Source organism: Ruditapes philippinarum, unplaced genomic scaffold (genome assembly GCF_026571515.1).
Source record: "Ruditapes philippinarum isolate M1 unplaced genomic scaffold, ASM2657151v2 ctg1151_1_1_1_1, whole genome shotgun sequence".
Lineage (NCBI taxonomy): Eukaryota > Metazoa > Mollusca > Bivalvia > Venerida > Veneridae > Ruditapes > Ruditapes philippinarum.
The window spans coordinates 241,757-313,845 of NW_026860326.1; the positions used below are offsets into that span (position 1 = coordinate 241,757).

At 32.6% G+C, this 72,089-nt stretch overlaps 3 protein-coding genes and 1 long non-coding RNA gene across 7 annotated transcripts in view; 2 read left to right on the forward strand and 2 right to left on the reverse strand.

Moving 5' to 3' along the window:
- The first annotated feature begins 8,737 nt into the window (after positions 1 to 8,737).
- On the forward strand, positions 8,738 to 48,876 carry LOC132759657 (uncharacterized). Of its 3 annotated transcripts, none has more exons than XM_060751466.1 (5): positions 8,738 to 9,041; positions 40,547 to 40,697; positions 42,392 to 42,540; positions 44,536 to 44,671; positions 45,891 to 48,876. In XM_060751466.1, exons 1-5 carry the CDS (start codon positions 8,984 to 8,986, stop codon positions 46,147 to 46,149), a joined length of 753 nt encoding a protein of 250 aa, XP_060607449.1. In that variant the 5' UTR covers positions 8,738 to 8,983; the 3' UTR covers positions 46,150 to 48,876. The 3 variants fall into 3 exon arrangements, with proteins under 3 accessions (XP_060607449.1, XP_060607451.1, XP_060607450.1); XM_060751468.1 differs by lacking the exon at positions 8,738 to 9,041 and adding an exon at positions 18,488 to 18,635; XM_060751467.1 differs by lacking the exon at positions 8,738 to 9,041 and adding an exon at positions 22,683 to 22,822.
- Positions 29,745 to 35,837, reverse strand: LOC132759656 (uncharacterized). Its single transcript, XR_009629751.1, has 2 exons — positions 34,736 to 35,837; positions 29,745 to 30,080 (listed from the first exon to the last, which is right to left on the reverse strand). It is a non-coding gene; the product is annotated as an uncharacterized LOC132759656 (long non-coding RNA).
- A 3,474-nt stretch (positions 48,877 to 52,350) lies between the features above and the next one.
- Positions 52,351 to 66,695, forward strand: LOC132759659 (uncharacterized). The gene is made up of 11 exons (XM_060751469.1): positions 52,351 to 52,500; positions 57,425 to 57,595; positions 58,119 to 58,208; positions 58,656 to 58,819; positions 59,153 to 59,246; positions 60,086 to 60,213; positions 60,698 to 60,827; positions 61,230 to 61,321; positions 62,391 to 62,514; positions 62,999 to 63,231; positions 64,583 to 66,695. Exons 1-11 carry the CDS (start codon positions 52,407 to 52,409, stop codon positions 64,673 to 64,675), a joined length of 1,413 nt encoding a protein of 470 aa, XP_060607452.1. The 5' UTR covers positions 52,351 to 52,406; the 3' UTR covers positions 64,676 to 66,695.
- A 1,673-nt stretch (positions 66,696 to 68,368) lies between these two features.
- The window catches only part of LOC132759663 (uncharacterized), a 9,127-nt gene continuing 5,406 nt past the window's right edge, over positions 68,369 to 72,089 (reverse strand). For both annotated transcript variants that reach the window (XM_060751473.1, XM_060751474.1), the window contains 2 exons: positions 71,730 to 71,749; positions 68,369 to 69,450 (listed from right to left, as the gene is read on the reverse strand). In XM_060751473.1, the coding sequence (XP_060607456.1) occupies positions 69,346 to 69,450; positions 71,730 to 71,749 (125 nt within the window). In that variant the 3' untranslated portion in view covers positions 68,369 to 69,345. The remainder of the gene's footprint in view (positions 69,451 to 71,729; positions 71,750 to 72,089) is intronic.

A 72,089-nucleotide genomic window follows, 5' to 3' on the forward strand; every position in this document is an offset into this window, starting at 1 on the left:
ACTCATCCCGATGTCTCGTACAAAACTGCTGAATATCTATTACTTGTCTATGAGATGCATGTTGTATTGAGTTCGACGTTTTATTGATTGTACTAGCTGATAGCAAACATATTTCGTAACCTGAAACATTAATTATATAAAACGTTTGGATGCCTTTTAATGGCAATTTTAAACATAAAAACAATCAAAACCAAAGCAGATCAAAATTCTGTTCACGAATACGCACCAAAACTAAACACATGAGAGATATCAAGCATGCAAATGAGTTCGGACTTCAAATGATCACCATTATATGACTTGCATTTACACCGTTTTTGGACTTTCTTTCGGTATTCTACTTCCCTCTTGAACTGATCGATAATAAAATCACTTGAACTGATCGATAATAAAATAAAAACATTTGCTTCATGCTTCTTTATATTCTTAAATTTAATGTATTATTAAGAAACAAGTAACAAGCCATAATTGCGGAAATATAAAGTAAGACATTAGAATATATAAGAAATGAAATATCAGCGTGAGGAAATGCAAATAAAGGTCATTTACATTATTTTACCCAGTGCAAAGTAATAAATATCAAAGATGAACTGTGCATTGTTACATTTTGTCTCGGAACATTATATTTGATACGCATTTATTGGTGTACGGAAGATTATCATAAATGATGTCTAGTCGGTATGTTTAATGTCAGATACCCTATAATAATAGTATATTACCATTTCTTTTTGCGTAACTTATTTATTTTCTGCTATATTAAGTGTAAAATGAGTGAGAAATCAAATATTCAAAAAGAAGTGGCATGTTTAATCGTTAAACCAACGTTTTATTGATCATATTTAATGAAGCCGATGACACTTATACTTCCATTTCGTTCCATTTTGAGCAACGGGCGGCTACACCCTCTCTTAGAACGTATGATCTTATTGTGTATGATTTACAATTTGTAAAAATAAATGCCATATCATTCAGATCGATAGGGACGTATCTCTTTTACTGTGTCTTCTGTTGTATTCATAAAAAAATACATTGTACTTCTAACAATCTAGGACTCTCGGAGAAAAATTTATTGACACAAATAACAGTTCTGAAATTAATAATGATCAGTTGCATTTTCAGTGGTCTTCAGATTTAACTATTGGAATGAATAACACTTATTGGAAGTCTACCAAAAACCAAAAGTCGCGCCTGATCTATCCAAGAACTCAAAATCACAATCTAAGTCCATAACTGTTAAATGCATAATTAAAATATTTGCAATATTTAGCTTTAAGAAGCATGACAAATAGTAATAATGTAAATAATTAATTCATATCTATGCGTTCACCATAATATGCTTTTTTCTGCTATTGTGAATGATTGTTACAGTACTGGAAAAATCGATACAAGCTATAATGAATCATTGCTGACAGACAATCAGTTGTCTTCATGATGTCGATTTCTGGAGATTATACCCCATTTTATTTATCTCTAACCTCTTTAAAAGTACATGTTTTCTCGATAAGGCAGTTATGAGCAAACCCTGTCAAAAGAAATTGACCATAGAACGGCATGTTACTGTCAATAATCCCTGTATTTCTGGTTATTTTGTGTCCAGTTTACTAATTAATAATTTAATTATTTAAAAAAGCAAAGCAAAGTAAACGGTTCCAATATGGTTACATAACAAAATAAGAAAAACGCATATTATTCACCACTTATAGCTCATCTCGCAAAAGACATACGTACAAGAAAATCATTTACTTTAAAACCCCCATTGTCTGCGATTTTAGGCCAATAAAATTGAAATGTCTCTAGACAGTATGTAACAATATAAGATGGAAATACTGCCTGATATACTTAGATGTAATAAAACCATTTGTCCATGAAATTCTGTACTCGTATAATATGATATTAAATCATTAAGCTATCGTATGTTTTGTAAAAGGTTTACAACACAAACTGTCTCTATTAACAAACATTGAAAACAGTATTTAATGTTTCAAAAAATAATAATGCATTGGTATTTTAGTAGTGTTTTATGTTTATGTGCTGTTTGCTTAATTAACGTTATCTCTCACATCCAGCATCCAGGTAGCATGAATTTTATAACTATACAAACACATTAGTCACATTTAACTGCCATCCAAATCGGGTTAGATATTAAATACTCAATAATGGATTCTCCTATTTCCGACATGCAAATATGAGATCCTTTATCACTTTTTTGAATAATATACGATGCTTTATGTCTTTGTTGTATCACCAGCCTGACTGAGTCAGATTTTTTAACCATTGTCCTCCTGGAACCGAAGGTATTTAGCCTTTACCACCAGCAAAGAGTCAGTCTAGCCTGCATATCTGTGCAACCTGACAAGGCTTTATATTCTTTGCCTACTTACTTTAAATTTGGTATCGCTAGGTAACCCAACTTTTGATAAAAGACCGTTTCAAAATGTAACTCGACAAATCCATTCGAAAAGAATTCAGCAAGGTAAAGTTTAATTTCTTTTACAAGTTCAATACATCCATATTTTTGTCTATATTTATGTCTCTCTCATATCATTTTAATATTATCCTTACATTCATTTACGACTAGAAAATACACTCAATCTCTCCCTTGATAAAATAGTACCTATCTGTCTATTGTATTTACATTTAATTTTCCCAATGTCACATTTGTTTTATATCTACTACTTTGAATTTATTTACACATTCCATAAGAATATAACATTAAAGAACTCTGATATATAGAAGCAAAACAAATAGATTAAAAATTCTCTAAGGGCGCCCAAAACGAAAACGACAAAACTGAAAATGTCGCAGGCTCGTGGACGGCAGTAGTATATACAACTAACTACTGAAACATCTATAACCCACGACCCAAGCACCTGCGCAAACCTTCATTGTCACACACAGCAGCACATGACGATAAATAACTTAGCAACAAAACTACGAAAAGGACGAAACGAATAAAGAGCGCGAAAATCATTTAAAAAAGTAGAGAAATCATGTTGTTCAATCTTTAAATGTAGATGTATTGCAAAATGTTTTTCTTTGTTATATTGCGTACACTCAAAATACTTCCTTATGTACTTAGCATAATCGACTTTACGTCGACCTTTTTGTAAAACTGTGGTTTCATTGACAAAATGGATTCTCACAGATTTCCATGTCCGATAAGATCGTAATAGAATGACAATGTTTTTCCCATGGGAGTCGTTGCGTGATTGGTTTAAGTTTCCTATATTATTACCTTGACCCTGTGAAGTTGTGATGTGCTTTCTTTAATGTAAACAATGAATACGTTTGGGAAACGTCATCTGAAAAGTAAATTTGAATCGCCTCATATATTTTTGGAAGCGAGAGTTGTTTGTTTTTATACTGCATCGAATGGATGAATTTCTTACTAATACGTAGATGTTGAATTTAGATCTATAAAGCTCTGAAAAATGTTCAATTCTTTTGCGGCTGATATATACGGAATATAATGTTGAAGCAGCCTTCTTAGGCTTGAATTTCGCTACATACCGAAGGTTGAGGAGATATAAATTTTCAAGCCTTGCGAATAGCATAATCCATGGCCCCAGAAAGCTGTTGCAATATATTTATTCTATTCGTTTAATTAAAAAGGAGTTTCAATATAATTTACTTCTGTTAGTAATATCAGAAAATGAAATGTTGCTGTCAAGAAATAAATTAATGAATGACGGATGAATACGTAATTTTTGCGAAACCGGTCACGCCTTTAAAAATTTTGGTTCTCGTTTCTACGTTATACACAGCTAAGATCGGAACCAACGTCAAAAATAGTCCGGCATTTCCATATATGGTACTGTAATTGTCACTTACATAATGCGGAAGTTTCAATCTATTGAAGCGTATTCGCGCTTCAAGATTGCGTGTATTTTAGGGAGAAATTGGGTATGTATATAATAAATAAATATTGGACTTTAACAATCTCCTTACAATTCATTTTGCAACTTCAAAAGTAGTACTTCTTCAGACTTGTGTTTACTACAGATGAAAACTTAAAAAATCGTTTGAATGATTAAGATGTTGCCGAGTGTATAAATGAAATGATTTAATTGAGCCAAGGGCACGCACTCATCACATGGTAAACCTATAACTTTTCAACATATATACCCCGAAATAAAGATGATAAAAATAGTAAATTCTGGTTTATTTCGAAAAACACACTCAAAATTAAACTTGGATTTTGAATGTTTATACACTTGTTAAACTATGAATATATTTTAGGAGATTCATTTTTGGAAGGAGAATTAATTTCATCATCCGAGCGTGTGTTGTTGTAATGCTTACTTCGTTTTGCAGATGTTACGTATAAACACTTTGTAGTTTGTTTCTAAATATTATAATCTAGTAATATTACAATATGATACTGTACATGATTGTTTTATTGTAAAAAAAAACTTTTTAACATGTTATTTTTGTTAAAAATTACAAACATCAATTGCTTGATAAGTAATACGATATAAAAGAGAAAAATAAATGTTTGTAAATTGTGTTGTTTCTGAATTGAAGGCACTTTACTGAGGTCCAAAAGCATAAAAAATGACACGAAGTGAACGAATGATCTGAAATTTTTGACACAAGTAATTGGTCTAGACCTACATCAAATGAAACAATACTCTCGAAAAATTATGTCCAGTCCTGTCATGTAAAACCACCTCAGTGGAGTCCCTTTCACAATTACTTGGAACATTGTGTTAATGGGCTGACATTGTGTAGACAAAATTAGAATAACTTTACTAGAGAAAATGGACTTATCTAAATGAAATAAATTTTAAATAACAAAATTCATCATCGTTTGGGATGATCAAATTTTAGTTACACCGGAAAACATATTACTTAAAAACAATGTGAGTAAGATTACTGGTTTATATTTCATATGTTATTGTATGTTTATAATCTTGTGAAACAAGTATCATTCATCTCCCCGCCCCGGAAACCTTAGTAGGCGACTCTTGTAATAGAGAAAAATAACTCCCATAACGACAATTGTTTGATTAAGACTTTTAAGAAAAAAGCAGAAATCCCTGAAGAACCTGTCCAAATGTGCAAAATTGAAAATGTTGCAGACCCAGTTTGATTTAGCCTGTTTATTGACGGTACTGGAAAGTGCAAGTTACCATCCAAGGCCCCTAGCACCGACTTCAGCAGTTTATCATGTAAATGGCCTGGTGACATTTTTAATTCATTAACCCTTTACCTGCTGTAACTTTAAGTGTTTAGTCTTTGGCACCGTTAAAAATTCAGGCCAGCCTGCATTTCCATAAAATCTGACCATGCTCTATACTGTTGGTAGCTCACCATTTGTATTTTGATATTGTAATCCCATAATGTTTCTAATGGACAGTTCATAATCCATTTCTAAAATACCTAACGGGTTTAATGGTTTTTGTTTTGTTACGAGAATGCAAGCGTAATTCTTTTAATGCAATTCTTTTAGTAAAAGTATGTTGTTTTTTATACTCAGCGCCTGAATTAGCCATATGTCCGAGATGTATCAGCGTCCATGCCGGTCCACTGTATAAGTCACATCGGGGACGTCTTTTCATGCTGAGTCTTCCCTGATATATTCTTCTTTCTTTTGTGTTGAGTGAAGGTTTCGACAATACTGTCACTTTTCTCGACAGCATCAAACAAACACTGCTCTTGTTAGCGTCACCATCCAGAGTTAGTCACGACAGGTCAACTAATCGTCTCTGGTACTTGAGGCGACTTGACATTGAGCTGCCGTGTGGCTTCTCCGCGACGTGCACGCCTCGGGAGCGATCCTGAGAAGTATAATCTACTTAGTAGTGGACCTCGCTTTTTATGTTTTACTTCAAAAGTATCATACATTGGACTCCGCTTAAGTTTAATCAAATGGACTATTGGTATTATTTTGTTACGTTAGTGGGGTCGTAACATGTGTATTTTCCGTTCTATTGCAGGACATTGCGCCGCTGTGATATATGAACTTGATAATTTAACATGAAGAATGTAGTTATATTTAGAAGGATAACTGTAGTTGTTCAGGTTACCTAGGAGCTAAATGTACCTTTATTGATAAAGTAAACTATTTCTAACATTAATTTAAGTTATACACAACTGTTTTGAAAGTCTGAATCCATGAATATAAGTCAAACCTAATTGACACAATTTGTTTGAGCGAAGGAATACAAACATAACATTAGGTTTAGTGTAAACAAAATACTCGATAAAATGTTTTGATTACCTTTGATAATTGGTATTGTTCGTCTAATTGGTAATGTTGTCGTGACAGTAACAAACGCCACGCAATATTTTTTTCATAAGCAGATGTTGCACTTCCGAAAAATGTCAGTACAGTAAACAAAATAGTTGGTATGGAATGACAACACGTGAACTGGTTAAGGAGTGTTATTGACTAACAACAGCACTCAATGCCAGGGATTTTTTCCCTTTTTCTTCAAATGTGCACGGGAAATATGTGTGCGTAGAAATCTCAAGCATTACACAAAAAGACTGCTCAATATGATCTAAAGTCTATACATTTGACATTAGTATATGTATCACAAAAAAACTCGGAATATTAGAATGACGACTGGCAAAATATAAAATTGTAATGGATCATAATAACCTGAGACCTTAAATCTCGCTGCTCACCATTTAATTTGATTGGTTATAAAGGAGGTCACGATTAAATCTCGTTCACATTTTGAACCCCTTTAAACCATTCCACAAACCGTAATGCTTTTCCACCAAAGGAACATATGGTTCAACCCTGACAGGAAATTATTTCAAGTGTATTGATTATTGTCCTGACTTTATGTGACATTTTGTATTCGAATTATTGCAACGTTCACCGGATGAATTGGTGCAGACTTCTCTAATCAAAGTCATCTTTGTTTGTCCCCCCTTGAATCTCAAGCAGATCACGAGGCAGCTTGTTTATGTCACGATCCATAACTCATGTCAACACAACCTGCACTCCGTTACACCCAAATTTTAAGTAACATTTGTTAGTTACAATTATGTAACCACTTGGAATTTGTGTTGTTCGGTTTCCGTTCTGACCATGACAAGTAATTCGCAAGGGACCTTGGAACCATTGACTTGTTTTGCAGCAGTAGTTTTCATTTTACTTATTTGATCTCTAAAATTAAGAGCTTAATAAAGATACATGTATATGCAATAGACGCTGTCTCAGGATTTGGTTATTGAACGGTGTACTAAAATCCTTTTTACAGAAATACTTATTGCCCGTTTTGAAAAAGAACCGCTTTGGAATTCCGATTCACTTATATTTCATTTTGAAATGAATAACGTGGCATTTAGACCTGATATTGATGCCATTGGCATACTTGTTTGTAAAGGGTACAGTTTCATATTTTAAACTTGATGTACAAATGATTAATCTTCAAAATGCTTTATATTCATGCATATTCGTTTTGCCAAAATTATATATTAATATACGATTTGCATTAGAATGCTACTGAATTTTTACTCGAAATAATCTTAATGAAAGGCAACGATGATCAAAGGAAGCTATGGTTATCGAGAGAAATACGGTAACAATTATCGAGGGAATAACCAAACGACGAAACCTATGATTTCATTTAAATATAGAATGATAATATATAGTATAAATGCTTACCAACCAAGCATTGCATTTTGCGACCGCTGTATACCTATACCCTATATTCACTAAAAATATTAAAACTACCATAATATTTCCAAATATATCTTCGAATTCTGCGTTTCCTCCCTGCATTTTTAATTTGATCCAGGCTCTTTCAAGTTTGTGCCAGGGAAATATTGCTTACCTCCTAAATCAACAGCCCTTCCATAACGACAAGCCCGAGGATGTTTTTTTTTATTGAGGCTGAAGTATTGTTGAACTTAAATGCCCCTGAGCTAAATGCATCAAGCTGATTATGAATGCAACCTGTTAATAACCTATAAAAAATCAAATTAAGAAAGTGTTAATACTGTCAAATGTACTATTTTTAACCGTCTTTGATGAATATAATTATCTTTATTGTATACTCTAATGTCACTGTCATTGTTATTTGAGTTTAATAAAGGTATGTTGTTTTTGTTTTTGTCTTTTGTTGCTGCTGCTGCTGCTGCTGCTGTTGTTGAGGATACTGATGATGATGATAATGATGATGATGAATCTAAGTATGAATGCATTGTTTCTATCAAGGCATTACAAGTTTTTGTCGTCGTTTTTTAGTATGAAATAACAATATTCAGTGTTTATATCCCGAGAAAAAGGAAAATTCATACGATGATTATTCTAATTTAAATAAGTTCGATGAATAAGATAAACAAGCTTGATATTTTAAGTCTACGAAAAGAACATGTTGCTGTCGATTCAGATAAATTGTTACGAGATATCCCTCATTTATTGCAAAGGATATTAATTCAACTAGTCTCTTTTTTCTTGTCTGGACGGTTTGTACTTGTAGTATTGGAGAATCGATTACGTTTTTGGCACTCAACATGCCACAGTATAATGCTAACTTGGAATTCCCCCTGACTCGCGATTAATAAATAAAACAATAGACAACTTTCCTTGTATTTCAATTTTCCGGAACATTGTGATAAGTTGATTAGGAAATGTAAACATGTCACGGATGATGTTTTAAAAAATACAAAAGGAAAAAATCTCTTTAGTTCAAATGCGTTGCAGTCATAGCGACGTTTTACTTCTGTACCATACAGTAACTGCACCATAACGTATATGAGTCATTTATATATTTTTTTTGTATTTTAAATAAAAGAGAACATATCGTTCAGCGTCAGTAGTGTTCCGTCACTGGAGAGTTAACATACCGCAGTATTTTCCTATGATACTGTTGTGAAAGAACGTAACTTACAAAACACCTGGCTTAATTTTTTGCTGTAGGCAGGAACTACAAAATTATTGTGTTAATACGCGAAGGATTTATTTACATCTCGTGATAAGATCTTGTGATTTATATAGTTTTTTGAAAATAGTTTAAACAGAAACATGAAGTGTGATTATTCTAAGACGTTGCTACAGTTTCTCGTGTCGATAGTTTCAATTGGTATGTATAATAATGTATGAATATTCATATTTGTACGTCATCATTCAGTTTTATTTATGCTTAGAACACAACTTTCATTCAAGTTTTATGCTATTAAGAAATATACAGGTAAATCTCTGTGAGGGCTTAGTATCCCCTTTTAAAGTTCAGACAATATCTTTCTTACAAAAGTAAGTAAAGCAAATAAAAATATATCTGTAGAGAGTTTTACCTTATGGCAAAACTACCTTAAGTGCTTTGAAATTGATATATCTTTTATAGTGCATTATATTAATTTTGTAGCAATACAGGTCTGTTGAAATTAAAATGACTAGTACATGTGTACAATTTAAGTTGCTTATTAAAGGCACATTATGCCTCTGAAACGAGTATAATTTACTTCTTTAAAAAAGGAAAACATAAACTTTATAACATTTAATAATAGTTTAAGACAATGTAAGATGCTAATTACCTCACGAATGTAGCGCTAAAATATGGTTCAGGTAATTGGCCAACGAATAATTCTTTTGAATCAATAAAAGTTTATCCAAAATAACAAGCTTTTGAGAAACAAAAATAGAAGCATTTTTGAAGTATAATGGGCCTTTATCTAACTTTAAATCTTTTATTTCAATAATATTCACGTAAATAATTTTGTTTTTAAAAAGTTATCATGATTTACATGATTTATGTTACAAAATGAATAGGCTGATTTTCCAATCTTACATCTCACATAAATACTGTCAAAAGTTTAAAATCAATTTACATACTTTAAAAACATATAAGAGTGAGTAAGTGAGAGGAAATTACACATAAAACGTTTATAAAACGATACTGTGCTAAACTCCCAGCTAGAAGAAATTTGATATAGAAATTTAATTGGATGAATGAATTCGCCAGGCTTTCAAGTATTCAGTAAAACACGTGTGGATGTGGTGCAGACTAGGGTCATAAAGAATTTTACCACAATTTGATGTTCCAACTTGGCTGTATATCAGTTTGCATTTCATATCACATATTTGACACATATATTGTCGCTTGCCAATGGCTTGTCATTTTTTTTTATAAAGTATGAAATATGCAAAAGTGCAGTTTTTATAAATTACACCAGTTGTGAAAAATGTGTTCGTTATAGTAATAGTTCGTATTATCGAAATAGTATACAGTTATTTCATATGTGATTTGGGAACAGTCAAACTGTTGGCCCGAGGTGGAGGGGGTAGTGTTTTGAACTGTTGCCCAAGGCCGTAGGCCGAGGGCAACAGTTCAAAACACTATCCCCGACACCGAGGGACAACTGTTTGACTGTTCCCAAAACACGCATGAAATAACTGTTTTATTACCTGATCAACTACTGTTTTAACAGTATTTGCAGAAGAAAAAATGAACAAGAAAATAGTTTTGCACATATGTTAATAATTAAACGTAATATTTTAACTATGTCACGTCACGTCTGGTTTATGATCAAGATCGATGGACGCTTCAAGTGGGAATCCTCAATGACGTCAATGACGTCAGAACACGAGAGGGAAACAGTCGAAACTATTGACCGGTCAACAGTTCGCGAACGTTGACGTTTTTAGAATTTCAGAAAACAGTAAATAATAACAAATTACATTTATATAAGGTATCAGGTAATAATATTATATATCTATGGCGTCTCAGTCACGACATAACAATGAAATATTCGTAATAACAGTGATTCATCATAACAATCAATGCAATATTTCGCTAAGTGTGTTTTTTATTTTCTTCGTGGATACTCATACAATTGTATTGTTTGACAGTTTCCATCACTATTATGACTTTTTATCGCATTTATACACAGCACTTACAAGACTTCCGCATTAAGTTTTTAATTCAATTCATACCTTAAATGAATCGTCATTGTAAATACTGTTTTGATTATAATTATATTTTTTATATAATTTGTAGCAGTAAAACAACAATATTCATGTTTTGTTTTTTTTATTCTAAACTCGAATTGGTTAGTTTTGTTACACAAAACTTTGTATACAATGAAAATGTTGTTAAAAGTCATTATAAAATTAAAAAATAGCATAATAATTATGAATGTACTAATTGAGGTCTGATGATAAAAAAAAATATCATGCCATTTTGACATTTACTTCTTATCGCTGCTGAAACACAAACAGCCTTCAGAGTTTAAATGAAGCATGTACAAGTTTCATTCTAGTATATAATTACGGAACAGCGGTAGATCGTGCTAGGTAAACAAGGCACCGCCCTTTCACCCGTACCAAAATACATGAAAAACACAAAGGGTAACATTTATTTACCTGTTCTATCTTTCACTTTGAATTTGTAGAAATAGTCTGCTCTCAAATAGTGTGGTAACCGTTTAATTATAAACAAATTTAGATATCAAAACGGAACTCTTCTATAAATATAAGTGCCATATGCTGTCTACAAAATCTACATATTTAAAGCTGCATACCTCAAGATGAATATTTCAAGAAAAATACAAAAAAATACTGAGATTATAAGAAAAATAAAAAGATTCAAGTAGTTATTTTCATGTTTTGTGTGATTTATGACCGGTTTTGTCGTATTTTATATCATCATATTTCTAATGCGGTAGTTACACAATAAAGGCAAGTTGGTAAATTACCTGGGTTTTAGTGCTGTTTACAATGTGAACATTATTTTCTTTGTTCACTTCACAATATTTTACTTTTCAAAATACATGTATTTTCAAACGTTTCATGAAAATTAGCATGCCGCTTTAATGTAACATTTTATTCAACATATTAGGAAAATAGAGTAATTTAACAGAAACATCGTAATGTGTAAATAATGGTAAACAATACATCATAAATATACGTAATTTCATCATTTAAGCGAAATATGTAGTGGTTATATTTTGTTCATGATAGTAGATTTTTCCCCAAGCAAATATTTTAACATAGATATATCAAATATTTTTGCTAGTTTTGCTTGCGTTTTGAGTTATATTTAGTCATATAGATATAGTTAAACTTTTACTATGTGTTTGACGTATTGTGAGATAATACTTTGCCCTAAGCCCATCCGAAATATAGGTTTTTCTATAAAGATATATCAGTTACGATGAAGGAATTTTGATTTTATCTACCTCTCTGTAACATTTTTCTTATTTTATATCGCTTTCTGTTAAAACGTAAGCATAATATTGCAATAAAACTATTTTTATCCAAAATATCTTATATTGCTATAAACAATTAGAATTTATTTCAAGCATCTCACATAAAATATCTGCATGGAATTCACACAAACACGTACTTGTTATTTAATGTTTTTTGCAGAATGTAATAAGATAAGTACCGGTTTCGATACAATTGTTAAAATATTAACCAAATTGTTAAATTGACACAAAATAATGCTTCGGAAATCAGAATGTTTTTAAATACTTTTTTTTTAATTTCCCGCCATGCAATTCAGTTCGCCTTAAATATCAATCGCAACTTTTCGTCTCTTTCTGTCAGTATTCGGAAACGGTTATTTTTGATAAAAACCGATATGTTGATTGCCTCGAATATATCTTTTTGTAAATAAAAATAATAAAATAACTTTCTGACACATGTATGAGTAGACACAATTGAATGTGTACAGAAAAACCAACGACAACGAAAAAAAAACCAAACCACAAGTGTCGTCTGCTTCCGACGAGTAATGTTAACAACTTAATTCGTACATGTATGACATTAATATACAGACGACAATTCATATATTGATTTTGTATATGACACTCACGTTAGCTTTCAACGTTGATGAGGAATTCCCTATGACTCACTTTCATTCATATTTAATTTACTAGACAACATCTGTATTTCAATCCTGTATTGTGTTTTCGTAATTTGTTGATCTAATTATGTAATGCATGTCTACCCCTTTTTTTTACAGTTTTTACGATGGCAGGTTTAAACTCCGTTGAACGGTAGCCGAATTCCTTACGCGCGATACGCAAATGTATTTCTTTAACTGGTATGAGAAACAATAACTACCTTTCCTACAATTTAATACTGACAAGCATATTATATTAATTTTGTAATTTGTATTCGAAATTATGACTCACCTGAAAATGAATGCACTAAGTTACATTTTTTACAGATTATTTACGATGGCAGGTTTAAACTTCCGTCGAACGTTATGCCGAATTCCGTATAAGTCGATATGAAAATGTGATTTAATCTAATTCGGATATTGGATAAAACACACCTTCCCTACAGAGTTAAATACTGAAGCACATATTATCTATATTTAATATGTTTGTTGTAATTTTTGTGACAAGGACAAATAATTCACTGAGCTAACAGTAGTTAGAACATAAAGAAAAAATGTGGCTTTTAGTAGTATTTAGGGAGTTTTGATTAATAATAATTAAATAACGATTTAATGCGCGATGAGTTGAAATATTCACGGATTTTCACAATACTATGTATGAATATACAATATTAGTAAGTACATAATTTACTAAACAAGCACGTTCAAACATGTCAATGTTTATATATAATATGTTTTTTTGTAAGATCTATTTAATTCAACGTTTGCTTGTTACAGAAGTATCAAAATTTCTTTAAGAATTAATAGTTAAAAAGCATCAATCTTTTTTCAATTTTCTGATTGTATACGATTTACGTTGCTATGCTATATGTAGTAAATAATATAAAATGTCTTTTGAAATATAATACTTGTAATGTAATCTTAAATGTCAATTCATGATTGCCATATACTTACAATAATGAGTTTCTGTTTATAATTTGAGTCTCTTTTTTTTGTTCCATTATTAACTTTATCATAATCATGTCAGATATTCAAGGTTTGATCTATGATATTGAAAGATTGTTAAATTTGTAAGTTGAATCAGCTCAATGTTACTCTCTTTTTTTTTTTTAAATTCTGTAATCTTATGCCTTCCAGTAACAGAACTTGGCTAATTGGTTTTATTGGTAGAATTATAAATCCGTTGTTCCGCCGTTAAATTTAACACGTTTCCTTAATTTACTCGATATCCATTTGGTCGTCAATTTAGTTTAGAACTCCAAAAGAAAAATTAATGAAAAAGAAATCAATTTATTTCAGGGTAACAATTCTGATAGACAAGTTTTTTGGATTTGCAAAATATTGTTCCTATGCCTTTGTAAAGGCCTCTATATCCTTTTGGTAAGTCTTTACTAGGAGAGAATCTAACATCTTTGTCTTGGCTAGAAGAACAAAGGTCAAGTCATCGTCATCTTCAAAATTGGTCCAATCAGCTTTCTAATATTTATTTTAAACTGGTAAACGCGTTTATCAATTTGTCGCTTATCAATCGTGTTTGAATTTATTTTATTTTGATATGTTGCCTTCTGTTTTTATTTGTTATTTTCATATATTTACTACCGTTCAACCTAGTCTAAGGGCATTATTCTAGTTTATCCGAGCTTACGAACGGACTCAGTTTAACCGAATCATCGATTTTAGCTAATTGCTTTGCTCCCTTGGCTCTTTCCAGAGATGTCCATCATTAAGAATTGATTATCCTCGTTTTAAGTAACCTTAGATCATATATGAAAATGTATATTCTAGAGGTTAATACCTTAAATGGTCTTTCTTTCTTTCTTTGAATCAATAGCATGACACATGTATATGCCATGACTTGCAAAAGCTAGTTTACTTTTTCATTTGTTTTAGTGGCCCAACATACAAACCGATAACTTAAATAACATTGCATGTATGGCTCTATCTGACGCATTTATACAGTTAAGTAGTTTTTGAGTAATTTAAATGATAGATTTACGATTTACGAGTGGGTGTGCTAGACCACTCAACTGTGCACACAATTATGTGCATTATTATCCACGTGTGACTGTTTAAACATAGCCTTGGACCAAACGTCTGATTTCACTGTAAATAAATTATACTGTCTGTTCTTACGGTTTGAAAAGTATAATAAGTAATGTGAAAAAAATGGTAACGCAAATCTTCTTGATTTTTTTTTAAAATATTTTATTAAGAGGCCTTCGGCTGCTTTGAATAAAGACCAAACGTCTTTGCCAAATTTCGTTTCATTGTTGCTGTTTTTGTTCACGAACCGAACCAAAAATTACACTAAATAATAAGATGTTGTTTAGATCAAACAAGGTAGAGTGTTCCATATTGTCAACGTTACTTTTCTTGCATTTAAAGATAAGAAATAATTCGGGAGTAAGCAGAACGCTCACGTGTTACAAAAGGGTATAAATAGACATAATTCCTGACTCACACCATCATAAAAACGACAAGTCTGATTTATATTGGTTACTTCGTCTAAATTAAATGCGTTTTGGTGAAGAAAAAAACAACAACATAAAGCAGACGATATTTAATGAGTGCTAAACATGTTATAATGCATTTATTGTTGACGTTTTTATGCAATATTAGCCAATAAAGTGCAAGTCATGCTTCGCTTCAACACAGCAAACTTGCATTTCTAGAATTACATTGGCAGCTTGCGGATGTTTCGAAGAAAAGATATGATCGTGTCGGCTGCTCACATTTTGACCTTGAAATAGATCTTTCCCGCCTAAAAAATGTTTCCGTACAAACGATATTTTGTGAAAATGTTATTAATTATTAAGATTTTTCATTTTAGTATCTAAAAAATAAAAACAAACGGTTCCATTGTTGTAAGTGCACTCCAACTTTTATTTAAATGAAGTATTTATTTCTGTTGACAATGACAAATTTATTTAGATATTACACACAAAGACTAACCTGAACATTGGCCAGCTGCTTGTGTCCTGAAGGCTTGTTAAATATTTCAAAATCTATTACTATTGCATTTGCTCTGTCAAATGTGACAAATGATACCTGTAATTCTTTGTCAACAGATTTCAAAGATTATAGATCTGTGACGCATACATCTAATCTTTAACCTTTATCAATTAGCTGAACTATTTTTAATCTGAACATAACCATTCATCGGGAAAGTTTTAAGAAGTTTACTGCACTAACAGTAAGTGCCGACTGGTCTTGGTCTGCACTGGTCGCATAGGTAAAACTTTTTACCGCAAGAGTTAAATTGAATTTGAAACGATTGCTCATTGTTCCGGTCAGTCATTGTTACGGTCTATGTCAGGCATACGCAGCACCGGTACACATATCACTATATATATTGCCATGCCATGCTGCGGTACACTTGGCATTTTAAAAGCTTTTCATCTTATTTGCTCTTTGAATTTGGATGAAAGAAAATTACAGTAGCGATTTAGACAATAGCGCTATCTAGTTACATAATTACCTTGTTATCTTCATGCAACAAACTTCAATACGAGATCACATGATTCATTAGTGGAGAATAAGTAGATTCATTTATTTATACGAAAACAATATCTATTAATGCGCCAAAAGGAAGGATACAAGCATGTACGAGACAAATAAAATAATTGCTTAACTTAATGGAAGTAAACCCCGTTTTGTTGTTGTAAATGTAATACTTTTTCTGATATTAAAATTAATCTAGAAATACTTTCATTGGCCATACACGGCGTCATGTTTTCTCCTTTTGTCTTCTTATTGTACATGGTTTTGAAGTATTAGGTCAAGCACTTAGTGCCTTATTAAGACAAACTATATAATGGAAGTCTATCTGAAAATCACGTTTCTCATTGAAGAAGGAAATACGTCTATTTTGACGAGTTACTTCGCTTATCATGTTATTTTGGACCATAATATCTCGGAATCGAAACGAATATGTTGATGTTTGTTTGGTTTCTCATTCTAATGTGGTATTTACGCATCAAATATATACTGCACTTAGCGTGTATTGTGCAACTTGGCGTGTAATTCTATATAAGCTGCAATTGATGTTATCATTAAATATGATTCCATCATAATTTTTCAACAATACTTATTTACGGTATTATGTTATTTTCACATTTGTTGTGTCTGGCACGAATAATCAGTTCTTTTCCCATTGATTAATACAAGTTTTTACATTGATTAAATGTCAGAATGAGATGTGAAAAGGCGTATTACATAATTATTTGAAGATTGTTTTTCAATTGATATTCAAATATTTATATTTGAACAGCTGTCTTGTACCATATGTGACACGCGTTACAATGCTAAAAGTAAAAAACTGAAATGCTCAATAAAATATTTCTTGCAGCTTACATGTCATCCAAAATAGTTGAAAAAATGATTATTTTGCCATAATGTTTTCATCATATTAAGTATGATGTTCAACAACACATGTTCAACCAAGTTTTCCATGTGATCCAATTGTTCAAGGACCTTCAACTGTATTTAAGGTTCATATACGTGCATGCTATATCTAGAGTTAAAGAAATAATCACATTTATAGTATTTAGTATCACATATAAATGTAACAACAAACCATGAACAAATGTTTACGAGAATGATGTTTGCAAGCGTGAAATACATGATCCGATATTACATATATATTTATATTTAACAGATAATAAATTATTCTTGAACAAAATATTATTATTCATCAGGGCAAAATGTTCATACTTAATCATCAACATTTTTTTTTTCCAAAAAATATTTTATAAGAATATCCAAATAATACATTTCTATCCATTTCTATAGTTTTTATCAATGTTTGAAACATGTATAGAAAATGTGCCCATTGTGGACCAACCCACTTTAAGCATATAATAGGTGCAAAATTAAAGTTAATTTGTAATCAATAAAACAACCGAACAGATATTTGAACTTTGATGACGAAACTCTTAATCATGTGGTACAATGTAGTACAATCAATGTTCAGCCATTCATAAACAATGGGATTGAACTGTCTTTGATGTACAGTTATGTACTAGGGTAAAATATATTAGTTGAGTACAGTAACATGGTCTATTTAAATCATTATAAAGCTTTAATCTGATCTACTCAGATGATGTGTCACAACAACGCAACTACAGTAAAACTTGTCAATAAAGACCTATGAAGCAAAATGAATAGTAGGTGGTCTTTGTCGAGAGATGGTCTCTTCATTGGATGGTTTGTTTTAGCTGAGGTGCATTTGAAAATGAGCAAAAAAGGAAAGTTAACGCTGAATATAAATGTTGGTATGGTATTATGTAGTATGTGGCCTTTTAACACAGGTTGTGGTCTTTGAGACAGGTTGGGTCTTTAACACAGGTTTGGTCTTTAACACAGGTTGAACTGTAGGATAATAAGTATGGATACAATAAAATAGATTAGGAAATATAGGAAATATTCCGTTGTAGTTATAAGAAATCAACTTTGTTCGAACGCAGTGCCTACGTTTTTTTTACCTAAACGTGACTACTTGATTTTTATTACCCAATATATGTTTTATTATAGTTTCATCGAGTTATAGTAATAAAGCTCATAGCAATTCAGATTTAGAAATAAAGCGTTATACTGATTAAATTACAATATTACGCAGTTTTAGCATTTTTGTGGTATAAATTGTTGTAGATGAATGTGCCTTGAAAATCATAATTTATATGCATGATACGCCGTGAAATAGATTGCAATTCTTGTATGTGCTTGTGGTTGTATAGATAAACAATCAGTGATAGTTGATGGATTAAACACACAACTTGGGAAATAAGATGACACCCGCTTATTCATTCTTGTTGGTTGTGATATTATCAAATGGTGAGTGTAAAAAGAACATTACTAGATTATATCTTATTGTTCAGTTGAAAAAAATCATGGTGACTCAGGCTGGATTATAAAACAATACTAAATAATATCTATATATAATATCTAAAATAGTGCAATTTTACAACAGTTAGGCAATGCAATGCATCTTTTATTGTCTACGTAATCGCAAAATTCGTCATGTGACCTGACTAAGCACTTGTGTTGTGTTGTTTAAGCTAGAATTATTATTATATTGTTTGTAATGCTATAAGCGATTCATGCTGCATATAAATTTTATCATAGACGGTTTAATAAACAAGAGGGCCATGATGGCCCTAGATCGCTCACCTGAATTATCAAACTCATCCAAACAATTACCTAGACAAGCATTCTGACCAAGTCTCATGACAGGTGAGTCAAAAATGTGACCACTACAGTGTTAACAAGGATTATCCATATTTGAGCAGTGCGACCTAGTTTTTTACCCAGGTGACACATATTCAAACTTGACCTAGAAATCATCAAAACAAACTTTCAGACCAATTTCCAGGATACTTGGATCAAAACAGTAGCAACTAGAGTGTTAACAAGATTTTTCTATTTTTAGCTCCGGTGACCTAGTTTCACATGCGATTTCGAACTCATCCAAGCAATTACCTAGACAAACATCCTGACCAAGTTTGATGATAATTGAGTCGAAAATGTGACCACTAGAATGTTAACAAGGTTTTTCCATATTTGGGCGGTGTGACCTAGTTTTTCATCCAAGATGACCCATGTTCGATCTTGACTTAGAAATCATCAAAACAAACTTTCAGACCAATTAACAGAATATTTGGATCACAACAGTAGCCACTAGAGTGTTAACAAGATTTTTTCTATTTTTAGCTCCTGTGACCTAGTTTTTCATCCGAAATGTCCCATGTTCGATTTATTCCCAGCAATGACCTAGACAAGTTTCCTGACCAAGTTTGATGACAATTGAGTCAAAATTGTGACCACTAGAGTGTTAACAAGGTTTTTCTATTTTTAGCTCCTGTGACCTAGTTTTTCATCCGAGATGACCCATGTTCGAACTCATCCGAGCTATCACCTAGACAAGCATCTTGATCAAGTTTGATGATGATTGATGCAAAAATGTGACCGCTAAAGTGTTAACAAGGTTTTTCTATTTTTAGCTCTGGTGACCTACTTTTTCATCCGAGATGACCCATGTTCGAACTCATCCAAGCTATCAACTAGATAAGCATCCTGACCAAGTTTGATGATGATTGATGCAAAAATGTGACCACTAGAGTGTTCACAAGGTTTTTCTATTTATAGCTCCGGTGACCTAGTTTTTCATCCGAGATGACCCATATTCGAACTCATCCGAGCTATTATCTAAACAAGCATCCTGACAAAGTTTGATGATGATTGGGTCAAAAATGTGACCACTAGAGTGTTCACAAGGTTTTTCTATTTTTAGCTCCTGTGACCTAGTTTTTCATCAGAGATGACCCATGTTCGAACTCATCCAAGCAATTGACTAGACAAGCATTCTGACCAAGTTTGATGATGATTGGTTCAAAAATGTGACCACTAGAGTGTTCACAAGGTTTTTCTATTTATAGCTCCTGTGACCTACTTTTTCATCCGAGATGACCCATGTTCGAACTCATCCAAGCTATCACCTAGACAAACATCCTGACCAAGTTTGATGATGATTGGGTCAAAAATGTGACCTCTAGAGTGTTCACAAGGTTTATCTATTTTTAGCTCTTGTGACCTAGTTTTTCATCCGAGATGACCCATGTTCGAACTCATCCGAGCTTTCAACTAGATAAGCATCCTGACCAAGTTTGATGATGATTGAGGCAAAAATGCGACCGCTAGAGTGTTCACAAGTAATTGTGGACGGCCGGACGGACGACGGACGACGGACGACGGACGACGGACATTCACCGATCCTAAAAGCTCACCCTGAGCAAGCTCAGGTGAGCTAACAACGTTACAGAAATATGCACAGAAAGAGAAATCGTTCAAATGCATTGAAGTATTGCAAAAATGCCATGTTCTTTTTTTTTAAAGTAAAATAGACATTGGATTCTCATACAAGTCAATGTCATTTTGGTACCCGAGTGTAATGTTCAACAAGAAAGGTTTAATTGGACATATTAATGGAACAAAGTATCCAAGTAGCCTACATGGAGTGACCTGATTTAGTTTTTTTAATAATAAACACGTACCATTCGCAATTGTATTTGATCGTCCCATTAACTACGCTCAAACTGATTTGATATCTTCAACTTTAAACCATGATGTACGATTTTAGTGTTAATAATATCCTGTGTGTATTTTTATATGACCCTTCAGCACGCGACTGATATAATAGTTTAAACTATCAGGTTTTTATCTGGCAATATAGTATGGTTTAAACAGTATTTATGGATATTTATCAGACTGTTAAAATGATAAATAAAGATACATTAAACAGTAAATTATATTTAATCAGAAAATTAGATATCGTCTTATTATTAGAGGTCAGTAAAGGTAGAAAATGAAAAGAGAAATATCTGATAAAATAAGTATGTAGTCTTCATGTTTAAGCAATAAAAAATATATTGATATCCGAGTTTTAAAACGTGTTGCTTTACACCTGCTATATAAACTTCGATAGGCTGTTCAGTTAAGTAAATGCTATATAATAAAACCAAAACGCTCGGATACGTTGTCCAATTATATATTTTTTTAATTTTTTCCACATGTATTTATTTTAAGCGGACACTTTTATCAAATCAGTGTAACGACTATGCCAAACAAAGTCATTCAGATTTTGAATAGTGTATGAAAATAAGAAAAAATAGAATCCCTAAAGAACGCCCAAAATGACAAAATTGAAAATGTTGCAGGTTCGGTTTGATTAAGCTTTTTCATGGACGGTACTTGAAATTGCTAGTTTTCGTCCACTCCCCCTTGCACCGGCATAAGCAGAATTCAACATTGTTTTCAGAAACATGATTTCTGAAAAGCTCGCATTTTTTCACCTTATCAACGTTTACCTATATTATCATTAGGTTAACATAAATCTTTCTATTATCTTGATAAAACAGCAATATGTTTTGAAACACTGTTTTATCAAAATATAAGATTAGCTATTTTTACGTTACGTAAAAATTGTCCGTAAAAATTTGAACATTCGTAAAATGTAAAGCGTTTTTAAATGCTAAATGTCGACTCTTCAGTTTTTGGGGTATCGTTGTATAATGCATTGTCTTGTGTATCATCCTGTCCTAACCTTTGCTGTGCAATGCTTTGTTTTCATGTCCTGTGCTGTCATGTCATGTGTTATATCACTATGTACTGTGCCGTATTATACTGTACTTGACTGTACTGCGCTTAAGACACATTTGCTGTGCAATGCTTTGTTCTCTTCTGCTATGCTGTCATGCCGTGTAATGCACACGGCTCTTCACTGTTTTGTACTGTACTGTACTGTACTGTACTGCACTACACTGCACTACACTTAATACAACAGCACAGCATTGTAACCCGCGTTACACCGAATCATAGCCCTGCACTGCACTAATCTGTACTGTACTGCACTGTAAAGCACCGCTCGGACTGAACGGTACTGAACTGTTGACTCACATTGAAACTAAACTTAACGTTGTGAAGTGTACTTTTTCCTTGTGCATTTATAAAACATAAGTGGGGGTAATTACGTATTTGAAAGTTGTGTTCTAGTTATTTTTAACATTAACGCTGTATTAAACACTCGTTAACAGAATCTGACATTTGATCTGTAGAGCAAGTGCGCAATTATTTATGACTCACTTTACCCGCCATTATTTTTTGCCCGCAGTGATCGATGCGAAGCGTGCTTATTAAAAAAATCAACATCTTTTGTTCCTAATCGCTTGAATGTTAACAAGTTAATATTTATAAAAGTACATAAAATAAATTTTACAATATTAAGTATTCTATTTATAGAAGCAAGTGTTTTATATATGTTCGTATACGAAAGTTGTTTAAAGGAACATAACTTAATTTGTATCATTTTTCATATTTAAGTTGGAATTATCTTGGACTAATTGTTGTCATAATTTATCGATACGGACAGAAGGCTATAAGATTTTAATTTAATCACACATAACCTTAAACGATGAAGTGGGCGTATCGCCAGACGTTACATATACTTTCAACAGTGTTATGTTTTGGTATGTACAATTTGATAAATTATTTTCTAAAATATTATTATTTATCTCATATGTGTAATAACATTCAGGCAAAATATGACAAAAAATTAACTTTTATAATTCCGATTGCATTCTTTTTTTCCATAAATTAGTACTGTTTTACGTGTGATATCACCACTTAAGTTACACTGGGTCGTCAGTTAAACCAAAATTATCGTCTAAATGAGGTCAGTCTGTAAATCGATCATGATCAACATATATTGATTGATATATGGATAATAATTGAACTAAAATAGTTTAATAACGAAAGTTGGTAGGACTGCATAGGAGTGGGTTGTTTATGTACCTCATTCACACGATCATTTGCAAGTAAGTGCATATACAAATTCTAATGATTTCATGCGTGAACTGACTTTCAACAGTTTGCAGACAAATTGCGTTGCTTGCTACTTAATATTACACTTGAATAATGACAATAAAAACCAACAGTTCACCCATTTTGAAATGCAATATTTATTATACTCTTACAGCTTTAGTTCAATGTGTTTCAAGGTTGAAATTGATGTTATTTACAAAGTAATATCGAATGAATTCATGCGTTTTCTAATATTTATTAAACTATTTTACTATAGCTTGAATAAGTTTAATTTTGTGTGTATGTGTTTTGGTCTTAACGCTCTACTGCACATAATTATATTATAAGCAAAAACCACTTACGGGTTTAAGTAAAATGGTTTTAATAGCGGATTGGTCGTTATTTCGGGGTGGTCTTAAGAAGAGTTTCTACTGTACATGTATTTTCACCATAACTATGGTTTTGTATAAACATATTTTTTAAGCTCGATTGCAAGTTCTTGAAAATTATATTAATCACTTTCGAGTCTGCTTCCTGGAACCAACCAGTACTAGTGTCATATGGAGAAACATGGTCGTGACCCGATGGCTCGAACCCATGTTCTCTGGGTTGAGCGACAGACACCTTAATCACTATAGGCCACCACTTCATTATAAATGAAGTCGAGTTGGGATATTTCAGTTACATTTTTATTATACATGTACGATTTTGTTCCGTGATATGAAGTTGTTTTGTGGCGTCTAATGGTTGCCTGTCAAGTGTTCTGGTTATCGACAAGAATCAGGGCCATTCCCCTTGTTTCAACTATATAACACACGGAATTTAATTATAGTCCATATAACTTATAATTGAACCACTGTAACAGAACAATGATTGTCATGCGTTATTATTTTATTGTTTATTATCGATATATATCAGTGAAAGTTTGTGTCAAAATCAATGAGTTTTTTTTCTCCCTGTTATCTCGAGGCTGGCCGATTCTTGATATTTGTATGTAAAGGCCGTCGTAGGGGATGGGGGGTTGGATATCTAAGTGGTGTCATCGCAAGAAGTATGCAATATGTATAGGATAGATCATGAGTACCAGTTGGATGTGAGATTTATCAACGAGCGAAGCGAGTTGATAAATCTCACATCCAACTGGTACGAGCGATCTATCTGACTTAGACCACAGATAGTTTTCTCTGTTTAAGGTGAAGATTAAACATGCGTAAAGGGTTTTTTCTCCGACAATTACATAGGGATATCCAAATATTTCTTATTCAATCTATATGGCCTTATTGTAGGCAAAAAATGCACGAGAAAATGGCATAATTCATGTTCTTTCATAAGTTACTGAATACACAATCAATTGAATGATAGATAGACTTCACATTCTATCGCAAAGGTGCAGTCAGAAGAAAATTGGGAGGAATTTAACATTTCTGAATGTGATAACATTATAATTTCGTAACTTGGGAGATTTTGTTGTTATTTCTGTTGTTTCTTCATTTAAATGATTTAATGACATAACACCGTACACAGCGCTAAAAGCAAAGCTTCTTACCGAACACTGCCGAAATATACTCTTACACAGAGATCATGGGCGATGGCTACTTATCAAGAGTTGGCTCATTGGAGAAACGGGCAGGTAACTTTCATTAAACGTTTTCATTTAATGCTTAAACAGCCCTAGGGTTCGGGATATTTATTGGTTTTCAAGCTGAAGTTGAAAATATTTTACTTGATGTATAGATTCGTTTATTCATATTATGCTTTATATACATCCTGCATTGACTTTTCTACTTCATTCATGAACTGAAAAAATATTACAAACGTCCCTCTGAAGCCTTAAAGCATAGAATTTCCCTAGCATTGCAACAGCAGCCCAGTCACCGTTCGGAAACTCCACCCCCTTGTCCATCAGTGGAATCCCCTCTTCCCAAACCAGTAAATGAATGTACATATACAGTGTCTGCTATTAAGAGTGATCCAGCCATAATTCAGGATGCGATTATTAATCAAAGCACAGAAGGCGCTGAATTTGTTTGGTTCTCAGGATGTCAGAAAGGTGAAGGTTGTGAGATTATAAAACAATTTGTTTTTGTATAGTGCCACCATCGCTTTCCAGCGTTTTAATTGTAGTAGAATGGCTACAAGACTAATTGCAACACTGATATTCGATCCAATGTTTATTTGACTTAAACAATTTGAAAAAAATGTTGCCTTAACTGGGATTTGAACTCCAGACCTCTCGCTTCCTAAGCATCGACCACGGTAAATTTATATGTTAATGGCCTGAAGAAAACCATATTACATTTTGTATTCTAGTTAGGGTTTGTAACGACGCTAACTGTTGTTTAACACTTGTGTAAATAATCATGGCGCTTACTATAAGCATGTATATCTATAAGGAATAAAACAATATTAGAAATATTCGACCATTCGGGAATTATTTTGCTTGAAAATTAATCCGCCTGTCATGTTACCATATTTACGCAGTGATCTCCCCTAAATTTTTCGGCCTAAGTGTTACAAATAAAGGGAAGTAACCGCTTCAAAAAGCGGACTACTTTCGGCACTTGCAATTAACAGCATTAGAGTCTGAAATTTCGCTACCCTTATTTGTTTGGTCTGACGACCTAAACAAATAAAAACCACAGTGCCTGAAAATATTAGCACAAAAGCCGTCGTAAAATTCCGATACATATATAGATTTAAATAGATAGATAAACGCATTTCACTTCAGTATTGCTAGTTTGTTCTTATTTACAAATACAGTAACTATTTTTTGTAAAATGATGAAATGTCGAAATAAATTGATTTAAGGACTATTGCTATCTGTTAGTTTTTTTTAAAAGAGGTATTTCAACTATTTACTTTAAAATGTACATAGAAATTTTCCCCTCATAAAGCGTGCACATAACGGGTTTTTCCATTCAATTGAATACAAACATGATAGTTAAATCAAACACTTTGCTGTGATGTGTGGGATATATCAAATACTTTTAAACCTCTCTGATTGGCCGAGAGAAAACAGCTGTGGTCTAAGATATATTTGTATTACTTTAATGAAACCGTTCGCAAAGGTACATTTTCTAATTGATTCATTGATTTTAAAACAAGCGCAATGATATTTTTGCCTTGTTTATTTTTGGTACAGCTTTATCAGCAAGGGTCTTTCAAATAGAATTGAATATTATAATTATCCTGATCAGACATTACATTGACACATATTATTTGTTTACAGAATAATGTGCTTGTATGACAGTTTTTGACAAAATTTATTAGAGGAAAGATATTTTCACAATTGCGCACCTATAATGTGCATGCCATTTAAAACATATACACAAATGTCGTACAGACATTTACACATTTTCATCTACACACATTTTTAGTGAAAAAATGTGTCTTCTTTAAGATCATAATTTTCTGTTTTCATATCTTAGAAAGACCTTCCATATTCATATGTTTCGTTACATCATCACTTTGTCCCTATAACATATCTAAGATATAGTGCATGCGTTTTATTTTGATCTCTGAAACTTGGAGAACCATAACGAAAGAAAAAGGAAATAACTGATAACATTGATTCCACAGGGAAATGACTATCAAACGTTAATTATCTACATTGTATATTGCCAATATAAACAAGTGTTTTGTCGGCGTATCATTTAAGATCGCACACCCTTTGAATAATCAGAAATTCTGATGATCATGCATTACGAGTTAACTTTGTACATTGTTCATTTCAATCATTTTTGAGTATGTTTAATTACTATATACCAGGCTTGTCCGAAAAATTCGTCAACTGATATTTCTTGTTAATTCTATCTTTTCAAACATTTTATGTTGAGCGCACCTTTGATCATAATTGCATACCTTGATTACGATAACAAAACCCAACAGTTGGTACCACAGTAGGTCCCCCATGCAAAATCCTATGTAATTTATCAATTGCTTATTAATAACGCAGTATTTTAGGCATCCCACGATTGCCTAGAACGTGCATTTATACCGGGACAGTGGATTTGAACCGACAGTTTTCCTTCTCTATACATCGTGTCTTTTTGTAAGCAGCAGACATTCACTCAGACGAAAAAAAATCATACTGCATTTTGAATTATTGTACTTGCGGATTAGATGTATTTACAACCAACGGCCACAGTTTCATTTGATTTAATATCTTGACTATTAACTTTGTATATATAAAGACATGTGCTAGCTATTATTTTCTGTTTTTTATTTTTCTTGTATTTTATGATATTGTTATACCGGTATAATAGGTAGACCACACAAGGGACGTATTTACATAATAAAACATTCATAAATAAACAAAACATCACGAAAACCCTTTATGTTATATTTATATAGTAAGCTTTGAACACTCTTTGAAATCAAATTTTATTGACGTTTTTGCTTTTCCCTGAAAGTGGTTTATTTTTTCTATCAGTGTAACTATGTGTTCGTTTATACGGTGTTCCGTTGGACCTAGCGTGTTTTCACTGAGAACGAACAGCGTGGAGTACCACAATGCAATGGTGACAATACGACAGTACGATGGAGCTTTGCCATCGCACTGTCGTACTGTCACCATCGTACTGTCATGCTTCGCCATCGTACTGTCGTATTGGCATCATCGTACTTTGCGCCTTTCGTTTTCGGAGAAAACGCACTGACCCTAACGGAACACCGAACGTTTGTGCAAATGCTCAGAAACTTTTCTTGCAGTCTCAAAAAAAGTTTTAAAGGGCATCTCAACGTATTTTAAGTGATCTATATAGAATCAAGGGGGTAATAAGAGACACAAGTTTTTGGATTTTTTTTAATTAAAAACAGCGGATCAGATAAATTTCATTAATAAAATACTCGGTAAATTGTTAAGTGTATATATCTTGATGCGAGTAGCGGCTACAATTTGTATTGTATGCAGAAAAGGCTTGTAAATGTATATAAATTTGTTTTGCTCTTTACCATTGGCGTTTGATAAAACATATATAAAAACATAAACATGTTTTATAAAAGACAGCAATATAGTTAATAACACAAAGTGTGATGAATAAAACAAATGGCATAAAACGGATAATTTACAATAACAACCAATCGCCACCAGACGTTTTTATTATTTGATTTATTTCAGACAATGTCTCCAATAAAATGGTAATAATACACCTAAAGTATGGTCCCTCAACGAATATAAAATATTAGATGACGGCATTTTATTATTATCTAAAGACTTTATAAATGACACTAATGTTCCATTTTATATCCACATGTAGAATATTTATCAATAATTGTAATCGGGTATTATTTACTGCTGCGCTGCACCGAAAACGCAGATAATTCTATGAAGGTTACTGGACAAAGTTTATTTACACTAAAATAATGATCAACGTGAGCATTTTTAAGGAAATTGTCAATGATTATAAGTTAGGAAAAAAGTGCACACTTGACAATACGTATATATGTAAAATTGAAAAATGTTTTCAGTGCCGTCGATAGACCCCCCCCCCCCACCAAAAAAAAACAACAACAACAAATAAATAAATAAATGCATAGTGTCACAAAGTACAAAAAGAAACTTAAAGTAAAATATACAAAGTCATAACTTTGTTGTAATTTCGTGCGGTCGTCTTTCGCTCCACGGGACACCAGACGAAAGTACGACACAGTGACAACTTATCGTACTTTCGCCAAGCGATAACGACAAGGTGGTTTCTCTGTCGTGTTGTCATGTGGCGCCCCGCGAAGCGAAAATCGAAATGGCACAAATCAGCCACCATAAATTGTAGTTTTTTTAACACTGTCCGATTTCATAAATACAGACCTGCAAGGTATCTCAGAAAATTTAGATGCTGCAAAAAAATGATTCTTGTATCCTAAAATCATGACATGGGACAAAATAACATTGAAGATTCTTAGTCATACAGTTTATAAATTAAAATAAACAAACTTACCTATAATACAGATTTGTATTTTACTTGATAACACTTTCAAACATTAATTAAACGATGTTTGTAAACAGCGGATTATTACGAAACATCCGTTTTCAGTCATGGCAGTATGTTATGTACTTAAGAAGTAAATTAACCGGAAAATCATGTTTTTATTTTGCAGTCAACAAGTCTGTTTATTACGAATGTCTTGTTATTTAAGGAAAAAGACAGAGGGGCATTGATCTACTACATTTCATAAGTTACTAGCGATCTTTATGTTACTTATTATCATCAACTTTTTAACGCTCAGAAGTTGTTAATGTGTTCTACCTTAAACAGGATCATCTGTTGTAAAAACCTTTAAAAGGATCTAGTGAATTGGTCTATATTGGAGGGTCTTTATACAGAGTATTTGGCATAACAAAAGACAGCCAAAGAATTATAATATTATACGCATGTTGTTGGCAAGTGTTATTACATGATCCGATGTTACATATATATCTGATAATAAAATGTCCTTGAACAAAATATTATTCTTCATCTAAATACACAAAATATATAAATATTTATTCTAAATCTCTAAGGACCTTGCCAACATTTTTTACAAGAAATATATTATAAGCATAATTATTCAAACATTACAACTTGGAATAAAAGAAAAGAGAAATCAGTCTAAAAAACGTACTAGTATTTATTAATAAAAACGTGTTGGCATGAAAATGGCCATGGCTGGATAAAAGCATTTTAATTATTTAACCTATTGAAATGTCTATGTGTTTCGATTTAAGACTACTAAATGTCTTTACTATAACTGTTTTTGCCCCGGCAACGGTTGCAAAAACGTGGTAGCACATGCTTCAACTCAAGGTACACAGGTACAGATGATGAATTCACTTTACATGTCTGTTTTACAAATTGATCAGCTCCGATAACGGTCGCTGAGAATTATAAGCATTCTCCTTTTTCTATATCTTTCTGTTCCAGCCATGACGTGCTAATATAGTGTTATCTGAAAATATAAAGGAAGAAAGCAAAAACAAAGAAAAACAATGAAATTGAACGGTGGGTTTGTGGTGGGATTCAAGATTTGAAATGTAAATTTTAGATTTTTTTAACGAAGATAAACTAGTCTACCTCTTCTATGGTGAGCCACGATTGAAAGACCGTTCCCAGAATTTGCTCTGCCTTATATATGACATATTCAAGTGTAAGTTGTCTCCCTTGACAACTCTTCTTGAGGCCCTACTGGGGTGTTATAATAAAAAAATGTTAAGTTGTAAGATTTGAATAAAAGATTTAATCCTCTAGCGGATAAATCGAATATTATTCAAACATTACAACTTGGAATAAAAGAAAAGAGAAATCAGTCTAAAAAACGTACTAGTATTTATTAATAAAAACGTGTTGGCATGAAAATGGCCATGGCTGGATAAAAGCATTTTAATTATTTAACCTATTGAAATGTCTATGTGTTTCGATTTAAGACTACTAAATGTCTTTACTATAACTGTTTTTGCCCCGGCAACGGTTGCAAAAACGTGGTAGCACATGCCAAAAAGCCCACAAGCAAAGTGAAACATTTGACTGTGGGCTTCCGCCAAAGCGGGCTACCACAGCTAAAAAATTTCCCTACCAAGCCATGGACGTGAATGTGTTGAGAGCGCCCGATATTGTATTCAATAAAAACGTGGTTACCAAAGTCCGACAGATGTGTGCCATCCGGCCTATACAACCTAGGGTTTTCTGTAATATTCACGGAGTGTAATAGCGAACTCAATGTTTTCGGCCTTTTTTTAAAAAAAAAAAAAATTAAATTGAAATAAAACAGTTTTTTCTTTATAAGAAATTAATTTATAAGAAAATAATTAAATATCATTGTATGAATAATTCCATACAAAAAAATAAAGTAAATACACAAGTTTACGCAGAAAATAACCTTATTTATTATGGAAGATTCCACTACGTCTGTTTGAATTTTATTGATTTCATAATAAACAATTTTTTTTTTGAATAATTTGCAATAGATATTAAACGAATATTGATAATTTTTAAAAACATCAATTTTTTTTTACCTTAAACGGTTAAATAATGATAGAAAAATAGAAATATCTCGTAACTCTGTTATGTACTTCATTTGGTGTAATTCCCCAGAGCTAAAACGGCAACGCACCGGAAAACGGCGCCCAGCTAGGTCCTCGAAAAGGTCAATCAGGGTAACGAATATAATAACCCCTGAGTTTAATAACAAATGTACTGATACAACTATTTATACGCATGCGGGTTTTATTTGCAGTTTTGTTACATTGGACATATCTCCATGACCTTCTTGGTAATATCTGAGACCAAATTATTTTCGTAACAGCCATTATTTCCAGTAAAGTCCCTGTTATAAAGTTTTTGATGTTCCATATGATTTCAACTGAAGGTCGATTTCCTAAATCGTTCCCGCCACAGTGTATTATCAAAAATTTTGGCGCATTTTTAAACTTAAGCAAGTATTCTATCGAAGGTTTTAAATCAGAAACTTTCATGCCCCCCCCCCCCCCCCCCCCTGATATTCCCATATAACATTATAACCTAGAAATTGAAAGACATCCCTAATAATTGAAGAGCCTATAATCCAAACATCCGATATTTTACAGGCTGAAATAAGTTTGATTATATATTACCTATCCATTTAATATATATAATTATCAAGTAATGTTATCAAAACACATGTCAGGCACATAATGCCAACTGGGTGTTATAGATTATTAAAGACACATAGTGTCAGGCACATAATGCCAACTGGGTGTTATAAATTATTAAAGACACATAATGTCAGGCACATAATGCCAAATGGGTGTTATAGATTATTAAAGACACATAATGTCAGGCACATAATGCCAACTGGGTGTTATAAATTATTAAAGACACATAATGTCAGGCACATAATGCCAACTGCTTGTTATACATTAACACATTCAAAAAAACAATATCAGGCACATAATGCCAGGCACATAATGCCAATATATATAATATCTTTTTATTACAACAGCATAAATTGCTCTTCTTAATACATTAATGTGCATTAAGACCCGGTAACGGTTTCTTAATACAAATACGTACTTCATTTAAATAGCCAAATTTCGGATCGCCGGCATTCACATTACAGCCATTTTGGCAGATCCTAAAAAAATAAGTTTTTTCCATAAAATATTATAAAATGATCGGATGTAGGATTTATAAGCGTAAGATCGCCAACGGACTCTGTAATTTATATCATTGATAGCACAACCCTCACGGAACATATTAGAAGCCCCGCCGATTCGAAAAGAGTGTGCTTTAAATACATTTTTTTTTCTGACCTATCGAGTTCAAAGTCCTTTTTAATACTGAATTGAATTGAAAGGATGTTAAGGGACTTCCATCGAAATGGCAGAATAACGGCCCTTGCACGTTACTTCTAAAATGTAAGAACTCTTTCAGTTTTTCATAACAGAGTTTGGTCAGTTATCGGAATATCAATAGAACATCCGACATATCTCTGGTCCGTTTTTGGACATCTAAAATACAGTCTAATGAGATTTTGATTGATCGTTACATCATCTACATTTAAAACTACCTTTTTTTTATTTCTTTGAAGGCAATGCAAATTCGCTTATTCTTAACAGACCTATGTAGGCAAGACAGAAAGCATCAGAAAACATAAAACACTCATATTGTGATCTGCAAGCGTTAGGTAGGGCTGATAAAAGCTGTATCAGTACATTTTGTGTTATCGGGTGTCTTGTGTCATGCCTTTTCGATTATCTATGGAACCCTTCTAGCATACTATTGACTATGAATTGTTTTGTATTGTCAACCAAATTGTTTATTTTATTAAAATAACTTATTGTTGAAACGTGAACAGCTACTGTTGAAAATGAGTATTGACGTAAAGACATGTATGCAATATATTCCGTTATATATAGTTCTAAATGGCAGTTATCTACCTATTTTTTTTTCTGTAAACATAACATAACCATTGAATTTTTCAAAAAAATGTTAGCCAAATATATGCATCTTCTTTCATGCCTTGGTTGACTAATAAAATGGAACGGTTTCTTTACATACGACATGGCGCCATAAAAACGTGCCACTGGGAATAGCTTTCGATATAAAATTAAATAGACCAACGACTGATGACAAGTAAGTCTTTGATCTTTTTAGCGTTTCTCACCCAAACGAGATTGTTTTCGCTTTCCTTATTTTTTCTAAAGGCACCTCAACCATTTTGTTGATTGAATCAATTTCAAGACACAGGTATGTTATAGTTATAACAGGTCCCATCCATTTTTCGACACTAAGGGGGACACCCAAGTTCATTGCAAATTTTATCAAATGTTCGCATTAAATTCAAGCATTTTTCAAAAGATTTTTCTTCCATAAAAATCATCTAGTAGGTGGTAAATGTAGTATGATTTTGATTCTTTAGACACAAGCCATTGTAAAAAACTTTGAAAATTTTTCAAAAATAAAACATGAACATGATGCGCCTTGTGGCAGCATTTTTTGAATCCAATATCCCTCCTCGGTTTTTATACCTAATAAATCAAAATCACCTGGCCATATAGGGCATAAATTAAATGCAGAAGAAATGTCAGCTTTTGCCATAAAAGCAGAACCCCCTATTTCTTGAACTATTCTTACTGCATTTTCGAATTGTGAATATTGAACATGGCAAAATTCAGGATCGATAAATTCATTTATACTTTGCCTGGTGGGTATGAAAGCTGAAAGTTCCATTTTGTTTTGGTACGAGACCTACGGGATTTATTCTCAGATTAGTAATTGGCCTTTTTCTAACTGTCCTAGGATTCGCCCAAGTATAAATTGGTCGTGAAGTTTTTTACTTAATAAGCATTTTTGATCAATTGCCGATTTGAGATATTTGGAAAAAAAATAGGGATTCTTGGTCCCGTATATTCGAGTTTAAAACCAGTGCTGACTCCTTGTAAAATGTAATTGGCATCATCCTTATTTGAGCATTGAAAGAGTTTATCAGCGAGAACCTAGATATTAATTGGTGAAAACCCCAGGTCCCATAGGCACTCTTTGAGCTGGCAATCTAAATACATAACGCGGTTTGAATTGCGCTGTTTGTTTATTTGCATAACAGTGTATTGAAGGGTGGTTACCAAAGCATTTGATGCAAACGTGTTTGTAAGTACATGATCTATTTGTACAAAAGCCTTTGTTATTAAAGTCATAACATTTTTTGAATATTTAGAAGTGCGGGCTGGTTCAAAGACTGAATAGGCTGCATATATATCATCCACAATTCTGAGTCAATATTTTGCCGCTTTATACCCAAATCGATTAATGTTTTAAGCCTAAATTACCTGTCATACTCAAACCATCCGACATTTCTTGATGCCGCTAAACGAATGTTTGCAAAATATTGTAATAGGACTTTTTTATTTGTTTCGGAATTTGCTCTTGGGTACTCATTATAAGTTCCCCGTCAACAAGTTGAATCTTTTGTTTATTTTATATTTTCTAACATATTTTTCTTTGGCAACAAAGTGTGTAACTAAACTCTACAAATCGATTGTTCCATATTTTATCTTTAGTACTGACAGATACATGTGCGCCTAGCATTGTACCGGAACAAGTATTTATCATGATATTTTTTAACTTCACCTTTATTTGTCTCTTGCTGATGAAGATCAACATCTACCGGAGGTCCGGATTGGCCATACATTTCGTTTTCTTCACAGAGCTCCCTTACAGGTCTGTCAGCTGGAGGCATGGCTGTAGAAACAGACGTCCGAATGTTCCTCCTATTATTGACTTGCTGTTGGAGCGTGTCTCGTGTATGGCCACGTTGTTGTCGATGTTTTAGCATTGTCGAAAAATAAAATAATATAAATAAATGAATTAAATAAATTTGTGTAGATCTAATTAAATTATTATTATTATTATCAACTTATTTTATTTATTTCCTACTTTATATATTTAGATTCTATTTACTCTTATCTTTATTTTCTTAGCCTCAATGAAATGACGTCATAGACCTGTATGATGTCACGCGCGTGGATTCAATGAAACTGATAATTTTCCCGTTGTAAAACATGACCTGTCATAATCGAGCCATATAATCAATTAATTGTATTTTTAACCGTTTTAAAGCTATTCTCATTTATTGATTCATCAGATAATGCTCTAGATTTTAAGTATAGATCACGTGCTGAAACATCATATAAATATAGAATCTATGTTTTAAACTCAAGATCTAGATTTAAATCCAATTTTTTATTTATTTACTAAATATTTCAAAGAAGCCGATTGACTTTGAAATATATTTAGTGTAATCAAGGCATCCAAAATTGATTTTTTTTGACTACTGTCCTTCACGAGAACAACAGCTGGTCATCACCACGTGGTTATTAGATCTGGTCAAAGTTCTTATCTAATAAACCCCAAATATTAAAACAAATAATAATGAGCAGAAATGTAAAATGTATCTTAATCTCCTGTGCGATTCTAAATAATATTCGTTGATATTCAAGATTTGAAATGTAAATTTTAGATTTTTTTAACGAAGATAAACTAGTCTACCTCTTCTATGGTGAGCCACGATTGAAAGACCGTTCCCAGAATTTGCTCTGCCTTATATATGACATATTCAAGTGTAAGTTGTCTCCCTTGACAACTCTTCTTGAGGCCCTACTGGGGTGTTATAATAAAAAAATGTTAAGTTGTAAGATTTGAATAAAAGATTTAATCCTCTAGCGGATAAATCGAATATTATCTAAATGATACATTTCTATTGTTTTATCAATATTTGAAAAACTTATAGCAAATGTGCCCATTGTAGACCTATCTACTTTTCAAAGAGTGAAATTAGATGTAAAAAAATATAAAAATAATGTGTCCTAATCTCTTTTTTATTTTTATAAAAAATAACGGAAAAAAGGGTTTGGAATGCTTTTGAAATTTTAGAAAACATGGGTTTTTTTCTTGTTTTTTTTTATTTACTATGCTTTCGTAGAATTTTCATTGAAGTCCATGACATAAGCCGCGTGACAAATTGGTTCAAGTTGGTTAAAAGTGGTACAACTAGAATCAGAAGTCAATAATTAAAACACTGTCATAGCATTGTCCATTGATTTCGTATTTATTCTTGGAACTTGAGTAAATAGATATGTAAAATTGATATTAAATTCCATGGTCATTTTACTGTGAGGTTGGTATAACCAGATGTCGGGGTACTGGGTGCAAACCTGTCATGATTCTCTGGTTTATAATTGTGATAGCTTACGTAATTTTCTAAAATTTTGCGCGTGGGTCTGTTTTTCTGTACTGCAAACAGGGCAAAATTAACAAATGCATATATCATGCACACGTCATCATGATATAAAAGGATTGAAAAATACTGGATATTTGTATCTATAAATATCACATTTCCTGACAAAATGAAATTCGTCCTCAACAATTATTTCCTTACACAATTCAAAGTCATTACTACTCTTTTGATTTTTCTATTCCAATGCTGCTCGTATTTGATATAAGGATTGGCCGGAATTTTTTTAAATCTTTCCATGGAAGTTGACACATTTCAATTTTAGTGATAACCTTTTAAGCTCGTGATATCCTGAAAATGAGGATAAAAACACAACACTGTAGTGACTAATACTGATGACGAATGTATTTCAAACATTGGAATTACACATAAAGTAGGTTGCATAAGAAATCATACACATTGCTAAAAATATTATCTAATTAGTATGGTGGCTGATTTGTGCCATGTGGTACTTTTAGTCTGCTGGGCGAAAAAGGCTAAAAAAAGATACTAACACAACGTTTACACTGCTTTTTTATCAGAATTATCAATGGCATTATGTGATTCCTTAACAAGAACACGTCTCATAGTTTCTCATTGTATTTTACATAAAGTGTATCCAAGCCGTTAAAAAAATGCTAAACATAGATATCGCAAACAGTGCTTGAACTATTATCAAACAATATGACCCGGCGCAACATATCCAATCACTAGCCTTTGTGTCGTATATTTCCCGGTAACTGCTCTTTGGATAAAGAAGAAGAGACGCTGCAATTGGAGTAACTTGTGTTTTATCGTAATGATATGGCTTCAGTGTGGTCTTCATGGCGTCCAGCGTCTCAGACATATCTTCCAAAGCTTTTTGTTTGTCAGCACTTCTGAAGAAATGGGGAATATGGGATGCATGTGCCAAAGAAGGAATGTTATTGTTAGAATCATAGGTTTTGAAACTTTCTAGAATTTCCATGACGCAAGGGGACACTTCATCAGGTTTATAACTGCACCGGAAGTGATGGAGAATAATCTCAGTTTGGATCATGTGCGATGTAATCCTCTCATTTGAGAGGCCATTCCTACGGATAACATCGTCTAGAATATCCCCGTCCCCGTTGCCGTTAATCAAATATTTCAGTATCCTGTAGGCCTTTCTGTGCTTGTCCGACAACATATGTTTCACAAACGACACTTCCGTTTCCGTAAACGAAAGTTTTTCATTCACGTGCAACACACTTCCGGTCTTGGCAAGCTCTTCATTGAAATCGCTCTGAGAGGACAAGTGCCGGTATTTTATCAATGGATCTATCCTTTTAACAGCCAACACAATGTCTACGTTTATGAAGAAACTTGAATTTCCATTCCTGTACATAAAACGTAGTTTTGAAGATGACCCATATAAGCCCAGATATTTCACAAAACGGATCTCCTTGTGGCTTTCTTCTGTGCCGCTGTATACAAAGTTTTTTGTTGTATGTTCATCTGATAGTAAAGAATCTAACACATGGTGCAAGAACTTATACTCATGGGCGTAGGTGTATCCGAATTTTGCATATCCGAACTTCGTAATACAATCGCAATAAAATGTGAAAAGAACCAGTATGAAATCGAACTCGTCAGGATAACCATTCTTTGTTTTGTCATATATACTACCGACCTTTAAGATTTCTTCTTCATCTTCTTCGTGAATAGTCAAACCTGGATATGCATCTTCGTATTCTCTTTTGATATTTTCAATTTCGTCGTGGCCGTTAGTTACAAGAAGGTGTGTTATTGTCTGAACAAGGTTCTCTATTCCACGCTTAATATATTTCACTTCAAATTTCTCAAGTTTACACTTAAGTTCATTCTGATACAAACCTTCGAAGAATCTTTCCAAGTTGTGTGTTATATGTCTGTTTTTCAGAAATTCTTTTAACTCTGTCATGACGTTTTAGATATCATAAATAATCTAAACTTAGTATAAAATCCATTGACGAATATGAAAATGAATTTTGAATTTAACTTGATAAGATTTAACAACAACTTAACGAGGCTCCGAATGCTATTCCGAATATATAATAATATATTGATAAAAAGAATTTATTTAGACTATGTGCAAACTATTCTATAAACGGTATTAAACGGTTGGCAAACATAATAATGTTTAAATTTATGTTCTTTTAAATGGCATGAAAATATTGTTAAATTTAAATTCTTTATGTTATTTGTAATATAACGCACCTGGTTTGCATTCTGCACAATCAAGATGAAATTAATACAATTAAATAAGTTACATGTTATTAAGATCATGAAGAAATGTAATATGTTTTGTATGTTTATATTGATCAATGGATCAATTGATTCATATTGATCTATCCGGTTTGCTGGGACTGGGTTTCAAGTTTTGATAAAGATCTAACAATTATTTTGCAAACTTGATTATAATTGTAGGAAATTCGACAATGAGCACGTGACTTAGGCGTATTAATTTCCTTATGCTTTAAATGCTTAATTATTATTGATGTACTAGTTGAATAGTGACCTTTGACACAGTGTCAAACTTTGCTCAAATATGTTACTTTATCTAAAGTTTTTTATATAGATTTTAACATGTATACATGAAATAACGTATACAGTACAGCCTTTGTAGAGCAACACACTTTGGGATAAAAGACCTTAGTTTGTAACTAGGGGTATTTCTAGATAATAAAGTTGTGTCTTTTGTATAGTTTAGAATGTTATTGTAATAAATAAAAGAGATTGAAACCTAACAGGGATTCATTTTGTAGGAGACTACAAATACAAACAATTTATATTGATTTTTATTCCTTTTGTTTTACTTCGCTTTTATAACTTGTTAACTTAATACATTTTTTATCTGTATTCGTATACAAAGGTGGAATTAATTTAACCCTGTTCGTACTTAGATGCTTCAAAGTAGAGTGTGTTAATTTAAAACCGGAAGTATAATGTAATAGCTGTAAGGACTTGTAATTACCCAAAAGATGTATAAACGTTTCAAAGACTTGTAATTGGAGGAAAGAATTGATTAAATCAGGTCAAAAATAAGTGTTTCCTTTTATAAAAAATACACTAAGTAGACCTAGCGACATTATTTTACAAATGGAAAGTATTATCTTTTTCATATGAAAGGAATTTGAAGTGGAATAAATAGGTTGTTGCCCGAGTTTCTATCAGTATTTAAAACTCCTTAAAGCGACATGCCTCCATAAGAGCTAAAATTTCAATAACAGCGAACCTGAGAAAAATGCACAAAGATTTTAGGAAAAGTAAAACGATTCAAGATTCAAGTTATAATTTTAATGTTATTTGCGATAAATGACTGATCTTTCGGTATTTATAACTATATTTCAACTGCGGTTTAAGCAGTAAAGTCTATTTTTGCATATTTTGACCTCTTTGAATCGATTTACGTGGGCTGCAAGTGCCATTGATAATGTGTAAATTGCTTTCTTATTTGGTAACTTGGCAATATTACACATTTTAAGAATTTTAAAAATTGACATGAAAATAAGCATGACTCTGGAGGCGTGCTGCTTTTAACTATAAAATTTAATATCAGTGCAATATTATGGAAGTTTGGTGGAACAACTTTAAAGTGTTGCTTCTGAAACTGTTCTCAGATTAACCTTTAACCTGTTGGAACAAAGAGAGAATATACTTTTCTACTAGTATAGAGCCAGGCCAGTCTGTACTTCCATTCACAAAGCCTTATGTTTTTAGTAGCTCATTTTTGAAATGGAAAACACTTCAAACTTTGAATTAACTGTTCAAAACTTAAAGGGACTCCACTGAGGTCTTTTGGAATGACGGGAGTGGAAATATGTTTCCGTGATTCGGAAACCAATGTAGATCTATACTCGTACAAATTACTTGTGTGCAAATGTTTCGATCATTTCTTCATCCCGTTTATCAAGAAAAATTATTTTTATTGTACAAAATGATCCAAACTGAAAGTCGTTGCAGCGCCTTTCACTCTAATCTCACTAAGAGTCGCACAAAAAATCGTTCTTCAATGAAAAAAAGACAAAAAGTGCCACATTTGATTTATAAAAAAAATATATTTTTATATATTTTTAGGCTTTTTTACCTCAATGGAGGTCGAGTGCCTTTAAAGCATAGCAATCAGACGGTTCGGTATATATTTTCAAACATTATTCTTTGTTTTTCAGTTTCCCTTTCGGAACAGTCCTCGACGTGTCCACCTAATCCCCATGAGAAGGTTCAACAATGTACAGACAATGTGCTTCCAAACCTTAACAAACAATCACACACTACAGAAACAGACAGAAGTAAAATACAACATGCCAAAGAAACATGCAAGTACGTTAACAATTTGTGAAAAAATGTGTTTTTCCCATTTAGAATTTGAAAAGATTCATTAGGCAAAGTTAAGAGATTTCAACATTTAGATACCGCCTATTGTATAGAGTTTGCTTAGACTGAACGGTAGGATGTGCAGGCTGGCCTGACTCTGTGGCAAAGGCGTACAACTTCCTGTTCCAACTGCTCAAGTGTGAATTAGCACTTGTGGTATTGCCTTGACCAACTAATATGATCCGCTCCATGAGGAGATTATCATAATGGGTTTGCGTCCAGCATGGATCCTAACCAGCCTGCGTATACGCGCAGTCTGATCCATGCTGTTCGCTATCAGTTTCGCTACTTGTTATACGGTTTGTAAGCGAACAGCATGGATCCTGATCAGACTCCGCGGATGCGCAGGCTGGTCTGGATCCATGCTGGTCGCAAACTCATTATGTTGGTTTTGTCATGGCGCGGCTCACATGATACATGTCAAACTGGACCAGACCTTATACTGCAGACTGATTAACTTATAAGCAATTTGATATTTACTCAATGATTAAACGAAAAAAGGAGTTCCAAAATTCAACTGAAGTAAGTGTTTAACAAAGATTTAACCTTTTACCTGCTGGGACCGAAACAGATCAGACGTTACCACCAGTAATGGAGCCATGTCAGCCTGCACATCCATAAAGTGTGACCGGATTCTATGGTGTTGGTTGTGTGACGGTTCAGAACTGTTTACTATTTATGGGAAAACATGTGTAAGCAGCCGGATATCTCAGTTGGTTGAGCCGCGGAACGGTATTCCATGGGTACCTTGTTCGAGTCCCTGTCAGCCTGCACATTTTTCTCACCCTGTGACTGTAACTAACGTTAAAAATTCGTTTTGACATTCCCATATTCATTTTAGAAATATAGCAGACTATAAGCAGGCAATTTGACTAAAGTTCAGATCTACTTATTTCTTTTATATAGATCTGATGACGACAGTATATGCTTCGCCTTCTTTATAATTCGGATTTCCCCGAGAAAGCTATTTTTAGCCATGCAATCAAACCGGTTTTTACATAGGCATTAGAAGAAGTATCAAAATACCGTTAAACGCGGATGTTAAACAAATTGTTGATTTTTGTTTTAAAAAAAGTGTTGGAAATGATTTTTAACAAATTACTTTAAAAGAGTCAATTTTCAATGGTCAAGATTGCTTTGCCTGTTTACGTGAATATAACTTCCTCAGTATTGGTTAAAATTAGAAATCACATCGCTTGCAAAATAATAAAAGCTCGCCGATGATTGGCTGTGTGAATAGTCATAGGAAATAACTTCGTATATGGTCACGCTCAGATCTAAAAGCTGATTTAGAGCTGATTTTAATCAGATGGACAATAAGGGTTGACGCCCAGCATATATTCTTATAGAAGAAATGGTACACGGAAAAGTAACTTCTTTGTAAGCATGTGTTACAACAACAACGTGTGGCAATTCCAAGTGATTTAAAGTTGTTGTTTGATGAAAATAGGTACACAGGTATGATAAAATTGATATTTCAACTTTCAAGAGTCAAGAACTTGACAGCAAGTGACAGAATGTTGATGAGACTTTAAATTAAGTTACATAATTATGTGACACGATTTGTTAATCCACTTAATCATTTGTCTTTAATATTGTTTCCTAATAATATTAAAAGCATGTTTTATATTGTTTCCCAGGGACTCGAGGTTACCGGAAGTGGCCGATTGTATACAAGATATTCTAGATCGTTGCCGAGGGACCACAGATGCGGAGCAAACGCTACAAAGACTTATAGACAAAGACAAAGTTGTAAGCACTGTCGACTATTTTTGCAGGCACATGGAAGGTATAAATTATTATGATTCTATTTTCCGTCTACTTAGCGCGAGACTACTGTATCTGCCTCATTAGTTTTCTTTTTATATGACGTGTATGCCATTGTTTTTTGAAAGTTATTGCAAGAGTTAGTACTTTAATGTTTTTTAATCTTCCGTCTTGTGTTCTGGGCGTTGTTCAGCTTGTAATGGAGAATCATGTGATATGGGGAATTTTGGGGATATTGGCCTGCTGTTACATTAAATACAAATCTGTGTACATTAATCTGTAAGTTTAAGGTTTTTTTGGTACCTTATATTTGACAATCTAGTTTCTACACAGACGCTGAATACCAGCTTGTTACTATAAATAACCCAGATGTATCATACATATGTCATTTAATAAAGTTTATGATGAACGATTCAGAAAAAAAAAAGATCGATTACTGATAACATTGTATCTCTCTAATTAAAAAGAAAATCTAGTTCAACTGAATAATAGGCTTATCATATCAACTTTTAATGAGAAAAATGCCAGACAATGCCTGATTTGTTTTATAACTAAACTAGAAAAAGAGACAACCATGATGTTGCAATGTCTAATTACGACTTTTTGTCATTCAATTCTCTCATAAATTCATTTAAGTTACAAAATCCATTTCCTGTCTTACAATTTCAAAATAATGAACAAAGAATAAAAATGGTATTTTATTTCAAGCTATAAGGATATTAATTTATAAATAGACGACATGTTGGATCTGCATCTGAAAGATAGATCTGCTTCTTTTTTCAATTTCATATTGAATTAAGAGTTAGTGAAACTGGATACCGTGTACATTGTTCAGTTGTTATATTTTTTATCTAATGGTGGTGGTGGTGATGATGATGATGATGATAACTTATTAAGCCATCTGTGTTTCATTAAACTTCGACCATATCGTGCTGTATTTTAAACGCATTTACAATGAAAGGGGTGCAGTGGACTTGCGGTTGTGATGTCAATAAGGGAGTGGGTCGAGGGTCCTTGAGACTGAGAATAAGCTTCAAACGTTCAGCAAAATCAAGCTATTAAAATGAACATGTTTAAACATACATTAACAACCTAATTATGAGGCGAAATACCTTCATTTTAATCTTTCGAAAATTTTCAGAGTGTGTTGTGAAGATACAGATGATAAAAAATTGAGATAAATGTTCTTGAAATTGTAGATTTTACACTGAATATTAACGTATCTTACCTAGCAATGAAAATATCAAAGTTTCTGACATTTAGTACATCATGTTGGCATCTTTGTCAATACCTATCATTCAACTGAGATCAGAGAAACTGATACTATGTTTCCTGGTTTTCTTGAGACTGATAAAACGTTGCTTTTATTGATAAACGTAAAGAACTTGCACTCATGTGCGTCTTTCAATTTCCTAATCAAAATCGATTTTACAAGAGAATGACGTAACGTGTCGTGACGAGCTATTCGTACATGACCCTTAAAATGTCATTATAAATATTTATTACTTTGCTGCCATATGTATTCAAGTAACTAATGATTTGTTAAAATGTAATAGCAAAAGAGTTAAAGGAAATAATAATAAAAGTGATTCATCAAAATGAATTTATGATCATTTATTTAAACGAAATTATAATAATTTGTTGAAACGAGATTATAATTCGTTTGAACTAAATTTTTATTCGTTTAAACGAAATAATAACTCATTTAAAACTTATAACAATTCGTTGGATCGATTGATGGCGTGGCCGAGTGGTTAACCCGTCGGACTAGTAATCTAAGGATTGCTGGCCGCATGGGTTAAAACTCCGTCAGGGGCAAGCCGTTGTGTCCTTGAGCAAGAAACTTTACATTAATTGCTTAGTACTGGTTGGTTCCAGGAACGGATTCGAGAGTGTTTCTGAAAAATCAATAACTAAAATAAATTCATATAAATCATAACATCGTGACCCCCATAGAATGAGTTTTAGGGACTCTGTATCTCCACATCTTAACATTTTTTATGTTTTTATATTGCAGTTTACGAAGAGCAAGCGGTATGTATTTCTCAATATCACGGAGAAACAGCAAATTGCAGCAAATATGCTCATGATAATTTTAAAGCCAAATTAACTGCAGGGGCAAATATGGACGTCCTTATAATGGGAACATGTAGGTAAGTGTCCAATAAAACGAAATTAGGTTGCAGTTGTATTTTTTCATTGGTTGTGTTTGTTTTTTTTTTGTCAAGAAAAACTCGTTTGGCTCTAATGACAGGTATATGTAATCTGGCCAAAAACGCTAACTCGTGTGGCTAATAGAAAATGTATTAAAGGGATCTTACACCGGCTGCCGGTACAGACCAGAATATCTAACTCTAGGATAACTGTGCGATAACGAGGAAGGCTGTGCCGAGTTTCCGCTAAACAGTTTACCTGAGAGCTAAATATTTCTGTCTATGTCGTCAGTCGCTGTTTGATTCTTTTTCTTGCATATTACGAATGAATGATATTTTTGAAAGAAATTACGAAACTAATATTTTCATTTTGCATTTTCTTCTTACAGTAGCGTATTATTTTACAACTATATTTGTAACGGCCATTAGAATCCAATTCATTCTTGAAAGGCATGTAGGAATAACCTAATTTAATACACGCGACTTGTACATAAGGGGTTTTCTAGCACCAGTAAATGCAATAGATGACCCTGTCTGATATTCAAGGCTAAGTTTCCAACCATTGGAACCTCATTGATATTCACAGTCCGAATCCAAGATTTTGAGATGGTTTGTAAACAATAGTACAATATACGACAGATGTACGACCCTTATAACGTCACTTGATCATTTTTTAAAGTGTTTGCAGTGATTCGTAAATTTGATCTGTACAGATGATATATTTATAACGCTTTTTTGGAAAAACTGAATTACTGTTTATGACTTGCAAACAATCTACAGCAAACGTTGAGCCGGTTATAGGGACTCCAGTACAAGTGCTCTCCCTTGAAAAAAGATGTAATTTTTGCTTAACAAAAGACTATGGCTAAGTTATGGATGACGACCATATTCTGACCATCCCTCTAAGACTATTGAAATATAAATCTCCAATTAACGAGGATTTGGTATTTGGTCATATGCCGATGCTTTTAACGCCATTGCGGCTTAAAATATTACTGATTTTAAACTTTATGAAATGTTTTGCATGCATGCATACGTGTCCATATCGTTTTTTATAGGAATCACAAAAAATGGTCCGGGCTATGCTTGATTGAGAAATTTTTAGAAAGATTTTGTCTACATCATCCCTCACGCATTTGTGTACAAACGAAGCTCATTCAAATTCAACGTTTAAAAACCAATTTAAAGAAACATTGTCACATGCTAATATTTTTTTTAGGTTTCACTCTGTAGCTAGAAGCTGTCTTACCAACACAACACAGCGCCATTGTGGATCGAGCGCAGCAACTTTTGTTTACACCCTGCTTACGGGGCTAATACCGCCATTTTGCGAGACCATGAATCCAGAGTATACCAACGTGCAAACAACTCGGGGTTTTAATAATGAAAGAAAGCAGAGCGTTGAATCAAGCGCAGCGCATTGTCATTCATCGTTATATGTTCTGTTCGTTTTTATTTTTATGCAGTTTTTTAAATGAACATATTGTAACAGTCTTAAACAGATATGAATCTCAAATGCTATTTTATTTTTTATGGATTGCGCAAGAAAAAAATTAATGAAGAAGATAAGCCATACTTGGAATGTTTTATAAATTTCCAGTTATATTATTATTTAATTATTTCTTTTATTCCTCCAACATTTCAATTCATAGTTTGATAGATTTAACAGATTCTAAACGCTGTCATATTGCTTTTGCAAAGATGCTCTTACATATTTTTAACACTTTCAAATCACCCGAGAATGAAGTGTTTAGTACAAACATAATAATTATGTTTGATTATAAGAAAACACATATTAAACGTTTTCCAGTGTATGTTACGTTACTTAGACTATGGAACGCCTAATGTCTTAAGATTATATTGACACAGTTAGCGATTAGCATGTGTAGAAAGCAATGCCTAATTGACGTGGATCACCGAAGGAACAAAACCATACAAGACATGTGTGGCGTTCCATAAAGCCCAAAAATATCTGTGATATTAACATGTACATAGTTGGTATGTCTTTAAATGACCATACAGATAGAAATAATGTTAATACATTGTATAGTGTTAACCATGTCCATGAATACCTGAGTTGTTACTAGTGACTTGGTACAAAACAATGGTGATTAAATTACGTATATATTTAAACACGGATTTATATTACATAAATCCGTGATTTAAATTAAGTATATATTGTACGGAAAGGCTAGAATAGCCATATCTCAGCTGCTGTTGATCTACTTTCTTTTTGCTTTACTGTAGTTATCATTTGCATGCCTATATTTTGGATAGTTTGTGTTGAAACCAAAGATTCGAGGCATATTTGTTTAGTACCAAGCCTACAGAATATGTGTTTGAGTGAATGAATTGTAATGAATTATGATCATATTTATTCATAAATATCCATTTGACATGAAAATGCCTATACCTTATGCTGACATAATATATTGTAATTGTGCACGTTTGTAACGCTAATTTTCATTGGATAATCGTAGCGTGTATATAAACTACATTTGTTGGTTCAGGGCTGTAGTCAATTTATGAAGTTATTTCATTTATTTTTTCTTAAATAACTGAAGTTAACTGCATTATACTTTTTGTTATAAAGATTATTGAAAGGTTATTTGACTGTTTATAAACAGCTATTTGCAATATATTCCTCGCCTAGCGGCTCGGAAAATATATAAAAACAACCGTTTATATAGGGTCACGTAACATGTCAAAAATCTTTATAACTAAAATTCACTGCTGTTGTAGATTTATGCTGTTATTTCATTTTTCCAAAAATAAAGGAATTGTGCCTAGAGCCTCGGACCATATAAGCTGATACCTTTTATACTGGGCAATATAGCTGATCAAGAATCTTTATGTATTTCGTAGGCGGTTTACATCCATATTTTGTTGTAAACTTTAAGACGAGTTGTTAACGCTTTAGACTAGTAATCTAAAGATGTCTGACCGCGTGGGTTCAAGTCCCATCAAGGGTAAGCCGTTGTTTCCTTGAGCAAGAAACTTTACACTCATTGCGTAGTACTGGTTGGTTCCAGGCACGGATTCGAGAGTGTTTTAATAAGCTTATAGCTTCCAACACAATCGAACTAAGATTTTATATAATTGTTCAATTCTGATACTATTATTAGATAAGTATCGTATTGATAAACATATATTGTAATTATTATTTGAAAAAGAAGACTATACGTTGTTATAGACTTTTGTTTGGAGGTTTAAGAAAAGAGTCTGTATTTATTATATAGGCGTATTAACGAGAATGATCTTTGTTTTAATGATCCTTTTCGGTTTATTGGTTCTCCAATCGACATATAAATTCAGAAGTCAAAAACTGAATTTACTGCGCAAGACTTAGTTGGATTGGATGTCTTGCTTTGTCATTATCAGATGCTGAAATGGTCTTGCTTTGAACTGTGTCAAGTGCCGTGTGATAGCCGTAAAATGTTGCCCCATACTTCACTTCAAAGTTGTTATTTTTTCCCTGTCCATCAGGATCATTGGTTCCAACATTTTAAGTGTTGAAATTGAGTATCGCTCAAGCCGGTGCCGGGTGTGAGGGATGTTGCATTTTTTCACCCCTCATGTACAGACTCAATCAAACCGAGTCTGCAATTTTCATGTAATTTAGTCATGATAAATGCTTCCAAGGGATCACCCCTTTAAAAGATATTTAAAAAGTAGTTGACATAGAGGCTTAGCAAATCAAGTACGCGTACGGACCAATTTTGAACAGTGGAATGGTAAAACGTTTTACATACCTCGTTTCCCTATTTTTATTCGTGTGAATTAAACAAGTGTGACTATGTTATTCATAGACAATAGAAATATGCAATCTATTTTTATCAAATGTTTTCATATACACGTATTTATATGTTCTGTTTCGTACTTTTTTTCTTGACTTGTATATTTTTTGTCTTATTATATAGCATTAAGGGTGTATATTTTTATCATTCTTTTATTTTGTAAAATTATGTTCCAACCCATATACTATATTTATATTTATGATTTGTATTGATATGAGAGCCAATAACGTGGTGGTATAAATGGTGTATACTCGTATATGTAACTTCTTGTAAAGGGGTTTTATGGCTAATATCTCAGAAGCATCAGTGTCACGTGACAGTCATATACTATTTTGGTATTGCAAAATGACCTTTAAGAGTACATGTACGAAACTTTTGAGCAATGCAATGATGTCAGTAATTACAAAATGTGCAATATGTACAATATAAACTTTCAAAATACTTGCCACTAATTATGTTTTTTCCGGACATTCTGTAATTCATATATCTATGAAGTCGATTATGCAAATATTTCACAACTTTCAGTTTTATTTTATTTCAAGCAAGTGTGACATTGAAATAGTATATATGTGTGTGTATGGTGTTTTAAAAGCTGTGCAATAAAAAGTATATAAATGGAAAACTGTTGTACTGTCTTCTTTGTTTAACATATCCTTTTCCACGATCCACAAAGTTAAATTTTCTAATAGGGACTCGACATTTGCTTGAGAAATGTAAGAAAAATAACCCTACATACACCATTTTGATAGTGGAAGGCTAGAGTCTGTTTAAGTTTCCACAAATAAGAGAGGCAAACAAGATGCTATTCTGCTATTCAAGTGTTGTAGTGTTTCTGTGGTAAATGACAAAATATGATTATTTTCTTTTATAGGCCTTTTTTAAACTGTTTCGACTTCAAGCCTCCGTACTACATTAAACTATATGTATGAATACGGGTATCGCCGACTTTTTTAAAGCCGGAACTTGAATTTAACGATTTGCAGAGTAAAGCAAACTTCCAAAATAGAAATATCAAAGCCTTCAAATTGATGAATGAACAAATGAATGAATGAATGAACGAACGAACGAGTTATATGCTTAATGAGGGTTCATCCGCTAACAAGGGCACAAAAAAGCAGATTTCGCTGTTTAGTACGGACCCCGAACATGTCACAAGGCATACACTTAAAGGGGTAATAATAAAGCACAAAGTGGTGATAATTTAGATCTTTTCAATTTCCATGATCTGATGTATAAGCCAAAGATATGAACTTTGAAAAGGGCTGTTATGCCAGCAAAGAACCTGCCTTTAAAGTCGTCCTTTTCTATGCTAGGGCCTCACGCATCCTGGCACGCTTTAATTTCCATCCCTGTCCACTTTGTAGGGCCACTCGCCTCGGCTTTAGTTAAGACATCGGCAAACTGAGTCGTAGGTTGCGATAGAATTTTAACTGCCCATCGACGAAGTGGTAGTTTGGTCTCCAGGGCTTACCTTATATGCACAACAACAACGCTCGGATCTTAACCAGTCATCGTGTCCTTGGCAAAATATCAGCCAAGCTCCAAATATTCTGGCGATGCCGATGCCTTCTCTGCGACGTCCACGCACCGAGGGGAAAAAGACAGCTTTCAATTGATATTGCTTCAAGGTATTTAAATTTGTATTTATAATGCTTGCGGCAATTATAATAGAAACGATTATATAAAGTCGGCTGCTCGTACTGTGGTAACGCTTTAAAGCCACCGGAAGTTTAAAGTTCTGTTGTTTTTTTTTTAAACAAAACAGAGAAAAAGAGTTTTGTTATATACTTTGAAGAGATTAATGGAGGCTGGAACTAATTTGTAACAACATTTAACAATGCAAAGTCACATTTGTGACCACACGCATCTCTTGCATTAAAGTATCGTATAAACAGGATAGTATTGTCATACTAGTATACATATTCAATGTCATATACTAATTGCTTAATTTATTGTTCAGATTATTCGAAACCACGTAATAACTTGTAAGTAGAGAGACAAGGGTCTTGACGCCTCCCACATTGAATGATAGTTAACCTCAAACCGGAAATGGATTATTACAGTTATTTCTCATACAAGTCATGCGGTCATACCGATCAATTATGTCTGCTTAACTTCTTGCTTCCCAACATGTCATTATACTATATGTATTTCAAACAATCCCATGACTTGTTTTTTTACTTTTTTGACGCAGTTTCAAACTAAAAAAAAAACAAGTGAAAACAAGTCATACCATGTCAGACATTCTCATTCTATAATAAATGAATTATAAGAAAAAAAAAAACATTTTTTTTATAGGATTTCTTATTAAACTATCTAATTCTTCCGGGAATCTATTACGATAAATCTTCCTTACGAAGGGCGAAATGAGCATGTACTTTCTTTACTGATTGAATAATGCAGAGAGTAAAGAAAGACAACTTTTTAGAGAGTTTCTTCCTTAACTGATGCAGTATTCTCCCTTAAAGTATTTTATCTTTTAACTTTATTTATTTTCTTGTCTTTTAATAGTTCGAATTCTAAAAGTTGTAAATGATAATGTAAAATTTTGTGATGTAGTTCGTTCTTTTGGTAAAAAGGTTTTAATAAAAGTATATATTTAGTTCAAATGTACGTCTAATGTTATAATGTTTATTTTACTTGTTCACTTGAAATTATAATATTCAAACAGATCATTTTACCTTATTGACCAGTTCGTAAAATGCTTCTATAATCACCAGAAGCAATAAAAACAACAACAACAACAACACAACCAAAGGAAAACAAAACCAACACATAGAATCTATGTACAATATTAAAGTGAGATAAATCATGAGCAAACATTCTAATAACTCACCAACAGTGAATTCCCTTGTGAAGAAAAAAGACCGTACGGCATTGTGTTTTTATTTATTTATTTATTTATTTATTTTTATGCAATTATTTATTTTGTTAATTTATTTATCAAGTCGTTAACACAGTTAATAAAACAAAAGAAAAAATTAAAAAAAAAATGCTTGTACATGCCAAATAAAATCACAATAAGTTATCTATGAAACCTTCGTCGGATACCCACGGTTGATAAACACATATTTCTGTATTAATGGTTCGGCGGTGGCGGTATCCGACGATGCTATGAAACTAGAATACTGGACTGTCTTATCTAACTTCTGTCATTAGAGACCTGAAAAGTATATGGCAAATCCACGAACTATTTTTTCATAATAAAGACCAGATATAAACCTTAACAAAGAAATTAAATTATTCAATAAGAGATTTTTTTCTTAACTTAAAATGTAATCATGCTCTTGTCTATTGACATTTTAATAATATATCGGGAAAATACCACATATAATTATATACTTCGGTAAAATATATATAATTATACAAAATGGAAAGAACGCTGATTTTTAGATTAAAATGGTTGCATCAATAGGGCTTCTATAACTGTTGTTTTTATATTAATTTTATTAAATAAAGTTCCCGACCACTCCCTATTCAATTAGTCCAGAAATTATTTATAAGTTTTTTTCCTATCTTGATTTCATTTTATATATGTCAAAACCGTGTTGTGCAAGTCTCATTTTTGCCGCGAACATAGAAAAAAAGGACACATGTTTCTTCGGCCGTTCATTCTCTTCCCGAAATACTAGTTTAAAGGTATGTGGGTTAGTTTTCTTACTTTATTACAGTACAGTCTTAACAAGCATTTAACCATTTAACTTTATTTCAAAAACATTCATTAAAATTTTTATAATATATAAGAAATAATAGTACGCTCATACTCATACAAAAAAATCTACCATTAATTGATTATTAATCGAAAACATTATTTCTTCTACGATTTGTCAGAGTGTTTTCACTTTGAAGCACGTGCCAACTGCTCAAGTACGTTACCATGGTAATGCATGCATTTATTACATGCCAAAATACCACGTGGTTTATAGCAAGCGTTTACTATGAATGCTTTTCTTCTTCTAGAAGTCTTAGAACAGAGGTATAATTCGCATTTTACGGAACTACGGAATAAAATAACCAGTCGAACAAAAACAGGTATGATGATTTTTTTATATATATTTAGTTATCTATATAAACACATACACATTATATATGTTTTACAACACGGTTTTTGAGGTTAATATTTCATAAACATCTGATATTTGCATGACCTTGTGAGATCCTTTTTTAAACAATCAGAAAAAAAATGTTGTACCCACAAATAGGAATTTCATTCATATTTTATGCAATGTATAAATGTATGTTAAACACAATTAATGCCACAGAAAAAAAATAAAGGGAGAATAACCTACTTTTCATGTAAATAGTGGAAAACGTATGTAATTTTGATTAATAATTAATATAGGAAAGAAGTGGCTATTTAAATTTAAATCGTATTACTCCTGAATATTTTTACTTTTATCGATATATAAGTTATATATACAGTAATATCGTAAGAAAACTGCCACGTAAAGCTCGAGTAATGTTTTAGAAGCAGTACATGTGAAGGAGGGGCGCGTGAAACAGCACGTGCGTTACAAATAATATACATGTGCAGAGTGACTAAACCTCTGTAGCTGTATCATTTTTTGTTTTACGAGTTTTATGAATAGATTCTAAGTGGATTTTTTTTAAATGATACTGGCATTTCCTTATAATATAGATCCATAATAAAAGTCTAATATTTTTACGCCGACTTCAAATATGAAGAATTTTTCGTTCCACATATTTAAGTTTGATGTTAATTGATTTTGATTTTTGCTAAATTTTGTTTCTGCTGTTTTAGTAATTTAATGATGTACTACAATTTTGCGAAAGGGTGCATTTCAATATGTATAAGAATTAATGAGTAATAAACACATACATGTATATATCTAGCATTTTAAAGCATGGACTCAAAACGAAGATCCTGCTTTATATTTTTTCTCCTAAAATATTTTTGTTTTTATCAGAAACATGAATAAAGATTAAAGTGATAGATGATAAGGCATGGTGAGTAATGCCATGCTGTGTTCTAAAATATGTAGATATAACTTGTCTGTTACAAAGTCCATTCGTAAAGTTCTTGGTTTGGAAAAAGGTTAAAGCGATATATAGATCTTTGAACATAGATAAAAGTTATCCTCAATGTTTCTTGTATGTATATACATGCCAGTTAAAAATATTCTCCTATGTTTATCAAGAAGTGACTAAACATATTGAAATGCTTTATGTATGTATTATCTTTATAAAATAATGTACATGTATATAGAAAGAAATTGGAACAATTGTTGAGTATTTATTAAAAAAAACTTTGGGAAAAATACAATAAATAAAAAAGTAAAACATATATTATATCTAAAAACAGTTAGATGCAAAAATCTGAATACACTACTAAAAACATATAATCGTTATATTAGATAAATTAACAACACGCCTATGCTGTGTATATAATTTGTTACATGTTTTGTTATAATATGCTACAAAGAGCTAAATGCAGCGTCATATCGCATTATGCCAAATTACGTCATATCATATTATATCATGTTATGTCATGATCATGATTTTATCATTATTCATATCATAATTTTAGACGCCGGCCATTAGTCGTCTGCAAACCCATCTAGAGATCATGATTACTCAGTATTGGGCAATCAGTGAACCGTTCTGAAATGCCAGTCTAAGGTGAAATACTGACAGATGTTTTCTTGCAGACATCAAATTATTTACCTAGTTACTCCCTATTATCGTCTGCTTGTATAGAAACCGCGTGCCAAGAACAATTATCACAAATATGTTTATTCATTGCCTCTTTCCTAAAAAAACACACAATTTTAAATACACGAGAAACCTAGATTCAAATGCATAGAATTTATGCAGAAATAGGAAATCGGATTTTTATTCGTTTAGGTTCACTTGGATATTTTACATCAATAGCGTAGTTTAATTGAACATGTTAAAATATATGTTCGCCCGATTGCTTTCCATAATCATTTGACTACAATTTCTTTTAACAAAACACGCCGAATGTATAAATTAATTTCAACAAAGCTATTTATACATGCTAACCTTTGATTCCTTTTAGATTTCGAGAACTTTGTTATTTTTGAATTGTTACATATGAGTCCATAATTACTTTGATTAAAATAAGCCTGATATCTGACGAATACCACAGTATGTCTTTTCCTTGGACCAACTGTTCTCTGTATCTTATTATGTAGGTCAATAGTCAAAGTTCGAAACCTACATATCCTTTTACATTTTCTGTTTGAACGTAATGCTTTGGAAGTAAACTTCTGAAATAAAATCTCAATCCATTTCAGCCGATTATTATATTTTGTAAAAATCTTGAAGAAATAACTGTTTCAAGAACTAAATGGATGTTTGCATGCAAACTTAATCACACGTATACCATGTATTGTAAAATTGCAAATCATAATGCTTATGTTTTTTACCAAATATTCTATGATTTAATAAGGGAATACGTACAACCAATAGTTCTATCACTTTGTGTTCCATACAGGACAATAAAGAGGGTTATTTGATATCACCACACCCGCCTATATCGGAAAAAAACCAGGTACATATATAAAAAGATCTCCTGCTTATTTATCTTATTTAAAGTTTCGGTATATAGTATAAACTCAGTAAAGCAACACCCTTTGGAAGACGAATTCCAGAAGCTGTAGAAAGGTTTTGCTCTTCAGAGGGAAGTTTTACTATGAGGGAAAAATGATACTGTCGTTGTAAAGAGGTGACTGCTCTTCAGAGGTTGGATTTATTGAGAAGTCTCACTATGAGGGAAAAATGATACTGTCGTTGTAAAGAGGTGACTGCTGTACAGAGGTTGGATTTATTGAGAGGGGTAATGACACTGTTGTTGTAAAGAGGTGACTGCACTACAGAGTGTTGCTTTGCAGAGACTGTACTGTATATGAAATATTAAATATAATACATTAATTTAATATTCCATTTAATCGTATAATCACTGACATGCATGTAGCCTTAAAATATCATAATTCTTCTACGTTCTTGTTCATAATGAGCAATGCATTCGTGGTTTATTATAAACACATGAACGGTAGACAAAAACAAGTGCAACGAAATTCCAGGGATGTACAGATTTTATTTCGGTTGTATGGCTTACAAAGTGGCTCTCTGAACCACGGCGTCTTTAACCCTGGGCCTACTTAATTAGCATTATGGGCCTACTTAATTAGTATTATGGGTTCGCCTTACTTTGAACTCGGAAAAAAACATTAAAAGTGTTAGGGATTTCAATATCAATAGTGTAGTTGGTCTTACTCTATTCTGGAAGCAAAGGCTTACCTTCTTTTCTTCGAATCCAGTATGGTTAGGGAAAATTTTCTCTTTTATTTTACAAATGGGGGAACCCAAATAGTGTGTCAAAGTATTCTTTATTTTTCATAACTAGTAGGGAATACTAATCACAAAAGCTATTTGTATCTTTATTCTCGTGCTCTTGCTCATGGCTCCGACAATACAATTTCGTAAACATGTTTGTGTGTGACAAATCTGACAATATTCATATATGTTATGTTAGACAGAAATACAATCAAGAACATTAAAAACGCACCAGTCGAATATTGATGATTTTAACACCGAATATGTCAAAATATTTTCATGAAACTTTCAAACAAAAAATAATTCTTGTCATAACTATCCTCTGTTGGAATTTAATTCACATGGAACCAAAAAGTAGTTTGAAAATTAACTTAGTTTTATTACAATTACAAGTAACTATGGTGTCAGCAACGAGTTCACAAAATTCAATATCGTGTGAATGTCTAAGCCGCTGAAGCATTAATTGCAGCAGTGAACGCAACACAACTTCATCAATGCAATGCAGTTTTATATTTAGGCGTATGAACTCTCACTAAAAGACCAAGATAACACACCTACGCCCCCATGTAGAATTTGACCATGTTTGGGCAAAGCGAATGTTATTTTAAGCAAACGATCTTATTCTGTTGCATAATACACGGTACGTCTTGATTATCCGCAGGGCTATAGTTTTGTAGAAGACTCGAAGTCAACATCCATCAGACGCACAATTTGTTTGGTAGTTTGTATGCCAAAAACTAGAAATATAATCTTTTATGAACTTACTGTTTTCACCTAGGGATATTGACAGTGTCATAACATAGGTCAATGTTTATCTATCAAAATGATGATATCTTTAAACTTTAATTTGATTGCCAAGTTAAATGCAAACATTTTATTGAATGTTAAAATTATTAAAATTTGACTGCTGCGTTTTTAAAGTTGTTGAGTGTAATGAATTGACAATAAATAGAAGCACATATTAACAGATTGAGATCTTGACAAACAATGTTAGTTAATTGTAATAGAATTATCATTACATATCTGTCACTAGTACCGCTGGAAATTACCATAATCTTCTTAGCTATTATCCCTCCCGAACCATTTCGGGAGCAGTATCCGTCCGTAATTCAGTTCCAAATTATTAACAGGAGCATAACTCTAAAGTGTTTCAGATATCACCTCGACACTTCATAAGTGGAAAGGAGTGCGGTAGTCAACAATGATAACTCTACCTTCATAAATTTAGAGTTATTGCCTTTTGTTAATTCTCATGCTTTTTGTCCGGGGCATTCTAGTATTTCGAAAAGTATTTGAGATATCGACTTTTAGTTATTGCCCTTTAAATTCTTTCATGGCTTTTTTGTCCAACGCCTATTCAGAAAGTCTTGAATCTTCATATGTTTATATATCTCACAAAGGAGTGCAGTAAAAACTACCCTTCATAAATAGAGTTATTGTCCTTTTATTCTTCCGTTTCTTTTTCTCCGGAACATATGTTGGAAATTATTTGTATGTTCATTCAGGTTCTCAGTTGGTATAACACGTACAAATAACTGTATTTCCGTTTTCAGTTTTACTGCGAAATGACTTTCAGAACATTCCGAACAAACTGTAGCTTTATTTTCAATATCTACTAATTTCTGTTCATTTTCAGGTTCATTATGGAATTGTAATCCCCACTCCTCCAGACCCGTCGGACACAGTATGCAAAAGAGCCTGAAGCTGAAACTTCAAAATGCAGTGAATCATATCGCAGACGCCGACACCCCTGCCCTCTTTGTAGGGGGCAGGAGGCGTAATCGGAAGAAGCGAAAGAACAAAAATGGTAGGTTTATAAGTCACTAAGTAATAACAAAGTTAAAACACTAGACAGTTTTTCCATAATTGATTTGGCTGATGGACATCAGTTACAGCAAATAAATCACATGATTGAGGACATGTTTCGGCATACTTCGGACATGATTATATAAAGTCATTGTTGAAACTCTAGAAAATCTTGTATAAAAATTGTTATTTTAACTTTTGTTTCTTAATGTGCTACTCCGATTAATAGGTTGAACCAAACGAGCAACTGCATAACCCATTACCTTCTGTTATTTTGAACTGAAAGAAAACAAGCAGACACTTTCCTTGTTTCTGCTTGGATACACCATCAATAACTTGGACTTTCCAGTAGCGCCCATGAACAAGTTCAATCAAACCGAGCCTGCAACATTCTCAATTACGTTGTGCTGGGCGTTCTTAAGGATTTCCGTTTTCTCTATTTTCTATTGCCTACATGTACATTAAGTTTAGGTTGATATGTCGTCTGCTGAGAGATGTAACGGAATGTTTTATACATATTTCAGGACAAGCCAAACGAAAACAAAAGAAAACGACCGAACCAGAGTATCCATTTATAATAAAGTCTGTCACACCAGATTTTGAATACTATCAAGGTATCAGTAACTTATTGTGGCTGTTATTTCAAACCTATTAGATATTTTAAAAACTTCTAAATAATCTAAACTAAACAACATAATTTATGATAAAGATAATGCCTTCTTTTAACAGTTTTAAGGATTTCAAGAGTGTGTTTCTTCTCGATAACGTCCGTTCAGAATGCACACATGTTAGTAGTACATTCCTTCCAAATTCAGATTTATAAACGATATATATATATATATATATATGTTGGATCGCTAAAATAAAACACATGAAATTGGAAAAAGAAAATAGTCTTTTTCTAAACTTTGATATATAAATAAGTATTGAAATCAATGCGCGTTTAAGATCACGTGACTTATCACGTGTCCAAAATGTTATGCTGATCTCTGATTAACTCAGTGACAATCGCCCTGCGAGTTTATTTTTTTCAGTACTTTGATAATATTTTCATTTCACAGACTATGTGCCACAGAAGCCTACAGTACCATCCGTTGATGTAAAGGAACCAGTGTCGTGCCTGGATATTGGGGAACCAGTATTCATATTTGAACCGGAAGGAAAGACACAGATTCTAATTACTAATCCGGACCGTGATTCACTGTACAGTAGCAATGAAAGTTTGGTAAGTAATAAGAATGATAAAAGTTTGGTAGGCAAGTAATTCATCAATAATATGAACTAGTCTATAATATACCTTTTATATAATTAATTAAATGGCATAACATATTCAATAAGATTATTAGATTAGGGCTTTCAGTTTTTCTAATTTACAGTAAATTTATCAAATGGAAAAAAATCTTATCTTTACTTAGGTTACGATGATGCTTTTGGTTTTGTGCGAATAATTTATCCAAATATTTCAATTTTCAACGTTTTAATAATAAAGTAGTGTTAAATTGTACAACAGAAATATAAAGCTTTTATTCCTTCTAAACATTTGTGATTATTTTTTCAGGAGTCCTCACACTGCAGACATGACAGTGGTTGTGAACAAGAAACACAACTGGATGAAGATCCCGACTCAGCTTCGGACCTAGAAGTTATTGAAGGTAATACAAATGACATCAATACCTGCTCAGAATTGCCTCTTCAAAAACTAGATAAAATCTCCAAATACAACTACAATCTGCATGCATTCATGCCAATAATTCGGTCTTTATTCAGTTACCCCGGCCCCATTTCCGGACCTGAAACCACAAAAATTTAGAACAAAAGCTCCGATAATGACTTGATAAGAGAGCCTCATATTCTTATACTTTTTTACTTTGCGCTTTTTGTGTTTGTTGAAGTTAATGAGATGTGTTAGTAATAGAAAGAGCACCGAAACACTCGGCTATCTGATTTGTACGAGGGGGCGTAGCCCCCGAGTATACATCAGACTGCCGAGTGTTTTGGTGTTCTTTCTCTTTTGTATCATAGTCAAACATAAAAACACGTTCCCTTTTGTCAAACCCCGGGAAAAAGTTACCAATGAACGAGCATCTGAATATGATATTTCTCCCGCTTTCCCTTTCTCTGCCGTCACAATATGTAAACCCCAACAAAAATGAGCCAATCAACGGGCATGATCTGGAGTGCGGGTAACTGATACCTGCAATCCAGTTACCGCACTGTGCAAGTAAATGTATACGATTTAACTCTTACACTTTTTCAACAGAAAGGTCCCCAAACTATGATACAATTTCATTTTATCGTACCGTAAACCTTCCGATTTATTCTCTTACTCCCGCATTTAGGACGGAAAGTTATCAAGGGAAGTAACTATGTATTGACCATTAATTTTCTCTCATGATCTCAAAAATGACATTGCCGAGAAAAATTTAATCTTATAGATTGTGGTGAACGAATTTTCTCTCATACACAAATATTACATGTCTTACTGATTTAGATATACAAACAGAACCGAACAAGAAAGGCTTTCCAAGGGCACATAGTCGCGATTCTGGAGTGTTTGACGATGATTCTGTTGATGATGCTGAATTTGATGAAGATATACTTGATGACAACACCCAGTCAGTGAGTATATACAATTTATATAATAAGGCCAATTCTGGCTTACCTAATATACAAATTTGATTATATTGCGGATCAGTCTGTTAAGACTTTGACGATGATCGCTTGTATTTTGTAATATATATACACTTCGTCATTGAATTTATCATATGACAATTAACTGCAATGAAAATCCAAAGTCTGTTAAAGGACCATTTAAATAGTTTGATTCTACAATCTTCTTTATGAAAGGGGCAAAAGCTAACCGACATGACAAAGTTTTTAATGTGGGAGCATGCTCTCACATGATTCTCTTACCTCATAGATTTTTATCAGATAGGCGATGTAAATTTCTGTTTTTCTCTTGTGCCATCTTTCGTTTTGTTTTTTCTTCGGTGCCATGCTGATCACATTGCCTGTGGTCCTGTGTAACTGGATTTTGTTGAGGTATACGCTCATTGATTTTTTCACTTAAGTCAGGCAATATTTTCTATTTATTTCATTCCAGGATATATCACATGATGAAAGTTTTTGCTGCAGTCTAAAAGATGAACTTGAACAAGCTGAGATTAATCTGGCATCACCAACAGAATGTATAGACGACGTAGGCCAGTTTGAGGAAGTTGACTTGTCTGAAGGTATAGAAATCGCCGAATAAATAATTAAATCTACATTATACGCAATACCCAATGAAGCAGATTTTCTGGTGCTCCGTATTTCAGGCAATTGAAAGGCATGCAATACCCGTATATTATAGTTTCAAACACAAGTCGTTTCACTGTTAAAAAGCCAGTATATAAATAATTGCTTGGACTGACAGAACGTTTTAAAGTGCACAGGTTTTGAAAGCCTATTTGTGAAAAATATTAACTCAACAGAATTCTTTTGCGCCAAAGGCATGCCAATTTTGCATTTATATTAGGGCATACGATTTAAAGGTTGCTACAACAGTAATATTTGACATTATTTTTAAAGAGAAAACACATTATAATGATATTTTAGTCGTTGTTAACTTTAGTGTTTTTGACATTTTATTGTAGATTTGTCAGTAGTCAAGGACGTAGAACAAATTGACGTCAAAATAATTACTGATTTGAATCATATCTCGGATAATGAACATTTCCTCAAACTGGTATGTATAATTAGTTTTCATTAATTCATCAAGTTCCACAAGGCAGCATCCATTGTCCATGAGTAGATTTAAAACTGTGACAGTGTGTAAAATGGTCTACAATGGTCCACAATTGATTACAAATTGGAATATACAATGAATACTGTCGCCACTATGTGATTGGGATGCAAGTGTCATTCAAACGTCATCCATCTGCTTTGAAAGTTAAATATCTAGTTTTGTAAAATTTAAGACTTGTATTTTATCTTTTTTTAAAAAATGTTGCCATTGTGTCTAATTAACGGAATATGTTATGAGCAAAACACGCAAGAACTGGGGTATTAAACCTTTACCCACTGTGCAGTCTGGAAAATCTTTAATTGCTAAATTTCCGACTTGATATCTCCAAAACTGATGAAGGTTTCAGCTAAATAAGTCAATTCAAGAAATTTAGAAGGTAAACGGTTAATAGTGACATTGTTTTGGACGAAAATCCTTTCGAAACCTGATTCGTAAAAGTATTCCTATAAATATTACTCAAAGCAGGGATACCCTAATAGTAAACAGCTGTAGACTCCAAGTCTTCCCGCTAAATGCACGAGATACATGATTTAGGTTATATGACCCATGTCCCTTACATAATGCAAGATGTTTATTTTTTTTAAATATATTGTATGCAAAACAGATTTTAAAAAATGACATCATGCTAATTCCAGTAAGAAGATAAAACACTGTTTATGCTTATTAAATAATTAACGGCTGTGACTAAAAAAAGGATTGGAGCACCACACTAAATACCGTATTCCGGTATATACCGGACAAGGCGCTTGAATGATAAAATGCTAAAATCTTGTCTTTTTACCCAACGGAATGAACTTTAACAGGTCTAAATCATCTTTTCACACCGAATCAAGTACGATAATCAGGAAAAATGTAAAATTCGGCGAAAAAAAACGATATTTGTCTATTTTGGGATCATGATTTCTGCAAGCGTCTAGAGGTACTGCTCCAATCCTGTATTGAGCTAAATCCATAATTAACTGATTGTGCTAAATTCTGTTTAAACGCCAATGTCACGTGACTGTTTCAGGTTCACGATGACGACGATGATGACATCATATTCGACATATCTCAATTGGAACTCAACACCACGGAGGATGATATTTCGAACATCGGAAAAGAACTTTTTCAGCTTAAGATTAATGAAGGCTCGAGTAAGACAGTTACTTCTTTATGTTGTTTGCCTTTCGATTTGCATCATGAAGAATTCAAAATTATCTTTTAGCTAAAATCTATTTAGAGATACTATGAATTAAACAATGATATTAACATAGTTTGATCCTCTGCTTCGTCATCTTAACTTCCCCACCAGTTTGTTTTTTATTTCGGACGAAACCTTTATATCTGAGGTCATAGGAAATATCCTTACACCTTTTAATCGTAAAAAAATTTAAACCCAAAGTTTTTTTTATCGGGGAAAATTTAAACTTAACATAAAAATTGGGCTCCCCAAAAAACCCCTTTCTGCAGAAATTTTTGCCCCGTGGGGTTTTTCCGTTGGCGTCCTTTAACAAAAATTTCTTTTTTTTCAAAAAAAAAATTACTTTATTTTCAATGAAGTATCTGTACCCATCCTCTTCGTAAAAAAGATTATCTATTAAAGACTAAGTATCACATAATTAGTATTTAATATTTCAGTTTTTGATCCGACGGACCTGGAGGAGCATACCCCGCAAAGATTTCCTATGGACCTACTTATTGATGATGAAAAAGACGACGAGGTTTTGTTTGACGCTGGTTCCCGCAAGGAACTGAGTATAACATGCAATCCGCTCTACGAACAAAGTCTGAAAGATGAGGAAGATAAACTTTCGATAAAAAGTTACCAGAGTGGTTTCAAGACAGATTTCGATAATGTCAATCATATTCGGGTAAGCAAGTCTCAAATTCGTCAAACATACTGACTAAGTTAGTAGAGCTGTCTCAATGCTAGGTTTTTGCGTTTTAGATAAAGGCAGAACTTTTCCCAATTTTGATTTTTGGAAATGTCTTTTGGTAAAATGCTGGTTAATTTAATGGTTTTTTTTCAATTTTAAGTTTCCCGAAAACGTCAGAAAACTGGTTAGCACACGTTTTCAATCTTTTTTGAAAACTTTCATGAACCTCTTTTTGAACCCACATGTTATGATGCTGGTTTTATAAATGTAAAAAATAACGAAAGATCTGAGCACAGCGGCTTCAATCCCGATTTTAAAAATGTCATGGTACATGAGAAATTGGCAAAGTTTTTTTAAAATACGGGCTTTGAAAGTCAATCGACACGGTAGGAAAATTCCCGCGGAAATAAAAATTTTGGGGTTTTGAAAATGCCCAGTTAAAAAAAGGGAAAGTTTAGAAATAGCATTTCAATGCTTTTTTTAAACAATGCTTAGGGTAACCCGGTTAAAATAAATTTTAAAAAGCGGCTTTGGTTGATTTGATGATGTCAGTGGCACTCGGGTAGGTAAGAACATCGGTTACAGTGCCGGTTTTGGCAATGAGAGTTGTACACGGTTAGGTTAGCAGACCGAATTCAATGCCGGCTTTTACAATGTCCGTGACATTTGAATATTTGACAATGTCAAAGGTACACGGGTACATGTAGGTTTGCACACCGGTTTCAATGTTGATTTTGACATTGTTAGTGATACTTGTTTAGGTTAGCCAACATCATTTTAATGGTTTTGACAATGTTAGTGCTACATGGGTAGGTTAGCACGATTTCAATGGTGAATCTGATAATGTCAGTGAAACGCGGGTAGGTTAGTACAGCGTTTTCATTACGGGTTTTGAAATTGTCAGTTGTACATTAGTAGGTGATCACAACGGTTTGAAAGTTGGTTTGACAATGTCAGACATTTTCAGGCAAGTAGGCTCAGCGGTTCATCAGGCTTTGTATATCAACGACTATCTGAATAAGACAAGCTCATTTTCCTTTTAATGATATAGGTAGATAAGAGCGATTTTAGGTAACGTACAAATGTTAATCATTAGTTGAAAATATAATCAACAATGCACACGTGCGTAAAACATTCCAGATGATGTTGCTTTATTGTTACTATACTTACTTTTGAATTTTGTTAAAATAGTATAATTTTGATAATAAGAACTTATAGTCATTGAACAATGTATACAATACAATGCATAGAATATAAATGAATGTGCTAGTTTTCAAATTAAACAAAAAGGCTACTTTAAAACATATTGTTCACGTTTCACACCAGCACATGCATATCGTTTTAGATTTCTGGAACAGCGTCAAATAAAACACAGAAGGAGTCGTCTCGTCTGCTTTCATCACAAGATGATGACATGGCCTGCTGTATTATCTTGTAAATCATGCCTGTGACAAACTGTGAAAAAAATGTGAAAAAAATGACAAAATGCGAGAAAAAAAGACCAAAAAAACAGTGTGACATTTGCTGTAATATTTTTTCATGGCTTTTTAAGTTATTTATGTTGTGTTGTTTCTTGCTTTTATTGGTCACGTTGTGTTGTTGCTCTCTAAATCTACATTTAACTTGTGTTAGTGAATCATTTGATATAATTATTATACTTTTATTTTGTTATTTCCTTTTGTGCAATTCCATTGGCATCTCATGTAATAACTGTATGATTGTTTATGTTCAATATATAATGTAGTAAGTACTTTCATACTACGCACAGTCACTTCTTAAAGGATCTTCATCGATGTTTATAAGACTGAAAACATGAAATATCAATTTCTTACATAGATCAGCTGGGGCATTTAAAACAGAACGATATTCAAAAGAAAACCAAGAAATATACTCAAAAATAAATAACTGATAGTATTTTAGCCCGATTTGCAATTGTCGGTCATTGAATGATAATTTTGGAAAGAACGAATCGAGCGCAAGATATAAACTTTTGCACACAAGTTATTGTTATAGACCTTTATCGAATGGTGCATAAATCTCGAAAAAAATATTTTCTGTTCCGACAAGTCAACAAAACACATTAGAAGTGAAGTACATGCGAAACACTTTTCATGTCACAAACTGTGTAAAAATAGGACTTATTTGGCGTTCCATATTTTTTATTATTATGAGAAGTATGTTTCATTCTTTGATCTTGTCCGATTAATTATAAACAAGAAAAACAAAAATATTTATGTTCGGTAAATGTTATATGCATTCTGCAAATTACGAAAAAAAATGTTTTTGGAAATCTTGAGATGAGGATGTTTTTCTGTTTTGTATAATAATTTTTTGCATAGAAATCACACATAATTTAAGTATGAAACAAATGTTATATTAATATTTTAGAACTGAAACTTATACATGCACTAACCCGAATTTTTAACGAAAAGTGGGACTTAATGTATACATTTTGTTTTTATCGTTTGGTCGTTATTTATTCCTTATTACATACATAACGGACTGTTTGACAATATTCATGCTATGGTTTAGTGTGCGTGACTGTCACGCGCAAATCTCAAATGAGCTTATTCTCGGAGTGCGTAATAGACAGGTTCAAATCTTAAATAGACTCGTTCTCAGACTGGACAAATAATTTTTAGCTGTTTATTTCTACTGACTTTGAATTCAGTATGTTACGTATATACCCAACATTAAGGTCCGGTTTAACATAGTAAAATGTGTTTAAAATACTGACCATTCCACATAACATGAGTTTCGCAAAGCACTCTTTTTGTTGTTAAAAATTGTAGTAAAACGATCTTTTAAACTAGATTTTGATTAGTTTTAGTAAATGTTTGCGATTGGGAAACAAGTTTCCTTTATGAGAATGTTCCACCATGTCCAGAAAAGCACTTCCATTAAGCTAAGGTTACGCGTATATACCCATTGCGTTATTTTTCATTGCAATTGAAATTTGGTACTTTTGGAGCAAAATTATTCTCAATATTTTTACCATGATTTTTTTCAATGGCTATTTTTTTTGGCTACAAAATATATTCAATCTCAGGTTATTACAGGTCAAGTTAAGGTCATGTCTTTTTATTGCTAGAATTACATTTGCTGCTGTAAAAACATTGCTACCATGAAAATAGCTTATCATTTTGACTTTATTTTCTAAATTATCTTTGATCTCCAGATTATTCTGTATGACTTTGTTTACATTTTTTATGATTAAACATGCATTTTTTTTATATCAGAGTAACACACGTACATGAACACACAAAAAGTATTGATAAACTTTAATATGATTACAATTTCCTAAATTAATATACATTGTACCAGAAAAAAATAATTTTAATATGACTCTGTTTTAATAATTTTTCATCAGCTGATCATAAGTTTAAAAATAAGCTTTTGTCATATTTCATTGTTTTTAATCGATTATAGAAAACTACTGTATTTCAATTTTGTCAATATGTTTATTTTCTTATTCAAATTTCTTTGCTCACTTCTTTTATTTAATTTAGTTTTCTTTTCATCTTTGACGTCAGCCCCGATTTATGGAACTTGGAAAAGTGACGTTCCATAAATGAGCACGTCATTTATGAGAAGGAAATTTTTTGGGAAAAAAGTTGATAAAGAAAAAAGGGAAGGTTTCGAAAAATGTCCAAAATCACGTGACTGGGGGAGGAAAAGTTAATACCGATAAGGTGCAAAAGTTTTAAAAATGCAGTAAAAAAAGCCCTTTTTTTTAAAACAAAAACAAAATTTTCACTTGAAAAAATATTCAATACTGTTGAGTGGGAAAGTAACTTTAATTTAAATTTTTGTTTTCGGAAAGGGAAAATAAAAAAATTTGTTCCCTGTATATTTTTATGGGTATCCCCAATCGCCCTATTTATTTTCCACCCATACTTGCCCTTTTTGATAAACACTTTTTTTTTTGTGTATAAATATAATTATGAACATTGGTGCAATAATATTTATCAACATTTCTTCTATATATTCAAATATATTTATTCCTTGAAAGATGTTTATCTCGTGAAAACTTCAGTATTTGCAGAGTTGCCGTATCTATTTATTTGAAATGGTCCCCAAAACACGGAATCTATTTATTGAAATGGTTCCTAAAACGCGGAAATGTATAGATAGATTGAGATGAACACTGAGAGATGCTGTGTTTTCATGAGAGAGACACTGTGTATATTCGGTTCTTTTGTTTATAGCTTTTGAAATGAAATCATGCAAATAAAATTTAATTTGGAAAAATCTACCGTAGTTCATTCGTTATAAATATACTGGACGACAATTGGATGACAGTTTTTTTTATTTCATTTTATTCATTTACAGAATTGTTAAAGAGAACATAGATCAATCACAACTTTATTTATACAATCAGTTATATCTTCCCAGTTCAGTGACCCATTGTGGCTAAGGGATGAAGCATCAAAATTGCAGCCACCGTTTATCCCTGCGTGATTGTAAAACGGCAACTAAATGGGTTCGAATTGCTGGAGTCCATGCATCACGTAGCCTCTTAGCTCCAGCAGGTGAGGTGCTTTCGAGTAAGAATTACTCTAATTTCTATAAATAGCAGCTAAACTTTAAAACAGAATTAAAAATTTCATTATCGTTCAGATTAATACCACATTATCTGGAATATTACTGACATCACATCTTTTATTTTTTGGGCGTTTCTTCCAAACAGCGGAATGATTTGCCATTCCAATATATTTATGAAAAGTGTATATTATATAAGCAAGAAAAATAGAGTGTTCTGAAACATTTCAAGACTAAATACCACAATTTTCCTTGTAAATTTGTCTTGTAAATGAAAATTCAGATTGCAAAGCTAGCTGTTCATACGGTACAACAATATAATCGTCAACTGAGAAGGTCAGTTATTAAAAGTAGGCAAACAATTTACTTAAACAAGAAATGACAATGTATTATAAGAAATATTTATAAGTTACATATGATTTCCTCTGCAATTCAAGGGAGATAACTAACATGAGATTTCAATAATAGTCAGCGGGAAACACTGTGGTATTCCCCTTTGGTGTCAGATATTCATTCAGGACATACAATTCAAACACATCTATTTAACTAGGGGGAAAATAGAACAAAGATTGATATGAAATATCTTTAATAACAGTTTTACTGCTTCAACACGGAAAGCAATTACCCGACATTATAAACCTTAGCGAAAACATAAAACAACAAAAAAAATACAGTGAAATGGATATATACATTTGTCTTGTCTGTGAAAGTTAAATCTATAAGATAGATTTCATAATAAGTTGTTTGTGATGGAAAAAATCAACACCAAAGATAGTCCAACATCAGTAATGGATCCCTTTCATTTGTCGCCAGGGCAGGCAACTTAGATCTGTATAGAATTAACCCCCCCCCCTCATTTACGTCAGTTCCAGTAAGGGAAGTAACTCTTCTTCGACGACGTTAATCGCGATTCATTTTTCACTCTCTACTGTCCAATGCAATGCAATTACTGCTAAATAAATATTTAATGCAAATAACATTTTAACAGACAAAATGTCATGTTTATTTACGTAAATTTAATTAAATTAAAAAATGAATTTTAATACAGATTTCTATCACAGTCATCATAAACTACAAAAGTCACAGACAGATCACATTTAAATGAACGCGTGTAACATAAATTATGAAAATATCACATTTACACAATTTTATCACAGTCAATATAAATTAACAAGTATCACAGGGATTTATCATCAGTTCATGAACTATCTTGAATAACAAGTAGCATAGGAATTCGTCATCAGCTCATTTATTATATTTTATTACAAGTATAACAGAAATTCATCATCACTTCATGAACTATCTTGAATGATAAGCATAACAGCTAATGAACTACCTTAAATTACAAGTATCACAGTATTTCATCATCATTTATGAACTACCTTAAGTTACAAGTATCACAGGAGTTTATCATCAGTTCATGAACTATCTTGAATAACAAGTATCACAGTAATTTATCATAAGTTCATGAACTATATTAGATAACAAGTATCTCAGGAAATTATCATCAGTTCATGAACTATATGAAATAACAAGTATCACATTAATGTATCATCAGTTCATAAACTATCTTGATCTTTGCGTGGTTTGTGACTTTGAAATATTTTCTGTTGAAGACTTTGATGGAGATGGTGTGGCTGATGCTCTGCTCCATGAGTCGCTCAGTCTATTCTGTAATAATGTTGAAAACCATTTTATATCAAGAAAGATGAAATACGTGTATATATTTAACACACAGACAATGTATACGTGAATATGGAACGCCGTGACTGTCTTATGTAATCAATGTTTTTGTTATCTTGTGAAAGGATGATATTATTTTGTCGTTTGAGCATGTTAACATGTGCAATTTACATCATGTTTTGTTAAAGGAGCATGCTGACTTGTACAAACAGGATGTTTACTTGTCAAATTATTATGATGACATGTTGAGACAACATGCTAACTTGTCAAAGTATCGTGATGACTTGTGCAAACTACATGTTAACATGTCAAAGTATAATAATGACTTGTGCAAATGACATGGTAACTTGTCAAAGTGTCATGATGACTTGTGCAAACGCCATGTTAACTTGTCGAACTATTGTGATGACATGTGCAAACAGCATGTTAACTTGTCAAAGTGTCATGATGACTTGTGCAAACGCCATGTTAACTTGTCAAAGTATAATGATGACTTGTGCAAACGACATGTTAACTTGTCGAATCATCGTGATGACATGTGCAAACAGCATATCAACTTGTCAAAGTATCATGATGACTTGTGCAAACAGCATGTTAACATGTCAAATTACCATGATGACTTGTGAAGACAACATGTGAACTTGTCAAAGAATCGTGATGACTTGTGCAAATGACATGTTATCTTGTATCATGCTGACATGTCAAAACGTACTGTTAACTTGTCAAAGAATTATGATAACTTGTGCAAATGCCATGCTAACATGTCAAAATTCCATGATGACATGTGTAAACAGCATGTTAACTTGTCGAATTATCGTTATGACATGTGCATACAGCATGTTAACTTGTCCAAGTATCATTATGACTTGTGCAAATGCCATGCTTACTTGTCAAAATTTCATGATTACATGTGCAAACAGTATGTTAACTTGTCAAATCATCGTGACAACATGTGCAAATAACATGCCAACTTGTCCAAGTATCATGGTGACTTGTGAAAGCGGTATGTTAACTTCTCAAAATTTCATGATGACATGTGCAAACAGCATGTTAACTTGTCAAGGTATCGTGATGACTTGTGCAAACTCCATTCTAACTTGTCAATGTATCATGATGACTTGTGCAAATGCCATGCTAACTTGTCAAGTTATCATGATGACTTGTGCAGACAACATGTTAACTTGTCAAAAAATCGTGATGACTTGTGCAAAAGACATGTTAACTTGTTAAGGTATTATGAGCATGTCATCACGATAATTCGACAAGTTAACATGCTGTTTGTACATGTCATCATGAAATTTTGACAAGTTAACATGTTCATTGCACAAGTCATCGTGATATTTTGACAAGTTAACATGTCGTTTGCACAAGTCATCATGATACTTTGACAAGTTAACATTTTGTCTGCACATGTCATAATGATTATTTGACAAGTTAACATGCTGTTTGTACAAGTCAGCATTGTCTTTAGACAAGATATGAGGTAAATTGCACATGTTAATATGCTAAAGTGACAAAATAATATCATCATTTCACAAGATATCAAAAACATTGATAGCATAAGACAGTCACGGCGTTCCATATTAATATATTTATTATTTAACACACAGAAAATGTATTGACTTCCTCACTTAAAATGACATTATGCCAATCCAAGGATATACATTGAGTGAACATTTCATTCCAATTTTATAATTTACTTCACATGAACGATAAATAACTTACGTTACCCAAGTTCTGTAAATATTTATCAGAATTTACCTGTAACGTTCCATTATTAAAAAGAGTGGGGTAGTCTTTTATATTAAAGACAGAACTTAAGTTAACATTTTCCAATTTATCACTTGTTGATCAGTCACCATAATAACAGTGACTCTTTTGAATATATATTATTAATTCAGCTCAATTTAACAATAAAAATGAACATAATGTCATTTTAATAATATAATCTTAAGTAGAGTGATTGTAAGGATATTGTTGCGTATTCAAATGAGATATTATTTCTTGGGCATTTAAATAAAACCGCCAATCAAAAGTTCTAATCTAACAATTGAAAATTAAAAATGTGAAAATTTAAAAAAAAAGCACAGATAAGATGTCAAACATACAACACAGCTCTTGAAAAGAGATGTATAAAAATAACTTATTTAAAACCCTATACAAACATGTTTCTGAGGAATATCTATGTCCAATTTATGTATGAATGAACAAAGAATTAATATAATGTTTGTTATTGCCAAAAGGAAATCAAACCGTTCAATGCTTACCTCGACAAGCTGTTTTCTTTCTGAAATCAGAAAAGAAAAATGATTAACTTATAACCCTTTTTATTAAAAAAGATATAAGTTTATAAATTTTTAATGTTTTTACTGCTTCTTGTGAATTTTAGATAAAATATCAATATTATTCATCAGGACAAAATTAGAGTACTTAAATTGATTGTTGATCGAATTCTAATGGCTATACATTGTATATGTTACAATAACATTCATAACAATTAAACACACAATCGAGGAGTTTGCCTTTTTAAGCCTGTGTTTGTGTTAATGTTCGATATTATATTAAAATCAACAAAGCATGCTACCTTAAATTTCACAGAATGATCACAAATAAAGATTACCAATAGA

Bases quoted from the DNA above. Each gene is read 5' to 3' on its own strand.
- LOC132759657 (XM_060751466.1), top strand. From the start codon at position 8,984: ATGAAGTGTGATTATTCTAAGACGTTGCTACAGTTTCTCGTGTCGATA. The intron at 9,042-40,546 runs GTATGTATAATA...TTTGTTTTTCAG, and splicing joins CGTGTCGATAGTTTCAATTG to TTTCCCTTTCGGAACAGTCC. The intron at 42,541-44,535 runs GTATAAATTATT...TTTATATTGCAG, and splicing joins TTTTTGCAGGCACATGGAAG to TTTACGAAGAGCAAGCGGTA.
- LOC132759659 (XM_060751469.1), top strand. From the start codon at position 52,407: ATGAATGCTTTTCTTCTTCTAGAAGTCTTAGAACAGAGGTATAATTCG. The intron at 52,501-57,424 runs GTATGATGATTT...GTTCATTTTCAG, and splicing joins AACCAGTCGAACAAAAACAG to GTTCATTATGGAATTGTAAT. The intron at 58,820-59,152 runs GTAAGTAATAAG...TTATTTTTTCAG, and splicing joins ACAGTAGCAATGAAAGTTTG to GAGTCCTCACACTGCAGACA.